The 57,010-nt window shown below is 39.0% G+C and overlaps 1 protein-coding gene across 1 annotated transcript; it reads right to left on the reverse strand.

Moving 5' to 3' along the window:
* Positions 1-234: 234 nt before the first annotated feature.
* On the reverse strand, positions 235-20,985 carry LOC100125463 (transducin-like enhancer protein 1). The gene is made up of 20 exons (XM_023958375.2): positions 20,157-20,985; positions 19,755-19,855; positions 19,150-19,213; positions 18,290-18,334; positions 13,763-13,825; positions 13,506-13,610; positions 10,510-10,726; positions 10,206-10,222; positions 8,102-8,215; positions 7,638-7,691; positions 7,400-7,549; positions 7,188-7,326; positions 6,902-7,101; positions 5,960-6,036; positions 5,578-5,827; positions 3,255-3,502; positions 2,838-2,985; positions 2,592-2,742; positions 2,297-2,373; positions 235-1,637 (listed from the first exon to the last, which is right to left on the reverse strand). Exons 1-20 carry the CDS (start codon positions 20,178-20,180, stop codon positions 1,530-1,532), a joined length of 2,352 nt encoding a protein of 783 aa, XP_023814143.1. The 5' UTR covers positions 20,181-20,985; the 3' UTR covers positions 235-1,529.
* Positions 20,986-57,010: the final 36,025 nt, after the last annotated feature.

Raw genomic sequence — 57,010 nt, forward strand, 5'->3', positions numbered from 1 at the left:
TCGCTTGCAGTTTATGGTAGATGGCGTATACTTGTATAGCGCTTGTTTTTACCTTCCTCGAAGGCCCAAGGCGCTTCAGTCTCAAACCCATTCACATACTGGTAAGCACTGGCGCCAACCTTCCACCAGAGGCAAGGTGGGGATCAGCGTCTTGCCCAATGACACTTCAATGCATGGACGGGTGAGGCAGGAATCGAACCACCACTGCTGCACCACGGAGGCTATAAAAACCACTTTGATTTTTCCTGATTACATGTAAAAGACATACAAAAACTGTTTATTTCTAAATCATGTCTTGTAAGAAAACAAAATGTACAATTTTATATACAGACCAAAAAGGACAGAAAAACATGACAGAACATTACCTGCACAACTTTAAAATACTTTTAAAACAGTTTTATCTTGATCTTATAATATTCTTTATGTCTCTGTTCAAATGTGCTAAAGGAGGTTTTAGTTTTATTTTCCAATAGCCGAGCACTAATGAACTGCTAAAAGATTTGTAATTGGATCTTGTTAAGGAAGTGGAAATAACCATTTACACAATAAGACATCGAGTGTTGGACTGATGAAGGCAGGGAGATGATGAGGTTAAGACCTGTTGATTTGATGTGAAGGCTGTGTCATATAAAGAAAAAAAAAAATCACAGTATAAAAGCTACCAATGACCCATTCTTATGCTGACCATCCATCAGAGCCTGAAATCACCAGTGACATCTCAAAAACTCAACTTCATTAGAAGAAAATAACTTTTTCTAAACTGAATGCAACTAAGCACTGTTTTGACATTTGTGTGCATTGAAAAGACAAAAAAAACTTTCCAATTATTTGTACTTCAAAATACTTTTTCAAAGTCTGAAGTTGAAACAAAGAGCGTGTCTCAACTCAGAGGTTTTATAAAAGAATACCGTTAAACAACCAATCTCCCCTTTCTGTGCCTCCACCATCACATTTGGGAATTTTCAGAATTTTAGGCTTGTTTCTTCGTTTTCACCCCTTTAGAGAAGTTAGTATAAAAAAAAAAATTATGAAAAGACAGGAAAAAGTTGTAGGTCCCTGCTTGACTATTTCTGGAAGCGAATGTGAAGCTTTATATTTTCTGCATTCGTTCTTCACCCCTTATATTTTTTTTTTTTTTTTATATAAAGTCTTGCTCATGTTTACAGATTGGCCACTTTGACGCTGGCTGAGAAACCAAATATTGGCTCGAGTTCATTCAAAGATCTGTATCCAGTCGCCTTTTTGTCACTAAACCCCCAACTGGTCGAGAAGCAGATGATCCAGAATCCACAGTTTTTCTTTGTCCGCTCCAATAATTTCCCTCAGATGTGGAGTCACGTTCACAGGCACAATAAATATCTGCAGGTTAAATTTAGCCTCCTTTCAGCGTCTCTGCAGCAGGCGTAAGAAAACAATAAATAAATGTCCTGGTAAAGTTCCTTTCTTCTTGTGATTTCTCGCTCCACGAGAAGAGTTCCATGGAAACATTTGTAGTAAATGGAAAGCATTGCTGCTTTTTTCCAAGGGTTTCAGTAGATGACTTCATAAACAGTGGCCTTCTTATCACCTGACCCAGTGACGATGTATTTGTCATCCACAGATATGTCACAGCTCAACACTGAAGAGGATTCTTTAGACTGAGAAAAGAAACAAGAAAAGAGAGAATCCCATTATTACCAAACACAAAAGTTTTTAATTACATCCGAAATAAAAAGTATTTGTCGTTATGTAAAGTGATATTTACATATCAACACTATGTACTTTGTAAAAAGTATTATTCATATAAATGATGACGTTTCTTAAGAAATAAAAAAGCTAAACAGGATTAACCTTTAAGTGATGCTTATGCACCGGAATCAAACTAAATGAGCTACTTTTAAACCAACAAATGCACAGGAGTCAAAGACATTATTCAGAAAACTCTTATTTTTATGAACCAATGCTTGAAAGAAACTGCATTTGTGAAAATGCAGAAAAATTAGGGGTTTAAATTGAGTTTAAATTAATCAATTGATTAAAAACAAGCAATATTGATTCAGTTAATTAATTCATCTATGTTTTTTTCTTCTTCCATCTTTTATTTAGTGTTTAAAGATAAGAATTTATTTTTATTTTTAGAAAATGTTGTCTTTGTTTAGTTTTAATCAGTTGTGTAAAAACTATTTTTCTTTGTCAAATAAATTGGTAAAATAAATTGTGAAATGATTAAATTAATTGCATTAATGCTCAACCCTGGTTTCATTTGTTAAATAATTTAAAAGACATTTGATTGAATGAACAAATCCGTTTTCCCAACCTGGAATATGCTGGCTCCATAGGGTGTTCTCCATGCGTTCAATAAGTTGTCCTTTCCGGTGCTCACAAACCATTTGCCTAGTGAAACACAAACACACAACAGGAGAAAAAGAAAAGAGAAAATGACATTTTCATCAGGAAAAAAACTTTACAGTACCGGTAAATAAAAATGTTTTGTATCGTGAGGAAAAATTCAATCACTACAGTTTCTTTATCCAGACATAAAATTTTAGGATACGTTTGTTTTGAAGAAGTCTAAATTGTTTGCACAAACAGTGAGACACTGGGCTGCTTACCACAGTATGCAAACTGTAGAGAAAGAACACAGCTCTCATGTAGGTGAAGCTGATATTTATCAGGCTTGGTGACATGAAGGACCTCCACATTGCTGCTCTCCATCCCAACAGCAAGCCATTCTCCTGTGGGACAGTAGCCCAGAGAAAAGATCTGGACAAAGGAGAGGAATTAGGATTAAAGTTTTGATTCGTAATTTACGCCCTGACTTTTAACACAGAACAAATGGGGGGAAAAAACTCAAATACCTGTGAGGTGAAGTCGTGCTGCTGCAGCTGCCGTCCCTCCCTCAGGTCCCAGGAGCGGACAGTGTTATCCAGGCCTCCTGTCCACAATTTGGTGCCATCGTTGGAGATGTCAATACAGCTGGCCCCATCGGTGTGGCCCTGGAATTGCCTGAGGGACACACATGCAAGTTCCATTTAGAAAGCATTGTTTGAATACATAGATAAATGGCTTCAGCTTTAGCTTAATCAAGTTCAGGCCGAAGCAAATGTGAGTCATATTTAAAGCTATCGATACAACAATGAGTAGCATCTGTTTTGAAAAGAAAATAAACCGAGTGGTTGTAGATAACCTCTACATAACTATCCATACCAGGCATAAGTTACAAATGACATTAACACTAAAAAACAGAAGCTCTGGGCAATAAAATCTATTTTTACCTGACAAGGGTCTGATTGTGTAGATCCCAGACTGCGATGTTTCCATCGCTGCAGCAGGAGAAGCAGACCTTTGAGTCTGGACTGATGGCCAGAGCGTAGCAGGCTGGTGCCGATGACGTCAACTCTGCTTTAATTCTAGGAGTGGGTGTGGCCAAATCCCAGATTGACAACGTGCTGGCCTCACCACCTACGATAAGCGTTCGACCATCGGGGAGGAGACGACACGAGCGGATGTAGTTATCCCGGTTCTGAAGAAAAAAAGGCATAGTTTATGAATACGTTTGTTTAAAATATTTTGTCTGTATCCATGCAACATAGTACAACAACAGCTATTAAAAATTAATTGAGTAAGAACTATAGAATGAAATACTCTTTAAAAAATGCTTAATGTGGCCATCATTTTGATTTGTAGCTTTTCCAGTGGCAAAAAGAGAAAAAAAAACAACAGTTATGAAGATAAAGAACCGTCAAAAGAAACAAAAGGCAGACTGTCTTCATCACTGTGAGGTTGTTTACCAACTATGCAAAAGAAATGCAAAGTCAAATTCACGTTGAGCTTGGAATCAACTGAAATGGTAATTTCTTACTTTATTAATACACATCTGTACATTGCAATGTGTTCAAGACAGAGAGATGCTTGTTTCCAGCATTTTCATCCTAATGAGAAGTGTTAGGCTAAAGGCAAAGTCCATGCCAACTCCTAATTAGTCTGAATGTTGTCCCTTGTCCTACACAACAGCATGAAAGAATTTAAGGAGTTCAGTTCTCCCAAATTCTACGTTCACACCGGGAATGTAATGTGCATTCTTGAACATGCATTTAGCAGGGATGGGCTGCTTATTCTTGTTCTTTTCCTACCGTTTACTAGCACAAGTCTTCAAACTATCATTGGAAGAGGTTAGGTGTGAAATGTCAAAGTGGAAATCTCACAGACTTTTTCTTTCACAGCTTTATTCCGATATATGAAAGACTTGGTGTCGTATCATTCCGGCCGGGAACAAAATGCAATTATTAATATCTCCTCGTGATCGATTTTCAAATGGCACTTGAATGTAAAAGGAACACCATCCATACGTTCCTACCAAATCAGATGTGCTGATTGGTTTGACCTGGTTTGATTTTCTAGCTTGGCGACACGTTTTGTACATGGGGCCTGAAAACATGAACATGAGTTTTTTTTACGTGGAAACAAAAAACGCGCATTTACAATGGATTTTTATAGGAAGAGATCACTTGAAGTCCCATTGCTGAGGACGGTGTGAATGTAGCTAAATAGTTTTGTCATTCAGACCAACTTTAAATATTAATTCTCCCCCAATTGTTTTTGAAGCACGCTCAACATCTGGAATCCTCTTAAATAGTACTAGCGCTGCACGATATGCGATATTATACCATGGTCTGGGTAAAAACTCGATTCTGATTGGCTGCTGGGTGTGCGTTAAAAAGTGAGATACCACAGGATAACTGCAACTGTGTTAAAAGAAGTTCCGTCATCTAGCTTAAATGTTTTGGATCACTGCGCCGGCTTCTTTAAAACAACCTTTTGCTTCATCATTTGGACAAAAACGAGCGGTAAGAGGTGAACTTTCTCTGAATTCATGCTTCAGATCAGCAAAAGCGACCCAAATCGGAAAAAAAGCCCACAATTAAGGACTAAAAACTGGTTACTATTTATTCCTTTTGTAAGTGACCATGGTATAAGTGGGTTAATGGCCTTCAAAGCATGCATTATTACTTTTTAACGTCTCCGCTTTGCGTCGGACGGTTCAGGCTTCCACGGCGTGCGTTTAAAAGTGATAATGCACACTTCGTCGGCCATTAACCCCTTACTCAGTGATCAGTATTACGTTGATGTTATAACTTGCGGTACCTGAACAAATAGCAAAACACCCAAAAACATCAATTCCATTTCACTGCAAAAGCTTAATTTAAATAAGGGTCAACATAACTTCAATCATACTCCAAATGACCGTATACATAGGAGGCTAACATCTAACATAAAAAAGATCCATCCGATTGGTCAACAACGTGAAGGCGTCCATCTGATTGGTCAAATGCATAAATGGATTTATTTGATTTGTTAAATACTTCATGCTGCCATAAGATTGTTTTTTCGCACTTATTGTAATTGTCGCCGTCTATTGCAATATGCATATTGCACAGCGTGATATCACGATAACAATAAATTTGCGCTTTATTGTGCAGGCCTAAATAGTACTTGTTCTTAAAATGGTCAATCACACAGTTGATAAATAATAAAATAAATATTTTCCATCAATGCTAAATAGACATTTTCAATGCTGTAACCAATAGTTTCACTAACCAGACAATCAAGCTGAGACACGGGGCTTTTGTTTCCTGGGTGACTGATGTCCCAAACTTTGACACAACCTTTTCCTCCCGTGTATACGTGCCGGGTGGGGTTGCTGATGGTGACAGCGCACACAACCTCTCCGTGGTTTAGGGTGTTGATCTGACGGGCATGGCGGGGAATTCCTGGTCCCACCAGAGCATCTGGGGGAAACGGGACGGGCTGCATTTGTCCATCGGCCGCGACATGAAATGAATAAGCACTGATAACACAAATGGGGAAAAAGAAGCGGTTACACATTTCAGAGTAAACATAGAGAGAAGCTAAATTATAGAAAAAGTACACTAACTGAATAAAATATATTTATTCATTACTTCTACGTAAAAAGACTTACGGTTTGCCACCAGGGATCCCTGTGAGACTAGGAGGCATTCCAGGAACCCGCATGTGAGGATGAGGGTCAAAACCAACCTTCAAGAGGGAACAGCAACAGTGACAACACAAAGTAAACAAATGTCAGTAGGAAATGAAAAAACGCTTACAGGATCATGTTGACCTGTGGAACAGAGCACTTATGAGCACAGAGCAAACAGATCCCCTCAAGCGCACACACCCCTATGAATCCAGATGACGACTATAGGAAGCTGCAAACACAGGCAGAGCTGTGTGTGCTGCAAACCCCTGCTCTGATTCGTACAGCAAGTAAACACACAGAACTGGGTTGCTATTAAGTGTTGCCCAGACACAGCTGTGGGTCCACTGAACCTATGTAAACTGTTTAATGAACACTGTGCAAACACAGTCAAGAAGGATGAATTGACGGGTTAAAATGCTCAGCAGCATGCACACTTTTTGAGGAATATTCCAGAAGAAGCTATTGAAACTTTATTCATCCTCTAGTTATTTAAAATACAGTGGTATTTTCAACCACTTCTTGCACTCAACACCCCAAAGAGGCCAATAATCAAACAGAAATAGTTCAAAACAAAACAACAGATACTTGTGATTAGAATAAAAAAGCACATTTAAAGCACAATGAATGCACAGTGGCATTCAATTGTTCTTTTTTTTTTACTTTTCTAAATTATATTTTAAAATAAGCATTACCCAGTTAGCAAACAAAAAGGTTTTTGAGAAAAAACAGCAAGTAAAAAAAATCATAACTGTTTTCACTGGTAAAAGATTTGTCCCACAGGGCAGAATTAGTAGCTTTAAGCTTTAAAGTTGTTTTACTTTTATTTCTAAATTTGTGTTTACCAATTGCTTTGCCATTACTTTAATTGTCATTTATGCTTTATTGTGTGCGTTTTGTTGTCTGCTCCTGAAATGCTCTTACCATTGGAGAACGACCATATGCAGCCACGGCGGCTGCAGCCGCAGCACTCATCTGAGGAGACATGTTGTGCAGCCCAGCAGCATAGGCTGCAGCACCGGCTGCACCAGCTAGCTCCCCGTTCATGCCTGCTGCATGGGGCAACATACCAAAGGCACCAGGATACGGGCCCGGGACAGCCAGGGGAGTTCGCAAACCTGCAGCTAAACACAAGAGGAAAAGTTAAGAGTCTGCCAGTTAGCTTTTCCAAAATATAAAGTTTGCAATAAACACGCTCAAACAAACTAACTGGGAGGGTGAGGTATATCCATTGATGAAGGTTTTGAGAGACTTGGTCGGATTCCAGGTGTGGAGCTTGGTCCAGGTGTGGAGTCACCCCTGGGAGTGGGTGTGCTCGACTTCAGTCCAGGTGTTCCCGCCTTATCTCGCTGTCACACAGGAGACGACTTTCCTTAAATATTTTTCTAAGTGACTAGGACTCACAAAAGTGGCGGTCCTCACCATCGCCATCTCTTTGGACTTTAAGGAAGAGGAGCTGGCTGATGAAGCTGTGGAGGCTGGACTGGAGGGGTCTTTCTTAAGGAGTCGGGCTTTATCCAACCCATTCTCTCTTGGGGAGGGAAGAGGTGTCCCACGCGGCGAAGCAGGATCCTACAGAACACCCACAAAAATTCAGTTACACACAGTAACATGCACAAAAGTGAACAACAAATTAAAAAAAAGAAGTATAAATACTGACCTCATTTGAAACATCCACCACCAAATTGTCGTCGCTTTTCTCTGCATCACTATCCTAATGGAGCAAATCACAGAATAATGTAAATTAGAGACACAACAATAAATGTTTTCCTCTTTATTTTAAAGTCCCACTCCAATAAACTTTTGATCTATTATAAAAGTCTTCCCAGAGGTCTTTTCATTATGATTATGCCGTTTATAGCCATCCAGCTGAGAAAAAACAAAACCTGCCCATTGTATTTTTTACTAATGCACACTTTTTCAAACAGCATCAAACTGTTTTTTTCTTTTCATTTGCTTTTGATTCTAAATTATTAAAAAAAAAAATACTCAAACGTGCAATCTTCTTGTATATGTCCTCCATTGTAAGAAAACTTTTTAAAATATTAAATACACAAAAAAAAGGATTTTTATTTGGGTAGGTCTTTAAAAGCAAGACAGATCAAAGTTAAACCCAATCCTTACATAGTGACTGGAGTCCTTGTCATCCACCTTACGTTTCTTGTTGTCGTTTTGATAGTCTGGCCCATTGCGCCGCTTATCCGAGTTCCTAAGACTTTCCGGCAGCAGCGAGTTACTCTGCAGGAATGAGAACAGATGTAGATAAGAAAGGTAAGATACCGCAAACAGAAAAAAAGGTTTGCAGGAAAGAAGGGATTCTAAAAATGCAAAGGGTTTTAGTTTAGCTCCTGCCTGACTGTGTGTTTAATCTGCGTGAGCTTACTAAGTGGTCAGATCCATCAGCAGTTATCTACAAGAGCTTTCAGCAGAGCAGGTTAGAAAAACAGACTCTTGCTTGCTAATAAGTTAACAGCTCACATGGACATGAATTAAGCAGCACTAACATTTTAACAGCAACCTCTTTTCACACTTGACCAAAGACAGTCACAGCTAAACACAAACGGAAGCCTCTGAAGTTGATGATTACATTAAGTGGCTCTCAAACTCTATCAGTGCTCCCTCTTCTGGCTCTGACAAGCCGCGCTAGCTAAAGCCTGATTGTGTGTGTGTGTGTGTGTGTGTGTATGGAGTTCAATTGTCTGTGAAAGCCTGTGTGTGTGTCATTACATGTGCAACAGACTGTGGTTGTGTGTTACTTGCATAACACTTTAGTGTCCTAAGACTAGGCATGCATGCAAACACACACACAACTGCTAAGCAAACAGGCACACAAACAGAGTCATCTCTCTCTGGCCTCCTGACCAATGAATCCTTTTGTTAATGGATTAAAGCTTCATGCTGAGTCCATTATAGTCTCAGCCTGTCAATGAAATGTTCATCCAACAAACACAAACACATGCGCATGCACAGACTCAGCGAGGGAGTGAGCACTTCAAGGGGGAAAGGGTAAATGAAGGATGAACAGCTAGAGGGGAGGGGGGGCTTAAAAAAAGAGGAGGGAGGACAGAGAAGATGGAGGGAGGGCACAGAGGGGCAGAAAGGGTGACAACAGACGAGGGATGGTGGAGAAAAAAAGCCTTGTGGGTGGGAGATCTTTATCCAGTCAAAGCCCCCCCCTACTTCACTCCCACCTCTTCATTGAAAATTTTTAGCGAGCTGAGACGCACTGACCCGCTAAACATAAGCAATCGTGCACTCCGTTGCTCCGCCCCATTCGCTTTTAACATGGTGTGTCCCCTCTCACACATGAACACAAGCTCAGTGTCATATGACTGCCCCCCCCCACCCCCCACTCCCTCCCTTTCTCAAGCCCTCCCCTCCCAGAGGTGGTGATATTAAACACAATGAGAGTCTTTAAGCGCAGGATCAGGGGCGATGGGAGGAGGGGGTAATCTGCTCACTGAGGTGTTAAATAGTCACAACAATGCAAGCCAGGTTGGACAAGCTTGTGTGTGAATGTGTGTGTGTGTGTGCCCGCATGCGCGCACGTTTGGGCACTTGTGACCATGGTAAGAGGCTCATTTGGAGGAGAAAAGAAGCCAACCAGTTCCGAGCAGATCTAGGGCATAACTAAACAGGCAGGCCAAAGCCCTACCCCAGAGACTCCCGATATACACAAAAACACACACACACATGCACTGAAACAAGCATTCAACAACATATGTCAGGATGAAAGCAGTGCTATATTAATCAATTTAACTTAGATTTTTTTTAATCAGGTGATGTAGTCATAATGTAATTATAATATAAATTCCAATAACCACTGAAGAATAGGGAGTCAATAATAGTTATTTATTAAAACTTATTAGCACCATGACAAAATACAATAAATACATAATGATTTCACCTTCCTTGCATTTAATTTCACAGTGCTCAACCAAAGTTGACTCAACACGACAACACAACTTCCAACAATAGTGAGGCGATTGCCACTTACATTTGACACAAAATGTATTTGAGCCTCACAGTCAACAATAATTTTTTTGGCTCTTTGAGTCCTCAAACCCCCAAAGATGTGCTTTCAACTGAGCCAAAAGAATAAAACTCAAATGTATTACCAAACTTCAGGCCCCCACGATTCAAACCACACTGACTGACAAACAGAAAGGAAAAGTCGGTTGTTGTTCAGAACAGGAAGTTTTTACGGGCAGAAAGAGGAACTACTCACTGTGCCGGGCTCTCGCTCTGTTGCCATTGGAAAAACATGGATGCAGTTAGGGTCACAGGGTAGAACGTTCAGCCACATGGAAAACCACAAACGACAAGAAACAAAAAAATACAAAATTAGCTACATTGAAAATAATTACTCAAAAAACTTTTAGTACGTGAAAGGGAGTGGGAAAAGCATTACATATACCCCCCCCCGTATGTTAACATATTTCCATGGTTGCTATGATATAAGACACAAAACTTTAAAGGTTAATAATAGTATCCACAGTTTTTTACTTTTTCTTTCCATCAAATCTCCTCACCTCTAAGGAGTTCGGCCGCTGCAGGATGTGAGTCCGGTCCGGACAGATGAGGCTTTTTATCTCCGTCTTTTCCTACCAGATGGGGAGGAATCGCACCAAGTGCTCCCGATAGAGCGAGAAGACCCGCTGAACCACCCAGCTGGGAGGGATGGAGGCCAGCAGGGTGAGGGGTTAGTGGAACAGGGGCACCCCCATGGTTATGGGATAGATGTTGTTGCTGTTAAAAAAGGAAAACAAAGTGGGATGAGCTCAAAAAAATATACATATATATATACATATATATGCAGAGTCATAGCAAGCACAACATGTGTAACTGCATGAGACTTTAGCTGAAATAAATGCGAACCACAACAACACCTGACACCAAAAACTTAGGACACGTGAATGAAACATAGCCACCAGTTAGTGAAAAAAATCAATAGCACTCTGCAATTTAATCAATAAACTTCTGGCACTATTGAAGTCATCAGCAGAAGGAACAGTATCTGTAGTGTCTGGGGTTTACAAGCTGCTGCTCTCTATGAGAGGGAGAACACATCCTCTTCCTTTAACCACACACATACATACATGCATGCACACACACTCCTTCCACTGAGGTCAAACACTGAACAGTTCTGACAGCTGGGATCACAGCCCAAAGCCTAAGATGTGGAGGGAGCAGCAGAGGGGGTTGGAGACGAAGAGAAAAAGGAGGAATGACGAAGAAAGAGCAGGAGGGGAGAAAGTCAGGAGCCCCAGCTGCTGCTTGCGCTGTCAGTTCTTGCTAGGGTGTGAGGCAGTTGAGGAGAAAGGAGATGGAGGGAAGGAAAGAAGAGGGTCAGGAAAAGAGGGAGGGCAAGTTTGGCAGGCAGCCCTGCTCTCTCTTTCACACCAAATCAGGCGCTCGTCTGAGCGTGAAATGCCTTTGTGTTCCAAAACATCATTATTGCCTCTTCAGACAGCAGCCGCGGGAATCCAAGCTCACTGATTCGCCACAAGAAGGGGAGGAGGAAGAAGGGAAAGAGGAGAACAAGGGGGCACAGGAGGCAACTCAGCAGGGGAGGAAGGAGTGCTGAAGGTCAAACCGACTTTTATCTCACCTAATTGACTAACCCCATATGCCCCCCATCCCCACCCTACAACCGCCTTCTTTCTTCCTCTCCGGCCATTTTTCACTCCGTCTTTTCGGAATGAATGAATACAACAAAAAATAGCCTTTTCTCCTCAACCCCCATGTCTACCTGACAGAAATGCCAAAGGTAGGCCACATGCCCTGTCCATTATTCAGACAAACACACCCAGGGGTAACATTTGATCACACACGCAGAAACGGACTGGATAAACTCGCCAGGCACCTCACTACACTGCCCTACCCTTTCTGACTGTTTTCTAACCGAAATGCATGCTCTGCTACACATAAATGCTCACAAAAACAGATGCAAAAAAAAAAAAAAAAAACCTCACACATACATACGCGCACACACGCAGAGAACCCCCCGATGAGAGCAAATGGAGGGGAAGTATTGGTGGAGGCAAGGGGAGCCCAGTTTGTCAGGGGATGTTAGTGTGAGCTGGTGCACGTAGGGTGTGTGTGTAGGTAGGGCCAACATGCTTCATTACCCTCATTTAACTCACAAACGGGGTGAATGACAGGCTGGCGTGGGAGACGAGAGGAGACTGGAGAGGGGAGGGGGTGTTCATCTAAGAGCAACGCTGTGAGCCACCCCCCTCCTTTTACAAACACCAAAATCCTGCAATTAAGACTCAAACAACAACCGCCAAATCCCCATCTCATCACACACAAATTGGGAGACCCAGCTCAGTCCGCACCAACCGAAAATCCCGCCCCACATTTGAACAAACAACACCCCCGATCTGAGTGCTTACTTTGTTCATCTACTGAGGTTATGGACCCCCGCCATGTCCCAAATTTACCTAAACGCCCTTTCATGAAGCAGTAAAGATCCACGAATAACATCACTCCAAGAAAACAGAGTACAATCAAATCTACCCCCAAATTTGTTAAAAAAAAATCCATTTGTGTATTTTCTGCACTATAAGGCACACTTAAAAGCCTCTGTGTTTTTCAAAAAACGACAGTGCGCCTCTTAATCCGGAGTGCCTTTTATATGGATTAATTCTGGTTGTGTTTACTGATGTCAAGACGATTTTGAGAGGTACACGACGCTCTGTCAAAATGTCAGTCTTTTTTTTAATGAGTTGCAAACAGGACCGGATGTTCTTATGAATACCGTAACACGAATGGGGAGAAGTAAGTCAGACTGTTATTTTATTTAGCGTGTCGCTAACAAGGTTGAGGGAGTAACGTTTGTTTAAGAGGTATCAATCCGTTTATGTGTTGTACACACTCTAAACGCAGAAATGTAGCGGTGTCTGACTTTTTTTTTTTTTTAGTTGGGAGTTTAGTTTACGAAAACAACTTAGTTCCAATGACATATTTCCCCATTAAATAGCAATAAAATATAGGTATATTATTACATTACATTAGGTTGGGAGTTAGCGAAGTCACAGTAATGTTTGTTTTAACGGTATGGGTCTGGTTTTTTTGACGTGTTGCAAACAAGGTAGGGAGTCCCAAGTATTGTAAATATTCTAACGTGGCTAACATGTAGCGTGTTACAAACAAGTTCTAGAATTACTGTGAGCAAAGTTAATAAAAAGCCTGATTGACAGACGGATTTATCTCCAACGCTTGTCTTATATTCGATGTCCCTTATAGATGACAAGTTAAAAAATAGACCATTCATTGACGGTGCAGCTTATAATCCGGCATGTAGTTTGTTTTTAGGGCTAATTGGAAAAACATTGTATTAGTAATTTAAAAATAGATTTTAAAACATTGACTAATAGCCTTTGAAATCTACACAATCCTCATACAGTTTCTTAAGATCTTCCAACAAAACACACAATTCCCAATTTAAAGAAAAACACATAAAAGACACAAATCATTTACATTTAAAGTGATCATAAATAAATAAAATGAGAGAAATACACACTGTTGGTGGAAGCCCTGGCAGTCCTCGTACCCCGATGACAGCATTAAGCTCTGCCATGGTCACCTGTTTGGCTCGCTCGACAGCTTGGACGACCTGCTGCTGATGCTGGGAAACGCACAGACACACACAGGGAAACTTAGCGCCAAACAAATGAGACGTGCACTGGAAAAGCTTGGAAATAAACAGTTGGGAGAGTAAAACTGGCAAGGCCAAACTCCTTTAAGTAACGCACAGCTGAAAGTCACACGCATACTTACCTCCTGTGAGAGGAAGGGAATGACTTGAGCACAGATGGTGTTTAGTCTCTTGGCAATCTCCGTCTGATGAAGGAAAAAAGGTGGAGGAACAAAGACTTAATTGCATACAACATCAATGTGTTCATTTAAAAAAAAAAAAGACAGCTGTTCAATTACACAAATACAACAAGACAGGTACACAGGCATCTCAACTTTAACACAAATACTACACTTGAAGCTGAAGTCTCCACAAGACCTAAATACTACCCCGCAAAACAATGCAATTGACATTTTTGTCTATTTATTCCAAAATGTCAGCATTAATAACAAAGGCCTTTTCTATCTGAGGCTCCCTCGGCTGACCTCATGAGCAGTATGCGTCTCACCTATCCCATTTCTTTTCTCCCTGCGCCTCTTTGTCGTCTATGTTTCCATCCATCTTCCCATCAGCACTTAAACATAATCTAATCAGCCTTAACTTGGTTTAGTATCCCCCAGTATCCATGCCAACACATACATGCCTCAAATAAAATCCTGGAGGTGGCTAAAACTGGCTGAAACCAAACACCCCTTCAGAGCCATCAAATCAGATAAAGGGGCTCGTGTTACTTAATACAATCAGACAGATACAACATCATCCAGGGATAGGAGGGAATCGAAAGGCCTGACAACACACATCTCCATTCATTTAAACAAGAATAGGAAGGGAAAAAAACGGTTTGCTAATTTTAAAGTGTTTCAAATTTGTGACAAATTTATGAAGCTAAAGTTCAGGACAAAAGTCCAAGAGAAGCTAATATGTTGTCAATCTGTAGCAGCAAAACATTATAAAACTGAGAGGAAATTATTTAAGTTTACGAAAACAACTTATTTCCAATGACATATTTCCCCATTAAAGAGCAATAAAATATAGGAATTAGGGTTGTGCCGATGGACGATACCATCGTCCATCGTGATGGGTGAGTGACATCCCGATGGAGAGTAACCATCGTGATGCCACGCCCCCGCCACGCTGCGAGTCGACACCATAAGCCGCGGTTACATGTGAAAAATATCTTGACCGGATCAATGGTCGGATTAGAATCCAACCGTGTAGATGGTCCCAGAAAAATATTTTCAGAATATAACAAACGTTCACATGGGTCACACTTTCGGTCGGAATAAATCATTCGCACATGCGCAGTAGGGTTTGAAAACCGGAAGGGGATATAATTTCCGCCGAGCAGCAATTTTTTTCTCAAACTTTATTGAATGTAACAATTCAATACAAAACAATGTTAAACAGTGCCGAGCGGCTATATACATTTATATGTCAGCTCGGTAATATACAAGACGATCTTCTAAACGTGCTTTTAATAATGTTACGGTTATTATGAAGCGTCTGTTTGCTCATCGTTTTATTTTTAATCCGTGTGGTCAGTGCTTTTTCTGTTGAAAAACGGAGCCGGAAGCCAGGATTAGCAGTATGCTAACACGGGCTAACAACATTAGCATGAACATAAAATCCATGCGTGAAACGCTACAATCTGCATCTTGGCTGGACGTAAACATGTGGAAATAACATCAGCCTTTATTTAGTCGGGACACGACTGGAAACACAAATCCATGTGATTGTTTGAAAGGTTTCTAAGGACTGAGCGGCATTTCTGCTTTGAAGCTTACACCGCCCCAAAGCGCTGTGTGTGTGCTCACGATCCTCTGCTCAGACACACACTTTTAGACCCGGTTCTGTGTTCGGTAGCCCGTTCCCCTAGAGCTGCGGAACGGATCGCAGTTCTAAATCTCCCACATACTACCACTCATGTAACAAAGCATCCCCCCCTTCCCCTCAAACACAAAGCTGTAAGTCCGCGCTCCGTCGGTCCACTTGACTGCAGGAGCGGACCACTTCTTTTCTAGTTTGTTTGTTACTTTTTTTGTTAAAGTCACTTCCCTCAGTTTATACTGGATAATCGCGGATGAGTCATTAGTTGGGAAATAAAATAAATAAAGTAAAACAACGAATAGCAATTATATAAGACCGAAATATTAAAAATACCCCCCTCCCTGCACGACGATGTCATCGTCCATCCCGATGGTTGACAGCAAACATCAACGGCCAATTTAAGGGACATCGCCCAACCCTAATAGGAATATTATTACATTACATTACATAAAGACGAGCATGAAACTCATTCAATCCTCACAGAACCAACTGTTGAGATCAAAGAAATGAAATGTGTTGATGAATCATAACTTACAGACAGACTAACCATGTTTTAAAACTGTTCTCAGAGGTATTTTAAGTATGATTATGCAGTTTTTAACCACAATTAAAACAGAAAAACAGTCGTTTTCTAGGACAGTTTCAGCAGAGCGGCTGGAATTTGTTAGAAATGTCCCTCTGAGCAGTGCTGGGACCGTTCGTGCGCGGAGCAAGTCCACTCCCCCTTCCTATCACCCATCTGTTTACACACTCCTGTTAGCTTACAGCCCCTCAGAACACCATTGGAGCTATCCAGCTGTATTTCGGTTTCGAGACAGACGCCACGTCAAACGAGGAAAGCAAAGACGTACATGGATCTAGTCATCTACAGGTGGATGCGTCAGTCATTGTTTTTTCAACATAAGAAATAAGCTTTTTCAATAACAGCCTTTTTTTTTTTTACCTGCTCCTGATTTTTAAGCTTCATTTTCTTTACATATGTCCTCTATCATGAGAAAAATCCCACAAAAACACATTAAAAACACTATTTTCATTGGAGTGTGTCTTTAAATAAAGAAAACCTTTTAAAATTCTGTCATTGATCTGTGGTTATTCTTATAACACAATAATCAATAAGATATGTAGGATAGCTAAAAACCAGAAAAGTTTATAAATTGTTTTAAAAGTTACATGCAGACAGAAAGCAGCCGAACCACCACCGATAAAAGCCTGATGATGGGGGAACTTTAAATAAAGATCTATTTCAGGCATAACATACCTGTACATTCGTTTGCTTAGTCTTGTTGTAAGCCTTTAATTAGCTTTGTTTAAAGGCTAAGTGAATAAGACGTCTGGGAATAGTGTTGCCATTTACCACCAGGAGAACCAAGCAAGCCTAACTAACTAACTAAACAGACCACAAATAATCCAAGTTGATATCAAAGTAAATCCAGACAAGAAAAACAAGGGAAACCAGATACACATGTTCACCCAAAACACTTGCAAAAAGTTTGTGTTTTTTCTAAACTACAGAGAGTTTACTGTGGTGCATTAATCCACATGACACAAGTTAAGAGAACAGAGGGAAGCTGAAAGCATCAAGGGGCACACACTGCCCTAAAAGGGAATAGGCCTCCCATTACACATATAATTGGAGCATTAATGCCACACTATACAGACCCCCCCCTCTGTACATCCCCAGCAGGAGGTGGGTTGTTAGTCTGTACCCCCCTTACCCCCCGCCAAAGAAGCTTGTTGCTCTGACAACTGCAGCCTCAAGCTAATGACCTCCCTTGGAGCTTTAGTGCATGTGTTTATGTCCGTGTGGACAATAGAAAGAGATGCATCTCCCTCGCAATGAAAGAACAGCAGCTTCACATGGACGTAAAATGAAAAGAGAGAACCAAGTAAAAAAAAAAAAAAGGACAAGAGGAGGGGTGGGGTCTGGGTCAAACCACAAGAATGATCCTGCAACCGTTATCAGAGTGGGCAAGCCAGACAGAAAAGGACAGAGGTGGGAGGAATAAAAGGAAGAAAACAACAGAAGAAAAGAACATGAGGGGAAATGCAATGAGAAGGGGGGAAAAAAAGTGTAAAAGAGACGGGGAACCATCTCGATTTCTCTGTGAAGTAGCCAAGCCAATTCACCCCTAATTTCCTCTGGTCTGACTGGTCGATAGCAGTGGTAATTACTGATGAATGCTCTGAGCTCTGCACCACTCCTGTGGGGAAATGTGTGTTTGTGTGCATCAGGAAAAAAAACAAAAGTTTCCACAGCTCTGAGTTCACACTTTTTAGACAAAAATGTGTATATTTCACCATTAATCTGCATTTTTATGTAGACTTATTACCCAGTGTATTCTAGTGTGCATGCAGTGACCTTGCTATACCATAGAGCACCTTTCCATCTACTTTAACCACCAGTTTAAAAAAAAAGGGGGAGGGCACTAACACTGTATATCCTCCATCGGCTTCAGGTTGATCGATCCCTTTGCCTCCCCGGCCCTGCCCCTCTAATGTAATAAACCATGCCGCTCCTCTAGACAGCACCAATCAATCTACAGAGCCATTCATTGTGCCTCTGGGCTCAGCCGGCCAGCCCTAACTGGGGAAATGGAGACAGAGCCCCATCAATCACAAATAAACACACAAACACACACACACAAGCATTCAATATATACAAAAAAAAGAATACACAAACGAATAAACACAAATATACAGCATCTGTGTGCCCACACAAACACAGGACATGTCAACACGTACACAACAAATACCACAAAACCCCTTTCGATAAGGAAGTGGAACACAAAAGAAGGAAGAGGCTCAAACATGAAGATGTAGACGACACAGATAAGCAGGCGTACCTGTTTGTGCATTTCAATGTTGAGGCCGTACGACATCTCATAGTACTAGAGAGAGAAGAGGCACATGTCAGTGAGATAAACCCCGAAAACTTTGAAAAGTATCAAACTAAAAAGCACATCTTTAAACAACACGGGCAAATTTGTCAAATGCTTCAACTAATAAAATAAATAATTTTTCAAATGAATACTTCAGCTTCCCCTGTAGCCATTTCTAACTGAAACTTACAGGGCTACAATTAAAAGGTAAGACTTTGATAAAAAATCATGCAGTTTTTGCTGTTGTGCATGTTTTACTAAAAAAAATGTCCCTTGATCATTGCCAGAGGCAGTTGTAGTCCAAGAAAGTAGATTCGTCAAATGCTGTACTTCAGATTCCAATGTATTTTTAAACAACTAAATTAAACTCCACTGTCTTGTGGGGTCTTCATCAATGTCTGAGTAAGACTACACATAAAAGACGCGTCTGAGGCGTTTTCCTTTGAGTGTCAATGTGGCTTCAAAGCACTTACAGGCTGTTAAGACTTAAAACACACCTTTCTGTAAAGGTAAGGAGTGTTTTAGGTATTTCAGTTTAACAATACAGTCAACACAACAGCTTCACCTGAACCAAACTGATATTTTTTACGACATTTTGTTGGCTGTAGTTTTTTTTTTTTTTTGAAGTTGCACATATTCTTGGAATGTTGTTTTAGTTGTGCGAAAAGCCTTCTTGTTGTTGTTGTGATTGTTGGGTTTTATTACACCTTTAGGTAAAAAGCACAGTTAAAAAGACAAAGACACCATAGGAGCCTCAAAAACCCAAAAAACACCAAACGCTATATGGATCTCTGTTAGGTTCAGGAGCAGAGAAAGAAGCTTACCATCACGTAGTGTCTCTGCATCTCAGTTTTTTCACTGGCCAGCTTCTCACACTCCAGTTTGAGACTGAACAAGAAAAAAAGGAACACAATCAACTCTGTGACAAAAATTCAATCATCTCTCTTTTCTACCATCAAAGTTTAGATTCTTGTCAACAAAAGAAATGAAAAAAAAATGTCTGTTTTATTTAAATGTTTGACGAGGATCGGCAGTTTCCACCTGCTGTGCCCAACATTCCATAAAAACACAAATTACAGATCAACTACTGAAAAAGTACACCAAATAATACTTGGAGCACTATCTACACATGCAGGGACAGAAAGGAAGATTTATGAAGCCTCCCTGTAACTCTCACCCATCACTGGACCTACCACAGTGAAAGTACTAACTGCTTATGTTTTTGCTTTTCACTATGTGAACCCAGTCAGGGTTGGTGGTTTTGTCTGTAGCTAGAGTTGTGTGTTTTTGTGTAATGTGGCAAAGGAGGGCAGCTGTGGTTAGATGTTGAAAGTTTGTATTAGCGGGTGGATGACAATGTGAAGAAAAAAAAGAAATTCCTCTCAGAAACAACAGGCCATTCAGAGTGAATCCCGTCTCTGTTGTCCACCTGTGGTACTGTGCCTGAAGAAACTGGAACTCCTCCTTGATGCGGTCAAGTGACTCAGGGATGGTGAACTTGAAGGGCTGGCCCGGGGCCTGATGGGGTGTCTGAAACACACCAACACACAGGATTAAGCCGTCTGCTGCATATGATCTCCTCCTGCAGCTAAGATGTTAGATCAACAACTTCTCAATTTTTGATCAGACAATATTATCAGTTCTTCTTTGATGCCCCCAGGGCAGATGTAGAGCAGAATTATCAAGGGAAAAGGAGATAAGCAGGCATGGAGCCTGAGAGAGCTTGTGGTGGTGGGGGTGTGTGAGACGTGCAAATCAAACAAAGAGGCAATACTTCCTGTAAACAGTTTCAACCTGCTGAAGTATGGAGCAAAAAGAGGAAGTAGCTTACCGGGTGTCTTCCCTGGGGAAACATTGTTATCTCCGGGGAGACTGCAAACGCGTCTTGTCCTGAAACCCCGCTAACGAGGGATCAAATGAAGCACAACAAGGATGTATGAAGCTCCTGATTAAGGAAACTAATCCATCCGCCTTTCAGTTGTCCTTAAATATTCGAACAGAAAACCAAATCTATCCACTGCTCGGTCTACGTTCATGGGCCGTTAGCGTGAATCCCCGCTCCTGGCTGGCTGTGGTCCCGGGTCGTTGTCCCTCGTCCGCTTCAGCGGCAGCGTCCGTATATAATCAACCGGAAAAAACACAGCTCATTTAGCCGGAGCCAGCTTGAAGTTGAAGGAGGACGGCGAGAACCAGGTGAGAAGGCGAGGCAGAAACCTCAGTCACTCCTGTATTTGTTTGGCAATTCTCCGGGAAGGAACCGTCAACCGAACGGGCAAAAATAACAAAAGAAAAAAATAATGGAACCGTAAAACACCGAGCTTTAGGTTAGCATCATCACACATAAATACAAGTTAGTTTCACTGAAGAGTTTCCACTTGGCTAGGTCGGTAGTCGGCGGTGAATAAATCAGGGAAAGATGTATCCAAGTCAAATTTGTACGTAAGCCTGTGTCCAAACTAGATTTTACAAAAATTAGGAAATATGTCGTTAGTTTTGATAACAAAAAACTCCCACAGCGGCACGTACACTCCTCCGTCTCGCTCTGCCTTCCATCAATGGCAACTTTCTCACGCGGTGTCACGCTTTCCGTCTAACCGAAACTCTGAACCAGCCCTCTAAATGGTCTCTAGCCAATCAGAGCCGCCGATCCACGTGGGGCCAACGACGTAGCGTCGGCAGTCGACCAATAGGAGTTCGGCAAACTTCCTCTGGTCCGTTGACCTCGATCAGCTAGAAGGATTCTAGCCAATGAGCATTCGATAAGGATGTGGAACTTTTGAGGCTTACGGGGGCGGGAATTGTGGTGTGTAAAGCAAGTTTTACCTGTCAATCAAAGTAACGTGGGCCAAAAGGAGCCGCAGATGCGTGCGCATGAAACACATCCATAAAGATGCTAACGAGCATGGGCATGTATTTAAACAAACAAGAATAAACTCTATCACATATGCGCAAAAAATAAAAAACAACAGAAATCCATGTTTCTACCCACAGAATTTCATTCTGCTACTCTCTTCCTCTCCAATTGGAGCCAATATTTGCACTCATCTTATACTAGCACTTACTCCATGTCCCACCTCCTAAAGGAGAAATCTAATGAGCTAACTCATATGTTGCATTCATAATAAGTTCTAAATTGGTGAGACAGCACAGTTATTTCATCAATGACTTTTAAAGTTTTTGAGATATTTTAGGGTTTTGGTAGCAGATTTCTTTATTTCACGACAAGATTTTGGTCAAATATTTATACACTCTGTCATTAAATAAACAAACTAAGAGCTATATTTTTGTTCGTTTTTTTCTGACCAGATGTGACAAACACATTTTTATTCATTTTCTTTTTTAGGGGGACTTGAACTATACGAAAATATACATTAAAAATGCAAAAAAAATATGATTATTAATATTGTTATTATTTGTTTATTTGTTTATTTATTTATTTATTTTTATTATTTGTAGTTTTCCCAATGGTTAAAAAAATTGTTTTTTTTCCCAAATTTCAACAAAAAACATTAATAGAATTATCAATAATGGCAGTATAAATAATAAAAATTAGGTTTTGACAAAAAAATGAATAAATAAAAAACGACAGCGTCTGATTTACTACTTGTTAGACTCCAACAGATAAAGTATATTATCCAGCAAATGTTTATTGGCTAAATAACACATAATGTTGTTTATTTGGCTAAAAAACACATAATTTTGTTTTCTTCTGCATATTTACTCTGTAAATTTATGAAGAACTTGATGTGAAAACATGAGTTGACCGTCTTATGTTCTGAAGTTTTGTCAACAAGCACCCCCTAAGTGGCAGTTGGCTCTCAAGTAACAGTAAATAAGTAAAGCGCACTTATTGCTTTCTCTACCTAATTAATTTATTTGTATCTGCTTAGTTCTAGTAAACCTGAGCGGTTTCTTATGTTGTTGGATAACAGCTAGCGGGTTATAGTGACCACATGACGATTGAGGAGGTGACTGAAACTGGGGTTTAAAAGCAGGCTTAGTGTTTTCTCTGCTCCACTTATCCCATCTAAGTACCCCTCACTTCACATAGAAAGCCCCTGAGCCCCATGCTGACCTGTGATTGGCTTATCCAGCTCAACCCCTGACCCTGCGGCCTCTGACATCTGCAGCGGCTGATTCCTGACTGTGACTAACCATCTCCCTCTCGCATTTGCAAACATACACTCCCCCTCGCATAAATACATGCAGGTGCAAGATAGTAGTTGGCACTAACTCTGTGTAACTCACAGTTGTGCATGTTTCGTTTTTATGACCTTCTCTTTGCTTTAATGTCTAAATTAACGGTGCTGTAATAAAGCCAAACCAAAAAAAATATATATATTTTTTAACCAGACTGATCAGATTGGTTTGTCTCTTCTTGGCCCAATTACACTATCATTTTTATCTTCTTCCTGACGACAGCAACGACCGGATGTGACAGAAATAATTCTTGTAAGAGTTAACGTATCTGCAGCTCATTTTACTTATTTCGCTTCCGAGAAAAAAAGAAAATCAAACGTTATCTCTAGGTGGCTACAGAACACACAAAGATGTGATGATATTGTCTCAGTTTTGAGACTTTTGGTAAACTTGCCATCTGAGAAACATGTCTGAGCATTTCCTGTTACTCATTTGTTCTGTACCATTTCTCAAAATCATGCTTTTCCCTTGTGTTGGTGACATACCGGTACACATAATATGTCCTAAACTTTGTACCACTTGCTTCTCTGGTCTTTTTTTTCCTTCTATCTCAACACAGCTGTAAATTGTGTAATTTTCTACTCATTTTGTTGACGTGAAGCATTTGAACATACCAGACACATTAACCTGAAGCAAAGTCAAATAACATCTCCCTGGAGTGTGCTGATGGGTTTAAAGCCAAACCCAAACCAATGGTTACACAGTACATTACATCTCAAGAGGTTTCTAAACAAAAAGTAATGATTAACATTTTTCTACCAGTGCCTTTTCCGCTTTCAAAGTCTGGAAAAATAAGAGAGAGTATAAAAAAATGTTTTTTTTCATCCAAGTCTATGAGTTTATCACTTGGTGACTATCATATCATAAAACAAAAAATCTAATTTATCTTGTTAAATGTGTTTACAGAAAACAAATCTTTTAAAACTACCATGAGGAACGTATGTTTTCCACACCAGTAGACTATGGACTCTGCAGGTTTTTAGTCCAGATTAGAGTTTGTTTTCCCATTTAGCCTGCTAATGTGAGCTGGTGTCAAAGGTCATCTGAACCAAGCAAATGGACTCCGGTGTGTCTGACAGTTCAGTCTTTGCACGCAACCCAAGACCTTGTCTTCACAGACGGATCAGAGTTCACTTGTTTAGTCCACACCTGACATTCCAAGAAAACAAACTCTGGTCTTTATCAGACACCTTTGGTGCAAATCTGTTCTAAACTGCTATACCATGATAGTGTGATTCACTGACTGTCACAGATATGAATCTTGTGACTTGTTCCGTAGAGCCAATTTGAAACGGCTGGATGACTCCGTTGGCTACGTGTGGGACTGGGACCTGGTTGGATGCCCAGGGGGCGCGGTGAGCTTCATTCAGTGTTAGTCCTTGGGTAAGACCTTTTGCGCTACTGCCTGTAGCCACAAGGGGGTCAGAGTCTGGGTCCCACAGCCCAGATAAAACACAATGTTATGTCAGGAAGGTCATCAACCGTGAAACACTGCCAAACCACCTGTGCGAACCAGTGAAAGCTGATTCGCTGTGGCAACCCCTAAAAGGATAGGCTGAAAGGTAAATAACATTTGAGCCCATTTGAAGCCTTTTTTTTTTAGGTTTCGAGTAGTCGCCATTTTGGTCAAATTGTTAAATGCAGCATTTCCAAAGAAATAAACAGAAATGTGACACAAACAAGCCAGTCTGTTGTCAAGACACACAAAGACCTGGGTACCTGTCAATCAAAAGGCCACATCTCATACTCTTTCCAGGAGGGTTGACCTGAATTTTGAATCTATATCCACGAAAATGAAAAAAAAAAGTGTTTGGAATCTATGCATGTAAAAAAGAAAATTGGAGCAAATCTTGCTGAGTTTCTTTGAGTGGTTACTTGTTGAATTGATTTGTCTCCAATAGGTTCTTTTTTGCAAATGTGTTTCAATTCAGAAGCTAAAGTCCAAACTTGATCTGGCTTAAGATGCCTTTCATGACTGAGAAAATGAAAGTGTAAGTCCTCGTGCATAAATACAATCAAACTGCATGTAATAAAATGCAAAAAGATCAGGGTGTCATGAAACTGTGGCTGCCTCAACTCCTGTTTTTCAGACTCTTGTTGGGTTCTGCAGTTCTGCTTGGGGTCAGCACTGTTTCTCTAATCTTTATACATATGAACTGAAATTACAGCATCGATGAACTCAACTCTAAATGTGATGTTTTAAACGTGACATATCCACCATTCATTTTTTTTTTTAAATATTGAAATTAAAAAAACGAATATAACTATTTTAGGAATCAAAAGTTTCATTATTTTCATTATTGCCATAAGTATACATTTTAAACTGCCAAACATGTTTTTACACGATTTATCTTCAGCATGTTTTGATTATCCAGCCTTAAGTACTCGTTCAAGTGTACGTTTTCTTGCTGTGTGCCATCCATTTTTAACAAAATCATCAGAGATCGGAGCTGTGAGCGCTTTGTGTTTCTTTGTTGTGCTTCAGTAATCAAACAGACACATGAGCTCGCCGGCCTCCTGATTTCCTTAACAAATGGCCATCCTCTCATTCACTCCACAAGTCTCTCCCTCCACTCTGTCCCAGTCATTTGTTTAGAGTGGCCAAGCACACAATTAGCCTCTGCTTTGGATGAGGTACAAGAACCTGCCATTCAAGCCTCATTTGGTTTGCAAATGTCCAATTTCTTTCGGATTTTAGTGGTTAAAACAAATGGTTGCGCTTGTTTATAAAAGGTGTGTGTGTGTGGGGGGGGAGAAGTGGCTGTTTCAGACCTGACCTGGTCATCTCGCCTGTAGAGGATAGAAGAGGCTCTCCTAGATAATGATTCAACAAGCAGCTTTGTGCGAGACAACGAAGGGAGCGATCCCACTCCCTTCCTGAAGAAGAAGAGTGTGTGTCTGTTTGTGTGTGAGCTCATATGCAAACACTTGCATTCTGTTGGGCTGTGTGTTATTTGAATGTGTGTATATACTTATTTGGTTAGTTTGGTTAGTGTTGGCGGGTGCGTGTGGTGGCGCACATATGTGTGTCCGGATGGGGTGTTAAAGAGTGTATTCATGGTCATGAGGTGGTGTGTGCCAACAGCAGAGGATTTGCGTGAGGGTTCTGGCCAAGCTTTCTCACAGAGCCCTTTTGTTTTGTTTGACATTTCTGTTTTTATTAGACAATTAAGAAAATTATTTGAATACTATTTTTGTGTCACTTCTCTGAATTTAGACAGATGAGGTCACGATTCCTTGAATTTTGACTGATAAAGGAGCAAAGAGGTGGAAGGATTTAAATGCAGCCATGCGGAGTCAAATCTTCTGCTGATAATGAGCCAAAGCGTTACAAAGAAGGGATGGATGAAAGGCCAAAACTTCTAAAAGGACAAAGTTACTGATTAGGCAACCTGCAGGTTATACCTCACCCTTGCCCAGGAGTGGCTGGGATAGGCTCCAGCACCAATAACATCAGAAGGAAAAAACCTTCAAAGGCCAGTATACATCGCACCAGTTGCATCCACGATTGTGCGGTCTAGCTCATACTAATGTTATTTGAGTGGCGTTTATACTTTTCAAGCAACACATTTATTCTTGACATGAATGACATCCTGTTCATTCACTTGTTGTGTCTGCGAATGAGCTGAGGCAGAGGAGGTTGGTCTGTTTGTCCAATAAGCAGAAGGAGGCAAAACTGAGGCGGAAAAAAAGGGATGAATTGCATTAGTCTACTGCAAACTATGCAATTTTTTTTCTAGTCTATTTTTTATCTTGTCCACTCAGTATTAACTTCTTCAGTTAAGTTTTTATCATCTTCAGTGTTAAAAATACATACTTTTGGGCAGAGTTGCTCTGTAATCGCGTATTCTAGTCGCTCGAGATAAAGTCAGGTTAAATGACGCAATTTGCTGCACGGCGTAAAATTCTAGTCGCAGATGACGTCACTATCAGGTGTCACATTCAGCAGCGACTGGGGCAATTCCCCTCCGATGGCCATGCGACCACTGCGATGCGAGCAATTACAAATCGCTTTGAAGCATAAACTGGCCTTAACACTGAAGATGTCACCAGCAAGACCAAATTAACATACGCTCTTTGACCTAATTCAGCTACTCTATCGTTTACTCGCTAGATATGAATTAGTGAATTCTGATGCAAAGAAAAGCGTAAACTGTTGCATAACGAAGACAAGCTGCTTTTCTCCGCGACAGAAACAACTGATTTACGTCAATTGCATAAACACCTCACAGCTGTACAGGGTTGCACATCAGCGCATGGCTGCTTTTCTCTGCTTCTGTACCTGTTTTACACTACGTTAATTGCGTTAACACTGGAAGTAAAGCTCCGGTGTTAAAGGGTTTAGCAAATTAGGAGGATGGATGGAGTACAGAAGAAGATTGGGGCCATGGAGACTTTGACTTTAATCTTAGAATTGAAAAAGTCAGTATTTTGACATTAAAGTCAGAATTATTTGAAGAAAATATTTTTATCTCCCTGGCTTTTTTTTCCCTTTTTTCAATGGCCCTAATCTTGAATCTAATCGAAAAGAGCAACTCATACAAGAGCAGCAGTCCATTATTTGTCAAGACCTATTGAATGTCCAAAAGCACGCAGCCAACAAAGGGTTTCATTTGCAATGTAGACTCAACATGCTGCAAATGAAAACTTACTGTTAAAAGCTCAGGAAAACAAACCCTCTTTCAGTTGGAAGGTTTTCTATATCAATAAACAAAAGTATAAAGTTACAACTAGGGATCAAAATTTTAATTAAAGAATGACAGTTCTTTAACTACAACACAAAAAAAGCTAAAGCAGCTTGTAGTGGTTTTTGTAGTGCACCATAGAAACCTAAAGACGAAAACAGTAGTAGAAAACTATCAATGGTAAAGTAAAGGACACCTGACATTTTCTTTGAGTATTAAAATTATTGCAGGCAATTGATTTTAGGGCTCCAAAAAACCAAATATGAAATAAAGTTTAAAAAACAAAACAAAGAGTGACGACTAAAATAGCAGAATGAAGGAAGAACAGCTAGGAGACCGACATTGTTCACCCAATGACACCGTCAAAAATCAACTCCTAAGATGTTGGTATATCTGAATTCATATAGATGGATAAACAGACTCACCAAACATGAACATTTCTGGATCACATGTTAATGAGCGGCCATGATGCAGAGGTGGAGCAGGTGTCCTCTGATCGGAAGATCACAGGTTCAGTTTCTGCCTTCCCTGCCCATGTGTCAAAGTGTCCTTGGGCAAGACACTGAACCCAACATTTCTCCTGGTGGTTACAGATTGGTGCCAGTTTTCGGCAGCAGAGCCACCATCAGTGTGTGTATAGATAACTGTGACTGGGACTGTAGAACGTTTTGGGACTTTAAAGACGGTAGTAAAGTTTTATAGTTGTATACACCGTTCACCATGTATCAATTAATCACATTCTATGACTTTTTTATGAGAATTTGTTGCAGTATCTACAGTGCACATTGTAGTGTATCTTTAAAGTCTTGCTCTGATCATCTTTTGATTTATTGTAAAAGGGTTCCCAGTGGTCTTTTTATTAAGATTATGCTAATTTTAGCCAAAACCAAAGACCTGTGTCCTTTTCTAGGACATAGTTTCTGCAAAGCAGAAGTAGTTTATTAGTTAGTCGCCTCTCAGTTGTAAGAAGGGATTGTTGGTGTGTAGTAAGCCCGTCCCCCACTTACCATCATTCATCTGTTTATGCCTTCTCCGCAATCTAACATTAGCAGTCCAACAAAAATGGCGAGAAATATTGGAGCTATCCAACCGTACAGTTTTGAGCCAAATTTCTGATCAGAAGAGAAAAACTAAGACATATATGAATCTAGTCATCTACAAGTAGATGCTTCGGAATAGAGCTGAGCAGGGAGGTTGTAGCTTGCCGTTGTTGGTCCTACATCACAGCTACAAGCTCTTTCCAACGGCATTTTTTCGTCCGCGCCCAATTCACAACGTTTTTTTAATAGACAAATGCACAGAAAGGCAAATTTAAGCTTAAGTTTCTTTATATATATGTCCTCCAAGACTAGAGAAGGAATTGTGAGTTACAGGATTACTTTTTACTGTTATCCTCTGTGTGTGTGTGGCACACACGTTAGCTGATGATGTGTCTTGAGAGTGTCAGGAACCAGGGGTGTGTGGTACCCAAAAATGCAGGAAAAGGAAGAAACTTATCTGAAAGGGGGGGTCACATTACTTGAAAAGAGAAAATAGCATGATCAACCAAGAAAACCTAACTGAAAACAAACTAAACAAGAGCTAAATTCTTACAGAGAAATGTATCGAAAACTACTGAGATGCCCTTGAGCAAAGCACCTAATTGACGATAGATTTTTGAGCACCTTCCTTTACATGATCATGACAAATAAAGTACATTTAAAAGGTACATTTAAAAGAAATAGCTCAGCAGCACTTCACACAACTTGACCATATAAAAATACAATAAAAGTAGATTTTAAAAGAGAAAAAAACACTTTTGGGAAACGAAAATCCAGAGGTGAGTGAGTCAAAAGTCGAAATAAAGATAACTGCAGCTATTCTCATTTGTTATAGAAGTGCTGACTGTGGTCAAGACCCACAGACCAAAAGTGGATGTTTAATGAGTAAGGCTTAGCATACAAAGATAAGTGCACTCATTTCGCTAAACGATTTGTCAAATTGCTCATGGTAAAACTCTCACTTGTTGCACTTGACGAGCATTGTCGGCTTCACCATCTCCATAAAGAGCATCTGTGAACGCAGCCATGCCTCATCACTCAGAGCTGATCTTCTGTCATCTTTCAGTGGAAAGAAATTATCTGGAACTGAATCATTATCTAAATTCTGCCTTTCAAATCCTTCTGCTGCTTTTTGATGGTTTGACTTCTCAAAAGAGGAGGCAACCCAGAAAAATTCATCTGAAAGTTTCTTTCTCTCTTTCTTCATTTCCAGAAAAGTATTTGACGTGTTAATATAAAAAAAATTCCAATAAAGAAGTGTCCTATCTTTTAGTCTTCAAAAAGACCACTGGGTGTTTTAAATGTGCTGTTTTTTTCTGAATGTAAAAATGCAATAATTAGTCGAATCTTGGGTAAAAGCTTTCCAAAGTTACTTGTTCTGAAAAAAAATCAAATAATATATGTATAAGTATAAACTTTATTACATGTAATAATCAACTTTCCATGCATCTTGTTCATTTTTTTAAAACCTTCAGGGACCCCCAGTGACTGATTAAAAATGTGTGTTTAGCTGATAACAATCATACATTTTGTCACTGATTCTCTTCAAGATTATTTTTGTGCGGTTGTAAAAAAGCAAAATATAAACAAGCTCCTTTTTTTTCCAAAACATTCGTGCTTATAATTGAATTTCACATAGAACATTAATGGCTAATCCAATCAAATAAAAATTAAAGTTACAGATTTTTTTTATCACAACTGTGGAGTCTTTTTATTATCAGTTTCCTAAAATCTGGGAATCTGGATTCAGTTATGTGAAACAGGTTTTTGGCAGTGTGGTGTTCATTCCCAATGTGTGGAGATCTTTTATAATTTACGACCGTGCATTAAACAGCCTAGCACCAAGCAGCCCTTCACGTAAACAGATCAGGGCTTTTACAGGCCGCTTGTCGGCTGTTTAAACAGACGAAAGGAAAAGGAGTGAAGGAGGGATATTAAAACTCTAAATGGAAAACATGTGTGTGTAACCGAGTGAGTGTGTGTGCCTGTCTGTGAGGGGAGGATATGAAAGGAGACAATGTGGAAGTGACACAGTGTGGGGCAAAAATGCACTCACAACAAAATCTGCAAACACGAACAAACACGCAAGTACAGATTGTAAAAAAAAAAAAAAAAAAAAAAGCACACAAAAACACACACCGTGAAGCAGAAGTGCTTCAGACCTCCTGTTCTATTAATTCCAGCTGTGAGCACAGCTGTATCAAAGGCAGCATGAGGAGCATAGCTGTGGTGCTGCAGAGCACATCAGCTCCGGATGGGTTTCAGGGTGCCTGAAAATCTTACTTCAACTGTTTTTTCTGGCTCTGCTACCTCGTACAGCCGTCTTGTAAAAAAGAAAAACACACCCTTCTTTATTTGTGAAGTCTTACATATCAGGTCCGAAGGAAACAATCTGGATCTAATCAGGTTGTAAAATTACATAGATGTTGTTTGAGAGCAATAATGGATAAAAAAAATCAAATTATGTTTTGATTTATTTTGAAAATAAAATATTATCCGTTACACATGTGGATTTGGGTACATAAACTTCAAAAAGTGTGAAAAGAAAAGTTTTGTTACATTCCAACGTGACATTTTAGCTCTTTTAGTTGACCATTTAAATTAATTTGGGGACATTTTTATTAAAACTGCTGACCTTTCCGGGATTAAAAACTCACCCCGACAACAGAAAGAAGCTACATTTCCCACTCCAAAGGCCAGAGCAGATTTTTAATTTTTTCCATTTTGGGAGAGTGTAATCCCGCTCTCTAGGTAAAAGGTTTTTTAGTTGAATCCTAACAAAGAAAACGTGTTACTGAGCAATGTTTTTTAGAATAATCAGACTAACAGAGATGCTTAGCTTTATAAAAAAACACAAAAAAAACAGAGTACCATTAAAGTATGAGGCCAGAACAGTCTCATAATTCAGAATTGCACACACTCCATTCTGAATTATGAGACTGTTCTGGCCTCATATTAAAGAGCTCGGAGTAGACCTGCTGCTCCTCCACATCCAGAGAAGCCAGTTGAGGTGGCTCGGGCATCTGGTCCGGATAGCTCATGGACGCCTCCCTGGGGAGGTGTTCCGGGCTTCTCCCACTGTGTCAGGCCCCGGGGAAGACCCAGGACATGCGGGAGACTACGTCTCTCGGCTGGCCTGGAAACGTCTCGGTGTCCCCCCAGAGGAGCTGGAGGAAGTGGCCGGGGTGAGGGAAGTCTGGGCATCTTTGCTGCGACCCAGTCCTGGATGAGCAGAAGAAGATGGATGGATGGATGGATGGATGGATGGATGGATAGTGTAGTATAGTTCGAAAGTGAATTCAATTGTTTTCCAGAAAAACAACTCATGGAAAATAAAATCATAAAACCCTAAAAATATGATTTAATATCACAATAAAACATAACTGAAGAAAAACAGTGCTGATAAAACCATTATGACGTTGAAATATTGTAGTTATGAAATAAATCATGAACTCTGATGAACGCTAAAGAATTTCTTACTGGTATGTACCTTTTTTTTAAAGCAACAACTTTTTAAATATTCAATGTTTTTTTTACTTCAGATTAGTGTTAAGTACAACAAATGGCTAAAAATGAACAATTTTAGTCATCAAAAAATATAAAAGAACAGAATTACTGAACTAAGGCAAAATTCAATAGAAAAATGATCATTGTTATAAGATTATTATTAGAACCTTCTTTTATTGTGAGGAAGCAACCTTTAGAAATTTTTATATTATGATTGTTGTTACTCAAAGTGGTTTTGCATGGTTGTTATGCTTATTTTTTCTCACAAAGTTTTGACTGTTAGTGTGTTAAAAGTAAATACTATTGTGGACGTCAGAAATATCTCTTATTTTAATTTACTTTTGCTTTTTTATGTCCTCACTTTCTTGCTGTATTCAAAAGCTAAGATCAAAACAACCATGGTGATGTCAAACCAGGGCTTTGAGGTGGTTTTCACTGAGAATGTGTTGTGTGTGTGTGTCTTTTGGAATTGGCCCACCAAAACATTTGTCAGTGTCACTGATCACAAACACGGCACTAGAAATTGTTGAAAGAAAATAAAAAACTTCACAAATGAGTGAATTCTGTCTGTTTCTTTGAGGGTTTTTGTTGGTTTCCTTCCGTGTGCTAACATGCGTGGTGGCAGTCGAGCCATAATCTACAGCAGATGGTTCCACCACCATCACCGCACGCACACACAAAACCAGTGGAGCAAAAAAGTTAGGTGGTTAATAAAGAAAGGGACTTTGAAACACCATTTTTTGAGAGCCGTATAGTGTTTGTGTAACGGGACGAGATCTGTCTTTTTGTTGTAATCACACAAAATTTTGGTTGTCCCTAAGTTTCTTTCCCCCCTGTATTCAGTGTTGGGTTGGTAGCCCCTCGTTGATGTTTTCTTCTTCGCTGGTTTTCCCTTTATATGGTTGGTGAGATGGGTGGGTGTCCTGTAACATTAGCAACATGAATCCTGATTTTATCTCAATTATGTCCAATATACTGTTATTATTTTAGATCTGTTGTGAAAAAATACAAAAACTATATAGATGTTTGATGTTTTATTTGAGTGTAAGGATTAGCTGCTCTCCATCTAACTGTCACTCTCACATAGAAGCTAAAACGGGATGCAAACACTGTGGTTTTGATTTTCTTGTTTTCCGAAAATTATCAGATGCGCAATAAATGGAAGTGGTCTCCAAGGGTGCTGCTGTGTCCCAACATCTTTTGATTCCTTAAACACAACGAAGAAGTGATCTGGGTTACATCTGCATAAACCTAGACACATTTTTTCACAGTGCCTATGTGTACAATGCAGAAGTAAATTTTACCATCAGATTCAGATAAGTCAAAACTGATAAAGTGTGTCTTTTTCCATTCACCACATTGTTGTATTTATTTTTTGGAGGGGGGGGGGGGGGGGGGGGGGGGGGTATTGGGTAAAAACCCCTACCTGTCCTTTGCTATCCGAATCCTATTTTTGACTCTTTCTATATTATACAAAGCACTTTTGTATGAAGTTTTTGATGCAAAAAGTTGTTTTGCCATATGAGCAGATAGGTAAAACTAAGAAATAAATCGGGTGTGACCGATCACTTACTTAGCTAAACGACTGATTTAAATGGAGAAAAAGTTAAAGGAAAGCCAGTTTGTTCTGCTAATTCTTCTGTTTTCACATAGTAATAAGTATTGCTTCTGACTGTATTAACTTTCCTCTGTTTGACATTTTACTTTAATTTTGTTTTTGTTTTTTTCAGTTTCAGTTTTGCAGTGTGGGCTGTTTTGTTCACTCTTTGCATTTGCAGTCCTTGAAATTTACTATTCCGCTTCCTTTACTTCTAGGTCACATTCAAGTGAATACGATTGTAGACCTTTGTAGACCAGGGTCCAGGTGAACTTTTATGATTTATTGTAGGGAATGCACCCTTATGTAAATGTGCCGTCAACTAGTTGCCAGCGTTACTTTAAGGGAAACCGTTGTGACTGAATCTGACTCAAAACCACAATACAATAATAAAGGAGTCATACTTTCATGATGAAGCTTAATTTATGCATTTTAATCACATTTTAAAGATTTAAATCTTGAGATACACCAAAAAATGTGGAACAACCATCTTTTTTTTTTACAATAAGCAAGTAATCCCTGAAATTCTCTAAAAGGCTGTGGTAATCTTTAAAAAAAAATGTTGTAATGTAAAATGTGCATATTCTATTTGAGCTGCAGGGTCTATTTTACTGTGTTTATATTTACTTTTTACAAAGTGTTCTAAAAAGTGACTTTTTTTAATCATTTACTTTTTCGCAGGACACACTCACTCACTCACTCACTTACTCACACATTCATGCATTATTGAGTGGTGAGGAAAAATCAGCTTTTGCTTTTTTTTTTGAAAATCTTAACATAATGTGTGTGGAACTGTGTCCACTATAGAACCATGTCTCGTGATTCATGGGTGTTAAATGTCTAAAGCTGATAGTCAAACTTCCTTCCTCTTAGGTTTTTAATCTGTTTTTTCAATCTGCATGTTTGATCTGCCGCTTCTTTTTGAAGTCTTTTTTAACTTTTGACTTTAACATTCAATCGGACTGAGACCTGAACAGTTTCCACCAAGTCTAAGATAAAAAGGCTCCTTCTGCTTTTTTAAATTATATAAGTCCGTCTATTGTTTTAATGCTCACACTTAACACATATTGCTTAGGGAGGTTACCATATTTGTTTATGAGGCTACGCTATAAAGCCCACACATGCATCCGAACGGAAGGTTGACCCGTACAGGTTTTGGTGTTGTCTGGGCCCATAGAGGGTCGATGAGAGGAGGAGCTGCATCTTAAGAGGAGCACAGGTGTGTCTTGCAGTTCCCCTTGAGGCTTGTGTGGCCACCTTAAGAAACGTCATGAATATGGAATGTACCATTGTCATGCGTGTGGTAATCAGATCGCAAAGTATTTGTAAGGACAATGTAAGTCACATGCACTCATGATCTATAAGGGATGGGTTGAAAACATAAAAAATCTGTATAACATGCCTTACCTGTTGTTTAAGTGTTTACTACAGCCTGCGTGCCTGTACAAAAAATGTGCATGAGCATTTTCGCATTATGGGCTCACCGGGTGGTCTAAGATCTTTAAATTTCCTCCAGGCCACGTACAGATTTGCCTATTTTTCACCTGCAGACATCCACCTGTAAGGCCATATGTGACTTAGGCATTATATGTGTGTGGCAACAAAAAACGTATTCATTCATAGTCAGGTGTGTCATTTTTGTCAGCTTTTAATGAGCCTTATCAGAACATTATTTGTGGTCTGCATCATATTCACAGTAGGCCCTTTGTGTTAAAAAAAAAAAAAAGAAAAAAAAAGAAAAGCAGATGTCTCTGAAGATACGCTAATACCGGGTTTGTTTAACAGCCATGCAAACAGGCTTGGGGGAAGTGCCCACCACAGGTGATAGTCAAAGACTTTTTATGTTAGTGGAATTGCAAATAGAAGTTTGGGCGTATGTGTCAATGTACCAGATGTGTGTGGTAAACGTGTGTGCATCATCAGCAGAAACATGTTTCCATAGTTTGTCGTTAAAATCTTCCTGTTTTAGTCATTTGCACATCATTTGTATGACAATGGTTTGTGTTTTAAACAGTATGCAAACGGCATGTTTTTGTGCATGCGCACGCCCACCCTTCTCAGTCGAACACACACACGCTCTCTTCTTTGTGATAATCCAGGAGACAGGCTTAGACACTGAGACTCTCGCGACTCTTTAAGCATGCACTAATACAGTTAAACCACAACTGAGTTCTTACACATACTGACAGAGCAGATAAAGATAGAGGCCATGTGTGAGCACCCCCAAAAACAAACCCCAACACATGCACACAACTGCATGAACCTTGGGTTTGCCCCCCGTGTGTCTGAAAAACCCTGCTTCTTAGTTGTGGTGAGTTTGAACATGTGCACATGAAGGACCTCCACATCAAAGACCAATCAGGTGATGCTAAAAAAAAAAGGGAGGGTCTTAAACCAGATAGCTGGCTTATGTGCCTTTGAGTAACATTTTAGGTTTATATAGGTAATAGAATATTTAAATCTTGTCTTTTTACATATGATTTAGTTAGTTTGTTTTTTTTATTGCAAGGAAAATCACAAGAGAACGATTATGTTTTTGCCTTTCTCATTATGAATACCCAGAACAAAGCTGAAAGCTCGTAGTCACAAAAACAAGAGAAAGGGGCTGTGAGGGAGGAAAAGACAGAGTGGTGGGAGACTTAAGAAGATTTACCGTAACTGAGTTATTCAACGCTTATGGTAAAGAGGCTTATGATTCCTGCAACCAGCTTTACAGGCACACACACACACATATTCATAGCAAGCATATACAAACAAACACAAATAAATAAAATGCTCTGCCTCGCATTAACTCTCCCCTCATGAACACCACTGTATGGGTGTGTGGTGGGGTGTTGGGGGTGTGCACACCTCGCCATGCCAAGGCTCATGAAATTAAGTCCAGGGGCCACTTCTTAGTTCAGTCTAATTCACACTGATCCTATTATACAAATGCCATGCTGATGCCACACACACACACACACACACACACACACACACACCCTCTCTCACACACACATGGACTCAGTAATTGATAAGCTTTTTTTCCCCCCAGATCTAATGTGGATAATACATTTAAGAAGGCTTTCATTTTTTATGCATTCAAGACCCACACCAATGAAAATTGTGTTTTTGGTGCTTTTAAAATGTTCTAGCTTTTGTTTTGTCGTTCCTCCAGGTCATTTCTTTGCAAATGTTGTTTTTGGGCCTCTGGGATCTGCCCTTTTGTGGAGGGGTACTTGGTTTTAAGTTGTTTTTGGTCCTGTTCTGAGTTGCCTTTTATCAGTCACACCAATTTCACGTTCATCGTGATCCAAAGCTGGCTCATTTTCAGTCAATTGCCCTCAGTATATTTAAGTGTCTGGTCACCCTTTTTGCTTTTTTGTCATTCATTTATTGATCTTCTAAACCGTTTTTTCCTTTTTGGGGTCACAGGGATGCCGGAGCCAATCCCGGCCACTCGTTGGCAAAGGCAGGGTTCACCCTGGACAGGTCGCCAGTCTGTCCCAGGACCTGTTTTGTCATATTCTGCTCAATTTATTAAAAGTTTCTGTCACCAAAGCCAATGTCCTGCATACTGGGTTTTACACCACCATTTCCTGACAATTTCTAATGCTGGAGGACGTTAGCTGGAACTAGCAGAAGAGATCACATCACTCCTGTGTTAGTTTCGCTCCATTGGCTCCCAGTTGATTCTAGAATTAAGTTCAAGATCCTCCTGTTAACCTATAAGGCCTTACATGGAATGGCCCCGTCCTATATTAAGGACCTCATAGTCCCTTACCATCCAATGAGAACACTTCGCTCGCAAAATGCAGGACTGCTTGTGGTTCCTAGAATTAGTAAAAGTACAGTTGGAGGTAGAGCGTTTAGTCACCAAGCCCCTGTCTTATGGAATAAACTCCCAGCTCATGTAAGAGAGACCGACTCAGTTTCTACATTCAAAGCTAGACTGAAAACATTCCTTTTTGGACAGGCTTATTGTCAGACTACTTAGTATTCAGAGATTATTTAACTTAATGTTAATTTGTTTAAATTAAACTTAATAACTATTTCTTTTAAAAGGCTGCTAGAAGTTGAAGCTGGGGTAACTATGGTACACTGGGGTTCTGTCCTCTTTCCTTTTTTACTTCTACCCTTCCTCTCCTCTATTCTTGATCATAATTTATCATTTAGTTCTCCATGCCTCTGTTTGGTGCAGTGCGATTCATGTATTGTCCCTCTTTTCCTCTCCCCTCCTGGGGAGTGGGAGTGCTTCCAGACTCCAGTTGGCTCATCCGTGCTCCAGTTCCTGACCGTTTACCTCGCCTTTGCTCGCGGTCCTACATCTGGCTGTGGATCCTGCCTCTGGCTCATCTCTGCTCTGTACCTGACCGAGTACCTCGTCTCTGCTCCTGCTCCTACACCTGGCTGTGGTTCCTGTCTCCGGCTCGACTCGCGCCTTTGACTGTCCCCCCAACCACGGCTGGATGAAGCTCGTCTGCTGGACTTTTATATATGTAGTTGTAGATTTAGATAAGTTAATTCTTCTCTAAGAGTTCTGGTAAATCGCCTGTCCGTCCTGGGGGAGGATCCCTCCTTCATGTGGGCACCCCTGAGGTTTCTTCGTTTTTTCCGGAATCCGGTTTTTTTGGTAGTTTTTCCTTACCGCGAAGGGGGGTCTAAGGGCAGGGATGCCAGTATAGCTTAGTCAGTTTGTTAGTTCATTTTAGTATTTTTCTATTGAACTCTTTGTATTCGTGATCCTTTTGATTTCATGTTTTACTTCGAAGCCCATCGAGACGACTGTTGTTGTGATTTTGGGCTATACAAATAAAATTGAATTGAAATTGAATATATAAAGAAAATTAAGCTTAAAATTGTATTTCTGAGGATTTCTTTATTCAAATTAGGAGTGAATCAGGAGAAGATGAATAAAACGCCACGTCCAAAAGCCTGTAGCATTGTCGTAGGTTCTACAGTCGGTGGTCAGCAAGTTTCACTCCATTCTGATGCATCCACTTGCAGACAATGGACCCGTGTACATATTTGTTTTCCTCGTCTGGATAACGTTCATACTGCTTCCTGTTTTTGTGCACCCGTAATGTTAGGTTCGAGTTGTGAAGGATTGTAACGTAGCGGTAGAGCGAGGAAGTGGGGACGGGCTTGCTCCACACCAATAGTCCCTCCCACAACTTAGAGGTGAATTTCTAATAAACTGCTGCTCTGCTGAAACTGTGTCCTAGAAAACGACCGTTCTTTTCAACAAAAAACAGTATAATCATAATTAAAAGACCACGAGGAACTCTTTTAAAATATATTAAAAAAACGATGGAAGTCTCTGTGCAAAGGATTATCTGCTCATATTACTCTACCTATAATGTAAAAAAATACACAGAAAGGTTGATGGCAGGTGTACAAACACATTTCTAGAAAGAAACATCTATTAATTAGGTAGGATATTTATTTTTGGGGATATGTACGAAAAACGTAAAGACACTGCTTCTCTAAATTAAGCATCTTAAATAAATAAAAAGTCATAGAGAAAAGAACGCCATTCCATAGTCTCAGATTAGGTTTTTCACTGCGGAATTTTCTAGTTTCTAGCTGGATCCTGCTCTACAGCCATCAGATGATGACAAATCTTTTAATGTCTGACACAAATGAAAAATGTACAAGCAGTAGTCTGTGACACTCAAAACACATTTCTGTGGTCTTCAGTGCGGGTGGCTTAAGGCTTCTTGAATGGAAAACATTCATTTGTGCAACAGATGGAAAACATTTGAAGCCCTCAAAATCACACAAAAGGTTTGTAGTTTAAAGTGTTGATGTCCAAGACGGACACAATGCATCAAGAAAATATAAAACTTGAACTAAGTTGGTAGATAAATATTTTAAAATATGGAAAATTAATTGTCCACACAAAAGATTTTTATATTTTCTCTGGCTTCATCTTCCTTTGGACATTTATTTCTTTACTGTAACTGCCGATGGTTTCATTTAGACTTTACTCTTTGCTCCTCTTGCAAAGATTTCAGTAATATAAACTCAACAAAAAGAGAACAAAAAAGTTTTAATCGGTCAAATAAATCCTTAAACTTTCTCACACTAATGCCATAATCCCTAAAATGGAAGAAAGGCACACTGTGAAGAAGAAAGCATGACTGGGGCTTAAAAGAAAAAACAAAATTCCAGAAAACTCAGAAGGTTAGACGGTGCATCCACATGAACCCTCCTAACCGCTTTACAGACTTACAGATCAATGCTAAATCTATTAGAAGAGATTAGCATTACAGCAATTTATAATGGCTATCCGTGTGTCTACGGGGATCTCAGGTGTAAATACAGATTTGTGCTCATGCCAGTGCAGGCATTAGCCAAGCCGTGGCCAGAGATGAAAGCCATTATAAAGCCGGGGTAGTTTGAGGCCGGCGCATGTGGGCCAATTAAGAGGCTCAGAGAAGGTCACATTACAAAGACAACAAGAGCAGACGGGCAAGGAGCGATACTGACAGCATAACAAACGTGACGTAGGAGACCAGACGTTTTCATATTCATTCGATTTTAACATTTTAAAACAGACTCATCTCCTACACAGTCCTGCAGTCTTCTCCTTTACCAAAACAATATATTGAGCTGCAGGGACTTAAAAGCAGGGCACAAACCTTTTCTGAATTAGGAGCCACTCTTTAATGTGGATGATTGAGAGATGGACAGGAAGGAGAAGATGAGAAGGGAAAGCAGAAGATGAAGCAGCTTTGTGGGTTCAGATGGAAAACCACAGGCTGCATTTTTCTAACCAGTTAAGTGATGGCACATTTGTATACGTGCAGCTTCAGACACATATAGCATATAGCTATGCAAGAGAATTTCAGCTGACACATTGTATAAGCATTTTAAAAGTGTGTTGGTCACTTGTTTACTTAGAATGAGGCTTTAAAAGATATCTATATAGTTTTTTTAGATTTCCAATTTTGTTTTGCATAATTCCTATCATAAAGGAGGCACTAAGCACAAAGATGAGTTTTATTTTACTTGTAAATTCACAAACTTTTAATCTGCTCAGTTAACTATTTCTAAATCAAGTAGTTTAAACAGTCCTAAAGTTAGCATTTTAATTCCCAGAAAATTAATCCTTAATTTCTTCAAATCTAAAATTTCCAGAAGCACCTTTTTGTAATGCTAACCTGACCTGCTTTTTGGGGCGGGTCAGGATAGAAAGCAAACAAAATGTTGTTCTCCTCTGTCAGATCAGCTTCTCACGTGGTGTGTTGTCAGTCACCATTGTGTCAGTGTGCGGTTAAATATGCAAACAATAAGCAAATGAAATACTCACAGGCACTACGTTCAAATGCAAACTGAAAGAAGATCAGCAGTTGGAGTTCTGGATCGCAGCTTGTTATTAGTATGAAAGAAGTCAGAGAGTTTGGTAACCCTAATTTTACATCGATAAATAAAAATAACAACTAAAGAAGAGTTTTTTGAGGTGTATCTTTAGCTGTGGAAATCCTCTCTAAATAAGCACCATCAACAAGCAAAAGATCTGCAAATCTATTAATCTAGTATTTTCTGATTTACCTTAATTAAAAGAATTAAATAACAATTTCAAACATAATCAAAGTAAGCAATCCTGATTCTGATTTTCCTATTTAAACGGATTGCTACTTTGCATATTTTTCTGAAAATTAATAATAATAATGGATTAGATTTATCTTCGCTTTTCCAGACGCTCAAAGCGCTTACAATGTGTCCATTATTCATTCACTCCTCATGCATGCTTGGTGATGGTAGGTGTGGCTTAGGGTTGCACGATATGAGGAAAACTTGCGATATGCGATATCAGTGATTAATATTGCGATAATGATATAATTTGCGGTATAAACAAATAGCAAAATAACCAAAAACATCATTCCCATTTCATTGCAGCAGGTTAAAAATTAAACTCCAAATGACCCTCGTGGACATAGGTAACAGGCCTCCATCTGATCGGTCAACAACGTAAAGGCGCCCATCCGATTGGTCGAATGCATAAAGGGATTTCTTTGACTCGTTAAATGCCTCAAGCTTGCATATGATTGTTTGAACACATTTAAGGTTTATGATTTATTGCGATTTTTGCGATACAGATATTGCAGAGCTGTCTATTGCGATAACGATAAATTTGCGGTATATTGTGCAGGTCTAGTGTGGCTGCCAGTTTGCGCCTACGGTCCCTTTGACCACCACCGGGACATTCAGACGCATTCACACACCAGTGGAGCCACACTGGAGGCAGGGAGGGTGGAGTGTCTTGCCCAAGGAAACAGCGTCAATTGACTGGGGGGAGCTGGGATTGAGTCACCAACCCTTTGATCATTGGACGACCTGCTCAACCTCCTGAGCCACTGCTGCCCCAATTAAACTAAGTACAGAGTGTTTAATTCTGTCAGTCTTTATTTATTCATTTATTTTACTTAATGTTTATTTCAATATGGACAGTCTACGTTAATAAACATTTTTGTAAGTGTGCCGGTGCCAGGTGCAAAGCTGAATTTCCACTGCAGTCCCTGGGCAAGGTGTAGATTTGCCAACAACAAACACCAAAAACACATAAAATCAACAGTAAAAGTGAAAAATATTACAATAAGTCAGTAGGAGTTTGAAGGTTAAGTCATTGTTTCAAACTTTTGTGTTTGTGCAGTTTTGTGGGGGTGTCAAGACCCTTATTTGGTCTAAGGTGTAAACATTCAAATGAGCTGAAACTGTTCTGTGCTCAGAATTTAACAGCAATACCCGACAACAAAAATCAAATGAATGAGACTTCCTTATCACAAACAAAAAAGATATAAAAACATTAATTAAGGAGGTGTATGGAAGTATTTAAGACTTAACAACGAGCAAAGTCTCACTGGTGTATAAAAATTAGTGTAGTGTTGTAAAAGTGAAAACACTGCCTGAATGATTTGCTACACTTAAAAAACTCCACTTCAAAATCAAACTCAGAAAAGTGCGCATTTAACTATTGGCTCATCATATTCATGGCTCATCAGGGACATACAGGTATATTTACTGTAACGGCTAATACCTTATGCACAATTCAGAAAATGTTTGTACGAGTGATTTACTTATATTGCAGATTTATATTAGTATTCAAAATTGTATCTTATACACATTTTACATGTTATAACCTTCAATTTTATTTGTATTTTTTAGGTTACTTCAGTGAAATGGAGAGGTGGAGACAGAATAAAAACGGGCCTACATCTGCCAAATACTAAGTTTTTGAGCTTTTAGGTGTATCATAATATTAATTCCTCACAAAATAACACAAAGTGTCATTTTGATCCATTCGAGCCTGTCTGAGTATTCCTCTAAAAACCTGCGCTCTGAGCACCAGCATCTCCCAATCCACGAAAACGAGTGGGTTCTCACTTTGTGACTTCACAAAATTGGGAAACAGCCCCTTCCAGGAAGAGTCTGCGCTGCCAGCACTGCCCCCAGGCTAACACACACACTTTCTCCACAGAGCTAGAGGTGATCAGCTAAATGCTTTTATTTTATATGCACAAAATGCACATCCATCTTTGCAAAAATGTTGGTGTTTGTTTTCGTGGGCGGACGCAGACCCAAAGCCGACTCAAGCCACCTTTATGACAGCGTCATGAAATGGGCGGCATCCACGAATGGCGGTGTCTCACAGATCGAGTCGTCTTACTTCTGGGTTGGACAAGAAGCTGCAAAAATAACTTATCATTTAATGAAAAATAATCCTTTGGAGTTCCAAAGGTAATGTTTTGTCATATATATGGATATAGTTTACCCAGAACAGGCTTAGGAACAGCATGATATAGCCACTATTACAATTGAGCATTGTGCTTTTGAAACTGGTATAGGTGTGTTTTTTAATCAGACAGTTCTTTTTAGGACATTTTTATGTATAAATTCAATAATGAAGAACATTGAGGCCTAGTTGGTCACAACAGCTACGGTGTCCTGTTGGGGGTTTGCTTCTAATCTTCCATTTAGTAGAAATTCTTCTCTCAGCTTTGTCCTTCCCATCACAGTGATCACACCAAAAGGTCTCAGAAATAACCTGCTGATCACTCTGTGATAAATTGGATTAACACATTACTAATGAATTAAACTCAAAGCTGGTGTTTCTTTTGCTTCTTGTGTAGCCCTTTGAGACACCCTCAGCTGTGAATTGAGGATGTAAATAACCTGACATGTTTAGTATTTATTTTAGCTTTTATGGAGCCCAATCCAGCACTGAAAACTTGGTTCAAATTCTATTTAATTTGTCCTGATGCTGTCTGTCAGCAAAAGCGTGCATGCTGGCACCATGACACTTTTAATTGTAACTACACCATATCAACAAAAGAGAAAAGGCTCAGTATTGGATGAAAATTTCAACTATAACACTCCCATCAGCTGTCTGTTATCACCTAAAAAAGCTGAGAGTCAGAAAGCTAAGCATCCATTTTTTCTGTAAACGTGTTCAGGTAGCTGTACATTGCCACACATTTAATTAAAAAAAGGAAACATAAGAAACATCAGTTTTTCTTCCATTTACAAGAAAATGTTAATTGCCTCAGGACATAACTGGATGTGCTGATATGCATTAGCCATGCTGGAAATACCAGGCCTTCATTAGGTGTGTGTGTGTGGGGGGGTGCCCACTAACAGGCAAGGCACAGAAATGATGGGGCCCCCTGATCAGAACAGGGTGACTCACATGAAATCATTATAAATTCACTGTCCTTTTTTTATTTTTCCCTTTTTGGGGTTGCTTATATCAGCACAAATATTTATAAGTTCTGTTCTGATCAAATGTTAGTTTTTCATAGGTCTCACATTGATTGTTCGAGTTTTTTCATTTATTTTAACCCCGTTACTTTAATAAAATTGACGCATTCGTTTTCTTTGTGCAAAAAAATGTACATGCACAAAGAACAAAACCAATTCTAAAAGATGTGGCCACAAGGAGAGCCAGGGATTGATTTTGACAGGAATGTTTTATCCTTTAATCCAATATTTATTCGTTGTGCTGTTCTAGAACACCTGATTCAGCTGATCAGCGTTTCACTTCGTTCCACACCAGTCTGGCAATGACACAGTCATTTCAATTAGGTGTGCAGGGAAACATGTCAAACATGCAGGCAGTTGTGGTTTAATGGCCACGACTGGGAAACCCTGGAGAATTGTCACAGTAATAGTCAGGCTATGAGTGAGAACCTTTAAAAACATTTAAAAAAAGACAAGCCAATCCATTAGTCGCAGCCTATTTAATTCTTCTCAAGAATAAAACAAAATCCACTACTTTTAGTAGAAACTAAAGTGAAAACTCTTCCAAGTTTCTTTTTTCCCCAAAAGGCCTCTTAAAAGTGGATTGCTATGGAAAGCTATGACTTATTGCACATATTTTGAGTTGGTGACATCTGTATGAAGGTTAACAGCAGTTTGGTGACACATACAGAAAACAATTTTACTCTGTTCATAGATCATTTCAGAATTTCAAATCTTAGGATCTCTGTATCAATTCCAAATCAACAAATCTGCATGTATTATTGAGAGATTGCAATGTTCTCAAACCATCCAGACTTCCATAAAGTGAATTCCATTCAGGTTCTTGTTGTTCCATAGTTTCTACAGCTCCTTTCAGGTCTGAACTGTGCAGCTCAGAAGGGTTACTTTGTCCACTGCCATGGTGTATTAACTAAATATATCTATCTAAGACGTCTCAACAAGTAAACAACTTGAATTCAACTGTCACATCTTTCCATGAGGCACCGTTTTTTTCTTTATCCAGACTATTTTTCTGCATCCAATAAACTAGTATTTCTTGGTAGAATGTAGAAACAAAGAATTGATGAGTTGTTTTATGTACAATTTGTTTCTGTCCTTCACTTGCAATCATCCTGGTTTACTTGTTTGTCTGTCTTATGTCTTCACTCAGAGTCATGTTTAAAACATTTTTCAGACTCAATGAAACGTGACCAGTTTAGTATTTTTCGGAAAAGCCCAGCTCAGTAATTCAATGAATAATAATTAATTGAATAAATTCAATAAACTTAGGAACACAGCCTTGTATGCGTTCCGTCTCATCAGTCTTTGTTAACCATCAGGTTTAGCTGTTTTGACCTCAAGTCTTCAAGGAAAAGGGTACTCTTCTTTTCCAGTCTTCTTACAGATACCTTCAGAACTCACCGGCTCCAGGTAACTAACATTTAACATTAAAACAGCAGAAAAAAACACTTTAGAAAATCCAAGTGGACAATGGGCTTTAAGGACTGGAGGTTAAGACCCTTGAAGAGGTCAGAGACTGGAGTTTTTTTCTGATACAACTTTATAATTAATATCTTTAGTTGTGTTACTTATTTCTGATGTGTTTAAATAAAATTTCTAAATAATTTGGATATATCTGTTTAGTTACAACAATGAGGCAGTTCTATGTCATATGAGTAAGGAATGGAAAGGATACAGATGCTTGGATAAATGTATCAAACACTGAGAGGAACAGCAGTATCGATTGAAAAACCACAGATTATGTTGATAGAAGAAAAATAAATAGGAAGTATTAAGTAAATCTTCTTTTTTTTCAAACTTTGTCAGTTTCTCTTCCTGTTGTGCTCCCTACTGTTTTTTATGTACATGTGATGCAAACAAAAAGGCATCCAATCACAAGCTTGCTTCCATCAAGTCTGGTCAAATACAAATGGCTCAAACATGATCCATATATATGATATATATTGAGTGCGCCAAACATATTACCCTTTTTTCACTTTAAAACCACAAAGAACAAAATAGCATAAAACACCTTAAATGCAAGTTTCAGTGTTTTAAGCTGTTCTGTCAAAGAAATTTTGTTTTTTGTTGCTTAAAATAAAAAATGCGAATAAGAAAAAATAGCTTAAAATGCTTTTTAGCTACAAAATGTTAGCTTTTTATCCAGTTGTGAGAGTTCATCTAACCAGAAACAAAAACAAAAAAACACTTGTTATAACATTGAGAACAGTACACAGTACATAACCCACTCAGAGGACAAGTGGTAGAGTGTCCGCCCTGATACTCGGAGGTAATCAAGTTTTTATGTCTTTAAGGAAGTACTTAATGTTTAGTTAAACTGGTTTGGTAGATCAGTGAAGCCAGATGTGGTACAGAAAATGGAAATTTATGATGTGACCACTATTAGTAAAAAAAAAATAAAAACAGATTTCATCTTCTTTAACCCACAATTTTCCCTTCTTGCTCCGTTTTTGTTAAATAAAACAGCATAATATGCTGATCCTTGCTATTTATCTTGGTGTAATTCAAATCTCTAAACCGTTTTAGTGTCGGATCAACATGCATTTGTCCATGTACAGTAAGAGTGCTTAATTGTGTTTATTTTTTTTACTTATTTTAATGCTATCTTGCACGTTTTTGCCTTTTTCTGTGTCTTAGTGAGTAAGTGTTTGAGTAAATGAGCTAAACCTCTGTACATGTTAAAAGGAGATTTTCCATGTTGAGAACAAAGCATAACAGCGGCTGAGAGGGCAGCAGAAAACTCTGCTGACGCACTAAGAGAAGGTTTGTGTGACTGTGCGTTATTTGTGCATGTTTGTGAATGTTTTGGTACTCCTGGGACAATTCAGATCACACGAAAGCCAGACAGATTACTGTCGGACAGCTCATGACGTAGCGTGAAAAAAGGCTGATGATTGGTGTTCCTTTCAGAATGTGTTTGTACATATTCCCCAGACTTCATTTGATCCATACTTGTGAAAAAAATACATCCAGCTTTCTATAGATCTGTAAAACTGTAAGAGGTAAAAGCTGCAATTCTCAACCCACAATCAGATATGTCAGCACTTGAAAGAGGTGAAATGGTCAAGTGGTTAGGAATGATGCATGTGACCTCAGTGGTGCCGAGCTCAAATTCCATGTTCTTGAAATTGCTTTTGGGCAGAGTTGTTGCTCAGACATCTAAACGTCAAAGTTTGACAGAAATTATTCTTTAAACTGTGACAAATTGCGAGATGTAGATGATCAAACTCAGATGTTCCCGTGGTTTATTCAGACAAACCATCTGGCAAAACGTTTATGAAGTGAAATCTGTCTTTTATAAATCAGCAAAACCAAAGCCTGCGATGTACTTTTTAAGTGGAAGGACTTCCATATGTCTTTATAAAGGGGAGATGGATGATGACCTTTGTATTCTCATCATTTCTCATAAAAAGAACCCACCCAGAAGCAGCGTCAGTAAAGCATACAATACAGGGCATTTCTATTTGTGTACACGTTGTACTTCAAAGTACTTCAAGTATCTTTTCTATTATATTGACAGTTGAGTTCACAATCTTGAAAATATGTCATTCCTCGACAGAACCCTCAACACCTGCCGGCCTTTTGCATACATCTCTAGGAATATCCACTTAAAGGGCCTATGTTGTGCTTTTCTTAAGCCTTTCAGAGTAAACTATATCCATATGTATGATAATATATTGCCTTTGGCACAGAATTTTTTTCAAAGGAAATGTTTGTTATTTTGAAAGCTACATTTCCCACCAAGATGCCTCGATTTCTGAGGCACCGGCTTTTGCTCCTTGTTGGTGCCGCCCATTTCATGACATCAACCTGGAGCCGGCCTCGGCAGCGTGTTTGCGTTTAGCCCACGAAAAAAAACAACATCCAAACTTTTACAAAGATGGATGTTCATTTTGTGGAGCCTTACAGAAGCAATCACCGCTAGCTGCGAGAAGAAAGTAGGATTGTGCGTTAGCCTGGTGGCGGTGCTGGCAGCGCAGACTCCTCCTGGAAGGGACTGTTCTCACTTATCTACAGCTCAATGGGAGGAGGGGCTGGTGGAGTACTCAGAAATGTGTGAATGGATCAAAATACCACTTTAGGGTTTCTTTTCATGAGGAATGAACATTATAATACACTTAAAAGCTCAAAAAGCTGATTTTGTATGATGCAGGTCATTTAATTTCATGTTTTTCTGAAGTTGTTTATGTTATTTTCCTTTGCATCCATAGTCTTGATTGAATGCAAACCTTTAGTCAGCCAGAGACACCAATAGATCAATAAAATGTTTATTATCTTTCAGTCCATCTTGAATACAGAAAAAAACTTTACAGAAAAATTGTCTAAATGCATTTTAATATTTGCCAGCGACAAATAATCAGCAAAAAAATTCACTTTAATCCAACTATAATCCATTTTTAATCCATTTCAGATGTTGATTGTATTATTTTGCATAAATAATGTGATTTAATTCTAACTCAAAACATAAACATTTGAAACATTCTGTGCTTCTATTGACAAACTATAAGGTTTTTTGCACCATTTCTGCAGCTCAAATGTTGAAACTATTATAAATTGTCTGCATTCTATCAGAGCAGATGCTTTCCAGGTGACCTACACCTGTTTTTGTCTGTCATCACTTAGCAACCATGAAACCACTGAAAACACCTGCAGACTTTCCATGACACGGTGTTGAGGTTCCTCTCATGCTTTAACCAGCAACAGCTGAGAAGAAACTAAATGTTCCTGCGTGAAGCAGCAGCTCTGAGCACATGCAGTCAAAGAAAAGCTGAGCTCACTAAAATGGCAGTGTCATAAAAAAGACACAGGATCCTGAGAGATGATTTGAGGATGAAATCAGCAACCACCTGTTGCATTCAGCAACAAAAACGACAATTTCTTACAATTCTTTTTGTCTGTAGGTCAATCTTATAGCTATTCTGTGTAATTGACTTATAGTGAATTTCACCTGTGTTATTATGATGTAAAGTTAAAGATGTTTAAGATGATGCCTTAAAGGTTAAATAAAGGACTTTTGAAAATGTTTCAGATTTCCTCTGTTCCATTTCTTGATGCTGCAATTTTGAAACAGTTTAGGAAATTGGTAAATCAAGTCTTTTGTGGTCTGGCAGTGTCTCAAATTTATCTCAAACCATTTTTGTTGCGTTTTCAAAGTGCAGAAAAAGTAAGAAAACTTTGTGCTCTTTTAATGTACCACAATTATTTTATGCTATTGTATTTCTTTACAAATTTAATTTAGTTTTGCATGCTTGCATCTCCAATTTGGGCTGTAAAAGACAAGAAGGAGAGCAAGCTTACAGAGAAAATGCTAAATGTTTGCTCCAAAAAAATGATTTATACCTTTTTTTTTCTTAGTTGTGCATAAATTGTGAGGGGAAAAAACTGGGGGTTTAAAAACCAAATTAACAAACACATAAGAACTGACCATGCAAACACTCCAAAAACATTGCTTGGCACATTCTGTTATAATTTGCATTCAGTCTTTTTTATATTTGACATTTTCAAGCAACTTCTATTAAACAATTCACTTGAGCAGACTGGACTGGCAATTTAAAAAAAAAACGTTATTTATTTAAACCAGACAAATTAACCATTATATTGTATTTGGGTCAAGATTGACCGTTTTTCACAGAATTAAAAAATGGGTCAATTTTGACCTGAATACAATATAAGGTTAAAAAAAATCCTATTTTCAACTGTGGCCTGGAAAAGTCGGGACTTATTGAGATGAGAAATAAAATTTACAGTTTCAGACACGCAGAAAAAACACTACCACTATTAAAATAATTAAAATAATTAAAACAATTGATTCATTAAAATTCTTAGAATCATAAAACTAGGTTACAGCAACATTTTTCTTTAAAATGATCACTATGATCCTTTTTAAAAACTGAATCTGAAATAAAAGTGTCCAGTCTAAGGATTTTTTTCTGCTGTTAAACTGTTGAAAAAAGTAGAAGCAGAAGGAAATCCATGTTTATTTAACAGAAAATCTGATCTACAACATTTAAGTGTTCTGAGACATGCAGAGTACGTAGTATCGCCAACTCCGTTTTCTTTTTAGCCAAAACTCAAAGTACTGTAAACCCATGAGGTTATGTTTCAGCTTTAAAAAATCTTGTAAAAATGATGACATGTTTTATCAACAAAGTATAAAGTGGGAAATCAGAAGCTTTTCATCTGAAATGGAAGCACTTGTGTGAGGCTAAAAATGTCTAGCATGTGTGTGTGTGATTTAGTGTGTGTATGTATTTCCTGATTGTGGGTGGGCCCATTAGCCCACAACCTCTCATGGCTTATGGGTCAGTGGTTTTGGAAAAAATGTTCTGAGCCACAACCAGACTCACATTCACACAAACCACAACATCCACTGCCACACTATCTCGCCAAACTATACATAAAGACCCACACAAGAAAGAAAGAAACACCCCGACAGTGTGACACACATCATAACAAACATAACTCACATAAACTAAACACATGTGTCTGCGTACGCATGTGTGAGGGTTGTGGGAGTTTCGCTTTAATGAAGTTTTATGGTAAAACGAGAAGACTGATCCTAACTCAAACCATATGACAGCGCCGGCGTTTGATCTCTGGAGCTATGAGTCACAGACGGACTGACTGTGTGTGTGTGTGTGGTCACACGTTCACTTCACACATGTGATGGGTTAATGGTCACACACATGATAGACAGAAAAAAGGAGCTGCATGTCAAGATAATCGTTTGAGCAAAGCACTGCCAGTCTAGCTTTATTTACCAGCACTTTAGCTGTTCAAGTGGAAATATAGACTCCATAACAAAAACCTTTCTGCTTTTTTTCACTTGTTCCACGTTTTGCTAAATCAAAGTTGATTGTCAGAAATAGCACCCGAGCTTCATACCAAAGAAACAAGTTCAGCAAATCAAACAAAAATCAAACACACATTGCTATTTTTCATGTGGGAACAAATATTGAGAACAATCAAGTCATGGACTGTCCAAATGGGAATTTATTATTATTATGGACATAAGGAAAGATGGGACAAAATAAAAAAATTAAGAAATATCTTAAAGAAGAACAAAAGTTTTTACCCCATTAACCAATTTTATTACCCCACCCAGAACACCCACTATCCAATATAGTCCTGTTCCCTCTCCAATGAGTGCCCATTCTGTTTCAGATACCCACACATTCACGTATAACTACACATTTAGGCATATTCATTTACCAGCCGCTATCCACCTTGCTGGTACCAGCTTGGACCCCCTTTGCCTTCAGAACTGCCTGAATCCTTGGTGGCATAGATTCAACAAGATACTAGAAACATTCCTCAGAGACTTTGTTCCATACGGACATGACAGCATCACGCAGTTGCTGCAGATTTGTTGGCTACACATCCATGATGCCGTCTCCCGTTCCACCACATCCCAACAGTGATCTATTGGGTTTAGATCTGGTGACTGGAGGCAGTGAACTCATTGTCATGTTCAAGAAACCAGTCTGAGATGATTCCAGCTTTATGACACGGCGCCTTTTTCTGCTGGAAGTAGCAATCAGAAGATGGGTACACTGTGGTCATAAAAAGATGGAGATGCTCAACAACAAATCATGTACATGTGTCAAATTTCTTTCCTTTTTTTTTGCATTTCTGTGTATTTCTCCCTTTAAATCGCTGTCAATCAAACTGCCGCAAAGACGCTCTGTTAGAATTAAATAAGCTTTTGTGATGTCACAACGGCCCACGAGTGCACGCACGTTGCAAGACCTCCCTGATTTGCTCCATGCGGGAGAAGAGAAGATGCTGCATTGCTAGATTCCCAGCATACATTTAAGCGCGTCCAAGCAAAAAGATGTCACTTTTCACCATTTGTTTATCACTAAAGATAAACTTTTGAAAATAGAGACTGTCAGTCTGTGTCGTTTGTGCAATGACAAAATAATTGTTACAGGGGGACTTTAAAGACTTTAAAAAAATGTAGCAATTATTTGTTTGTTTGTTTGTTTTCTTTTTCAAGTTAGCAATTATGGATAAACTTTTTTTTCCTTTTTTATATGTGTTCCTTTTTTTTTAGTGGTTATCACAGAAACTGCTTTAGATACACATAAATGTAATATCAAGAAATCCGAATATCAAGAAAACCTGAAATGTAAGCACTTTCTTGTTTTTCTGTTGTTGTCAGAACAGCTGTTAGGTACTTTTTTAGTCTGAAAATAGAGTGGTACATTTCTCTTTGCGCTTCCTGTACTTTACTTTAGTCTCTTCCAATACATTTTCCTTTGTATTCTGTTCACTCATGCATTCATTGGTTCTAGTTCTTTTCTTTTTTTTTTCTTGTTCTCATCTTGTTGGAAAACCAGGCAAGCCACCTGTTTGCAGCTTTTCCTTCTCCTTATCTCCTGAGATAACACTTAGCCATTGTCTCTCTTTCACTCCCTCCTTTTTGTCTCCATGACTATTAGGGTTTTCTCAGGGGAAATTTCAGAAAAAGGATCGATATGAAGCTGTAAACCTCCGATGGCCGTTTCTGTGTGCTATCACAGCCTTGTCAGAGTCACTTTACATAGGAAGCACACTGGCTCAGACAAACACACAATTTTGTATGGCTATACCCTCATTAGGAGGTTTAATTGATTTCTATTGATTTTGCAATGTCTAATCCTACCCGTAACCACTTAATGCCTAACCCTAACCTTCACCTAACCTCCATCCACAAATAGCATTTTACCTCATTTACCCTTTAGTACCATTCATGTCATATTTCAGATATACATTTCCAAGGTTTATTGCCGTAGAACTTTATTTAAACCATGTTTTGGGAAAAAAATTTACTAAATGTTTGCCCAACTTTACACAAATCCTGTCCAATGTACATTTTGTCAAATATAGTGAAAAAAACATGACCCTGCGACAGACTGGCGACCTTTCCAGAGTGTGTCTCCTGCCTACACCCAACAGTAGCTGGGATGGGCTCCAGCAACGCTGTGACCGGAGGTTTGGAAAATGAATGGTTGGATTATCATTATTTTACATATGTCCTAAAAGAGCTCAATTAAAACCATAGTATGAAAAATGTTATTTTTATCTTTTTTTTTTTTGCATCAAACATTACAAGGTCGTGAACAATCAATTTTCCTATAAAGTTCAACTGGACCTTATAGGATCAGTGATTATGCAGTCCAAACACAAACAAATATAAACAGTAAACAAAAGAAAGACAAGCTAAATATACATCTAACAATCATTACAAAAAGTTAAATAATAAATATTGATGTTCAGATTTATTTTGCTATTTGTATAAACTTTGATTTCCCAATAAAAATAAATGCCTTTTTTATGCTTTTTCTGGATATTTAACTACAGGAAGATACCTTTTGTACATGAACACATGTTTCAATATCCATCTAATGGGAAGCTAATTAAAGAGATTAAATTTAATTGAATAAATTAAATTTAGATAGAAGTCAAAATAACTCATTTATAAAACAATTACATCAGTGTGGTGACATTTTTTTTAGATTATTAATTTTTTTTCTAGCATGTTAAGTTGATGGCGACACAAATTATGGCGATTAATTACTCCTCTCTCATTAAGTTCAGCAGGTGGAGCAAATGCTCCTGAAATGAATCTGCCTCCTCTAATCAGACCGGCTTTTAACTTCTCTTCTGCATTTTTCTTTCTTTTCATCTTATTGTATTTGTTTGTGCTTAAGTAAATTTAAGTGTCTCTGACCAAAAAAACCTCAGACATTCTGCGTGGAATTGTTTTCCAAAGGTGGAAATTATCAATTCCTTTCTAAAACTTCCCTGGGGGTTACACAACACCACCAAATCTTTTCTTACTAATGAGTCGGTGACCACCTAAGTATTGCTTAACGTGAACCACACATGGCTGATATACAGCCAAGTATGTAGGGAAAATGTGTATCTTTCAATTATTGTGGATTACTCATCCTGTTGCCACACATCTTGCTAAATATGGGTGGATTGCAAGCATGAGCAACTAATCAGCCTACATGTGACAGCTTAAGCTAAGTTTGTGGCGCTGTGGCTATAATACACTATCTTAAAACCACATTTCTGATTCAGCCTAATTATTGTGGTGGTCATGACTCATTGCCTAAAACAATAAAGAATTCATTTTCCTAGCAATGTCAGCTAACCTCTTTAGACCTAAACTCATGCTTGAGTTTTGAACATGTACGGCTCTAAACATCATAAGGGCTCCGCTTGAGCAGAGTTAACTGTTCTGGTAATACAACCCTGAATGGGACGTCCATGCATGTGGATGTCCGGTCCTAAGAAGTTATTACTATTATTTTTATCTGATAATTTCCTTGTTTGAATTGCCCCAGTTCAGATCAAAGCACCTGTTACATATTTTTTTAAAAGATGCTGATGGTTTTTTTTGTATGGTTTTCTCAACTTCTAAAAAAACTGTTGATATAGTGTCAACCCTCATTTTCAGAAATCACCCAGGCATGTGTTGACTCCTCAGTTCTCCTCCCTTCTATTTGTGGGTTTCAGGTAGCTCTAAAATCCCTTTTGCTTGGTTTTCTATTTATTCATTTATTTTATTTGAATAAAAACACTAGAAAAACACTTTTTTGTCCTGTTGTCAGACTGTAACTTGTGGAGAATCTAGTTCAAATAGATATTTGATTTATTTCTTTGTTTATTTATTCATTTATTTTTTATTTTTTGTGCTGTTTGTCTTGTTCTATAACATCTAGAATGACCACACAAGTATTTAAGTATTTATGAATATAGTACTCTTGAAATGGAAAAAAGCAGCTATCCAAATATTTCCATGACAACATTCAAATATGTTTTACACTGGTTTACTTCCTTGTGTCAAAGTAGAGTAAGAAAACAGCAAAATGCCCAAACTGCAAGCAGAAACAATAAGATAATATTTTAACACATTGGAGATTAGGTGCAACAGAAAACTGGAATAATTTCTCCTAATGTGTGTAAAAAGAAAACAAAAAAAATACTTGATCTAGTTACCAGGTTTATTTCCTCTGGCTGCATTCAATAGTTGCAGCTGCAACAGTTTGTTTTTGTGTCAAGACCACCATGGGGGTTTTTTAAGACAAAAAATGTGCATTTTAAAAGTTTTAAAGTAGCAAGGGTTATGGTGAAACCTCCTTAACTTTCTAATGTTTTCTAGCCTCCTAAGACTACCAAGAAAAAAAGGGAACAATTGAGCTACCTAGCAATTTATCCCATTTTATTCCTGTTCTGTCAGATCTCTACGGTGCTTTCTGTGCATTGGTTTCATTTAGAGCGTAAGATATGTAACACATGAGCATTTTAAAACCTAACACAGATGGAAGATTCACATTTTATTTAGTGCGGGGAAAGTGTGTGTGGTTTGTGTGTCTAGCCATGGGCTGATGAGGGGAAGCATGTGGTGGCCATTTAGAAGGATTAGAGCTGTCAGAGACATCAAGCGCGACTAATTATTCTGTTAGCACACTACACAGCAGGCATACAAAGTGTGTGTCTGCGTATGTGTGTATTGTTGCAAAAATCTTTTTATCAGGAAAAGATGTAGGGGGAGTAAAGCTAGAATTTAAAGGAATTGATGACAGATGGAGATGAGCTGGGCCAAAAAAGCAAGCTCAGGGGGGTTAGAAAGGAAAAATCCAAATTATTGTTATTATTCAGAGAGTAATGTATGAAAGAAGGATTGATGAGAACTAAGACAGGGTCTGATATGGGGGAGTGTTAAGGAAAAGCCCTGTGGGTACATGTTTGGTAGGTTCAAGCAGGAAAAAAAATAGAGAAAACCATTTAAAGAAGTAAAGGGAGGAAGAGAGAGAAAATGGAGAGGAGGGGGTGACCTACCTCATGTCTTCATGGATGACTGCATTTATATCCAAACATCCGAACATGCATCCCTCTGCCACTCAGGGCGAAATCGGCCTGCAGCACCCAATCAGCCGTGGCCTTTTATCACCTCGCCGAAAGGCAAAGTGTGCACCACTGAGTAAGTGAGTTTATTTGTGTTTGCATTTGTGTGAGTTCAAGCATAGTTGCACACACACATCTGTTTGTGTGTTTATGGATAAATACCTCCCTACTGCACTGCCTGATTTATCTTCAAACAGACAGCTCACTCCTCTGCTCTCCCTCGCTGTCTTCTTTTATCCACACTTACACTCCTTCTCATGTTCATCAGTGCATCTGTCTTAGAATGGAGCTTCCATCCAGGATAATGGGTAGGGACTGGAGCCTCTGTCCTTGTCTTTGGCGTCCAAAAAAGGGTCATTGTTTTATTGCAAACATGAAACGCTATGATCCAACTTCACACTCACCCCTAGAATCATCAGTCAACCTAAGATGCCTGTGTTTGGATCGTGGGGGAAATAACCGGAAATACCTGCAAAAATTCCAGGCATGCAGGAGCATTTGAGACCTGGAACCGTCTTGCTGTGAACCAACAGTGCTAAGCACCACACAACAGTGAAGCCCCTTAGGCCAACCCACCCACATTATTTCCTCTTTCCATTTCACTCCTCCTGTGTTACCAACTATCCATCACTTTATCTTCATTTGCTCCCAGCGGAGTACACAAATTCCTGAATCCCAGAGGGGCTAAATACTCAATACATCCTCTATTTGTATGGTGGGAACATCTTACAGTGTAAAAAGGGAAGACTGTTTGTTTTTCTCCGCTGGATGGTCCTGGTGGTCCCATGGCACGTTATCAGAGTAAGCTTGCAAACTCAAAGTTGCACTAAAGGAAGATAATCTTTATGCATTCATTTTCCTGTGAACATAGATCATCCAGTTGGTTCAAAACAAGTGATATTGCAAAAACTTGATAAACTTTTGGAAGGGAAAAATAATTAGAAATTGACCCAAAAAAAAGAACCTAGTGGTGGAAAATGAAGGCAGAGCTGATTAAACAATGAGATGGGAT

This window comes from Oryzias latipes, chromosome 9 (genome assembly GCF_053564925.1).
Source record: "Oryzias latipes strain Hd-rR chromosome 9, Olatipes_Hd-rR_3.1".
NCBI lineage: Eukaryota > Metazoa > Chordata > Actinopteri > Beloniformes > Adrianichthyidae > Oryzias > Oryzias latipes.

What these genes read in the sequence shown, in the direction of transcription:
- LOC100125463 (XM_023958375.2), bottom strand. Translation starts at nt 20,180, where the DNA reads ATGTTTCCCCAGGGAAGACACCCG. An exon ending in TGCAGAGACACTACGTGATG is followed by an intron (nt 18,335 to 19,149) that starts GTAAGCTTCTTT and finishes TTCTCTCTCTAG; the next exon opens with TACTATGAGATGTCGTACGG. An exon ending in TGGTGGATGTTTCAAATGAG is followed by an intron (nt 7,550 to 7,637) that starts GTCAGTATTTAT and finishes GGTGTTCTGTAG; the next exon opens with GATCCTGCTTCGCCGCGTGG.